This window comes from Mus musculus, chromosome 6, assembly GCF_000001635.26.
Source record: "Mus musculus strain C57BL/6J chromosome 6, GRCm38.p6 C57BL/6J".
Lineage (NCBI taxonomy): Eukaryota > Metazoa > Chordata > Mammalia > Rodentia > Muridae > Mus > Mus musculus.
The window spans coordinates 78,879,982-78,952,070 of NC_000072.6; the positions used below are offsets into that span (position 1 = coordinate 78,879,982).

General features: G+C 38.5%; 1 non-coding gene across 1 annotated transcript; it reads left to right on the forward strand.

Annotated features, from left to right (window-relative positions):
• Positions 1 to 31,185: 31,185 nt before the first annotated feature.
• Gm23727 lies at positions 31,186 to 31,349 on the forward strand. Its single transcript, XR_003956638.1, has one exon. It is a non-coding gene; the product is annotated as a U1 spliceosomal RNA (small nuclear RNA).
• Positions 31,350 to 72,089: the final 40,740 nt, after the last annotated feature.

A 72,089-nucleotide genomic window follows, 5' to 3' on the forward strand; every position in this document is an offset into this window, starting at 1 on the left:
TTTTTTCTTGAAGGCACTCATAGCTATGAGTTTCCCTCTTAGAAATGCTTTCATTGTGTCCCAAAGGTTTGGGTACGTTGTGGCTTCATTTTCATTAAACTCTAAAAAGTCTTTAATTTCTTTCTTTATTCCTTCCTTGACCAAGGTATCATTGAGAAGAGTGTTGTTCAGTTTCCATGTGAATGTTGGCTTTCTGTTATTTATTTTGTTATTGAAGATCAGCCTTAGTGCATGGTGATCTGATAGGATACATGGGACAATTTCAATATTTTTGAATCTGTTGAGGCCTGATTTGTGACCTATTATGTGGTCAATTTTGGAGAAGGTACCATGAGGTGCTGAGAAGAAGGTATATCCTTTTGTTTTAGGGAAAAATGTTCTGTAGATATCTGTCAGATCCATTTGTTTCATCACTTCTGTTAGTTTCAGTGTGTCCCTGTTTAGTTTCTGTTTCCATGATCTGTCCATTGGTGAAAGTGGTGTGTTGAAGTCTCCCACTATTATTGTGTGAGGCGCAATGTGTGCTTTGAGCTTTACTAAAGTTTCTTTAGTGAATGTGGCTGCTCTTGTATTTGGAGCATAGATATTCAGAATTGAGAGTTCCTCTTGGAGGATTTTACCTTTGATGAGAATGAAGTGTCCCTCCTTGTCTTTTTTGATGACTTTGGGTTGGAAGTCAATCTTATCAGATATTAGGATGGCTACTCCTGCTTGTTTCTTCATACCATTTGCTTGGAAAATTGTTTTCCAGCCTTTCATTCTGAGGTAGTGTCTATCTTTTTCTCTGAGATGAGTTTCCTGTAAGCAGCAAAATGTTGGGTCTTGTTTGTGTAGCCAGTTTGTTAGTCTATGTCTTTTTATTGGCGAGTTGAGACCATTGATGTTAAGAGATATTAAGGAAAAGTAATTGTTGCTTCCTGTTATTTTAGTTGTTAAAGGTGGCATTCTGTTCTTGTGGCTGTCTTCTTTTAGGTTTGTTGAGGGATTACCTTCTTGTTTTTTCTAGGGCGTTGTTCCCGTTCTTGTATTGGTTTTTTTCTGTTATTATCCTTTGAAGGGCTGGATTCGTGGAGAGATAATGCGTGAATTTGGTTTTGTCGTGGAATACTTTGGTTTCTCCCTCTATGATAATTGAGAGTTTGGCTGGGTATAGTAGCCTGGGCTGCAGTTTGTGTTCTCTTAGTGTCTGTATAACATCTGTCCAGGCTCTTCTGGCTTTCATAGTCTCTGGTGAAAAATCTGGTGTAATTCTGATAGGCTTGCCTTTATATGTTACTTGACCTTTTTCCCTTACTGCTTTTAGTATTCTATCTTTATTTAGTGCATTTGATGTTCTGATTATTATGTGTCGGGAGGAATTTCTTTTCTGGTCCAGTCTACTTGGAGTTCTGTAGGCTTCTTGTATGTTCATATGCATCTCATTCTTTAGATTTGGGAAGTTTTCTTCAATAATTTTGTTGAAGATGTTTGCTGGACCTTTGAGTTGAAAATCTTCATTCTCATCCACTCCTATTATCCGTACGTTTGGTCTTCTTATTGTGTCCTGGATTTCCTGGATATTTTGAGTTAGGATCTTTTTGCATTTTCCATTTTCTTTGATTGTTGTGCCGATGTTCTCTATGGAATCTTCTGCACCTGAGATTCTCTCTTCCATCTCTTGTATTCTGTTGCTGATGCTCAAATCTATGGTTCCAGATTTCTTTCCTAGGGTTTCTATCTCTAGAGTTGCCTCGCTTTGAGTTTTCTTTATTGTGTCTACTTCCCTTTTTAGGTCTAGTATGGTTTTGTTCATTTCCATCACCTGTTTGTATGTTTTTTCCTCTTTTTCTGTAAGGACTTCTACCTGTTTGATTGTGTTTTCCTGTTTTTCTTTAAGGACTTGTAACTCTTTAGCAGTGTTCTCCTGTATTTCTTTAAGTGATTTATTAAAGTCCTTCTTGATGTCCTCTACCATCATCATGAGATATGCTTTTAAATCTAGGTCTAGGTTCTCAGGTGTGTTGGGGTTCCCTGGACTGGGCGAAGTGGGTGTGCTGGGTTCTGGTGATGGTGGGTGGTCTTGGTTCCTGTTAGTAAGATTCCTCCGTTTACCTTTCGCCATCTGGTAATCTCTGGAGTTAGTAATTATAGTTGACTCTGTTTAGAGATTGTTCTTCTGGTGATTCTGTTACCGTCTATCAGCAGACCTGGGAGACAGATTCTCTCCTCTGAGTTTCAGTGCTCAGAGCACTCTCTGCTGGCAAGCTCTCTTACAGGGAAGGTGCGCAGATATCTTGTATTTGGACCTCCTCCTGGCCGAAGAAGAAGGCCCAAAACAGGACCTTTCTCAGACACTGTGTTGCTTTGGCAGTTCCCAGGTGGTACAGACTCTCACCTAAGCAGACTAAATTCCTAAGTTCCTTGGAGTCCCGGGACCAAGATGGCGACCGCTGCTGCTGTGGCTTAGGTCGCCTCCCCAGCCGGGCGGGCACCTGTCCTCTGGTCCGGAAGGTGGCCGGCTGTCCCCGGCCCACACAGGGTGCTGCCTCAGCGCCTCTGTGCTTCTGCCTGTTCCAGAAGCTGTCAGGTTCTCTGGCGCACCCTCTCACCTGTTCAGACTAATTTCCTAAGTTCGGCGGGTCCCGGACCAAGATGGCGACCGCTGCTGCTGTGGCTTAGGCCGCCTCCCCAGCCGGGTGGGCACCTGTCCTCTGGTCCGGAAGGTGGCCGGCTGTCCCCGGCCCACGCAGGGTGCTGCCTCAGCGCCTCTGTGCTTCCGCCTGTTCCAGAAGCTGTCAGGTTCTCTACACCAAACTTTCTTAAAAGTGTTGAGTTAATTACGAATTACCACGAGTAATCCTAGGAGTTCTAGATAGAAAAGGCTAAAAAGTTCAGTAGGAACTTAACAATATATTATTTACACTGATAATCTTGGCGTTTATACAATTTATTTCTCTAATATTGAAACCTAATCCATTTTTTGGTCAAAAACCTTTAATTTAAGCTATATTACTGTCTAGCTTGCAGCAATGCCCTACAGTTTCCTGATGAGCCAGGTCTTCTCAATTACTGCTTTAAATGTTCAGTCTCCTTTACTCCTTCTCCTAGTTGTAACATCTACATACTCATAATCTCACCTTTTTTTTTAATTGACATTTATCTTTCCTTTCAGAGTTAACCCCTTTTTGTTGTTTCATGCATTTCAGGGTATAGCTCACACATGTTATGTAACAAAAGATAACCTTGAACTTCTCTCAAACCTCTGCCTTCTTTATGCTGTGATTAGAGATGTGAGCTGAGCCTCAGCTGATACATATGGTGCTGCAGATTGAATCCAGGGCTTCCCTTTTGAAAGGCAAATGCTTTTGTAACTATACTACATCCAGAAGCTTGAGTTCAGATTAAAACAATTAAGATAGTCACTGTTTTTTTTTCTTATGTCACAGTAGTCTTTTCTGAATTGTAGCTATACCAACTAACCTTCAAATCTTGGGAAGATGCATACTGTGTGTCACAGAGTTTGATTCAAGTCGTTTGGTTTCTCTCTGGGTGTGCTTTTCATAGCAGAGATTTTACTCTCTATGATTATATAGAATTTATGTTATTTATATATTATCCATTTATCATCCATTTGTCATGTGTATACCATCTTTCTGTCTGTCTGTCTGTCTGTCTGTCTATCTGTCTATCTGTCTGTCTATCTATCTATCTATCTATCTATCTATCTATCTATCTATCTATCTATCTATTTATCTATCTATCACTGACAGATTTTCAATATGCCACTATGTAGCCCAGGTTGCTCTGGATCTTGTAGTCTTCTGTCTCAGCTTCCCTCATACTCATATGAAAGTAAATGCTTCCACATGTGACTCCTTTACAGGAAGGAGTTAGTTAGGATTTTCATGAGCCTAATGCTTATTTTTTTTTCTCTTTTGTCATCCAATTCCACTTGGATAGGCAAAACTTGGCTATGGAAGCAACACAGATTTTTTTTTCCATTTTGCATAGAAGGAATCTCAGCAAATAAGCTGCCCCTGTAACTACTTGAAAACAAAACCCTAGAAGTGACATATTGATATGAGAACCATTAAGTAGGAACTCAAGTATAAGTTTACAAATCAGAAAATGTAAATATATTAAATAACATTTGATAACTTAAAGATATGTATAAATAAATAAATAAATAAATAAATACATTAAGTGAGGAATAGTAATCTAAATTTTCTGAACACAGTATGACTGTATATTGATGAATTAATTTGTTTCCTTGGCTTTGACAGAGGTTTTTTGTTGTTGTTGTTGTTTTTACTTGTTTATATTTGTGGATACGTATTTATGTAGGTAGATATGTATGTATGTATGTATGTATGTATGTATTGAATATTTTACACCAAGATGACCTTTGTATCTTATTATATCAAGTCAGAAGTTCCTAAAACAGGAGTAATACAGATATATTTTATGAATATTTATTTTGACATGTATTCTCAATAATGTGTTTAGATGCATTTGTGTAAGAAAATATGTAAAGATGATTTCTGCTGTTGTACAACTTTTTAATCTAGTATTATTATCAATTATTTTAGGATTTCATAATACATACATAGATATTTTGATCATATTCACTCTCCTCTCCTCCCTCTAAATCCCCCACCCTTTGTAGGAGTTTTGACAGTTCTTCAGAAGAAGCAGTTTATTACATTTATAAGTAGATTGCGAATGGAAAGAGCCTCAGAGATATGTCATGTACATATCCCAGGTCCCTTTTAAGAAGGACATTGATTGCTCTGGAGAGATCAACCAAAATGATGTCTGTGAGCTGCAATATATCCTACTATATATATATATATATATATATATATATATATATATATATATATATCCTGCAGTATATCCTACTATCTCAGAGCAGGTTAGACAGGGGAATAATAGAGTACCTGTCATCAAATATGTGAAAGGGATAATAAATTTATTCTACTGTGCTCCAAATGGAAGGAATAAAATTAAAGGATGAAATTACTCTGAGGTTACTTTGCAATAAAGGAAGACATTTGCAACAGTTAGAACTCTTTGTTCCTTGAATCACTGAAGCAGAAGACCTGGGAGACCAGGGAGGCCAGGGGAAGACTTTGGAGAGATGGGTCAGAGTTTCCTTCAGGTTTTCAAATGAACCTCTCTTCTCTGAGCTCCTTCAGTGATTCTGCTAAATACCATGTTTAATTTCAGCACCATTTTAAGGTTAGAGAGCATTTGCTCTATTCCATTCAAATAAACCTGTATAATTAAAGGAGTGTTTGAATTGTGAATCTGCAAAGTTGAATTCCATTGCATTTAATTTAGCAAAATTAAAATGCCTAGTGAAATCCGGGCTAGAACATTAGCCATATTTAGCCTAGTAATTAATGTATAATTGGACACTAGTCCTCAATTTAGTGGTAATGAAATAATTGCTAAAAATACCTACCAATATCTTAAAAGATATGTGAAATATATTCTGGTGTAATTTCTTTAAATGCCAATTATAATTTGACATTTAGAGTTAGAAAGGCGTGATTGCTGGTGGAAGTTTACCTGGATCCTATGCAATGTGGCTGTGCATTCTGATTTGGAGAACAGAAATATTTTTCATAATTCATTTTGAGTTTTCAAAAACAAGCACTTTACTTCTGGGAAAACACATTTTTAATTAAATGCACCTTTATAACATAAAAGCTGACAACAGAAATGACTAAGAATTCAGATGACATGTGTTTCCACTCTGTCAGACAACCAGTAAAGGACATAAGAAATTCATTAGAATTTTATAGCTATTTATGCAAAGAATTTGAATTGAAATGAACTGTCCCGTGCCAATTATAAAGCAATTATACATTGTCATTTGGATGCTAACTCATATGCTTTAATTGACATTTGAGAAAAAATTATCTTAAAGTATTACGTGAAACCTAGCCAGAATGTATTTTATGAAGAAATAGATTGTAATACCTCTCAAGATTGAGCCAAGGGGTAGTGTATTAATCAGGATTCTCCAGAGAAAAATATATTTTCATACATAGAAAGATACAGATAGGGATTTATTATAAGAAATTAGCTCATACAATTACAGGAGTTGGCAAGTTCCATGATCTACAGGGTGAAAAGGTAAAACGATCATAGGCAGGAATTATTATCCTCAAGATTATATATATATATATATATATGTATATATATATATATATATATATATATAATTTCACCCATCCTACTTTTCTCTTAGTGACAATGTATCAGTGTGATTTCTATCTTCATTTTCATCATGTTAGATTAAACACCACTTCCGTATATCACCAGGAAAAGAAGAAAAAGTGCATGGATTTCTTAGGAACTTTTAAGCTGATGGGCTAGAGAAAGACACCAATCTACAAAAGGAATTTTGATTTCTCTACCATTAATGTGTGACAGTTAGCTTTAATTGTTAACTTGAAACAACCTAGACAAACAGAATAATCTCAATTAGGAATGTCTAAATCCCAAAAAAATAGAAAACCCAAGAAGCTCTTAAGCTCTGCTTTGAGAAATGACTGGGTAATTATAGACTGTTGTGAGATGTGTCATATTTCAGACCCAGGATGATCTTTATTTCCCTTATACTTCTTGTTCTAGTTTCATTCATATTATAACAAATAACTTGACAAAAATCAACACACATGAAGAAAGGATTTGTTTGCCTTAGAATTTCAGATCATATTCCATCATTTTTGGAAGTAATATAAGAAACTCAAACAGCTTGTTATATCTCCTATGCAGTCAAGAGAAAGAAAATAGACACATTCTTGCAGGCTTGCTCACAACTCCAATACTCCACTCTTACACTGCTTTGGAACTCCTGCCTAAGAAATTGTGTCACTAACACTTGTGTCCTTCTCATCAATTAATAATCAAGATAATCCCCAGAAAAACACCTATAGACCAACCTGGAACAGATAATTTCTAATTAATACTCTGTTATCAACTGATTGTAGGTTCCATCTAGTTGGTTTTAAAAACTAATCAGTATATTAGTTTAGGGCTTTATAAAGAATTTGATAGTATGGGAATTAAACAGGCATTGGTAAGTCCTTGAACATGTATTCTAATACTGTCATCCTAAAATAAATGAAGTGATTATTCTGCAGGATTACTTAACAGGCCTGCATTTATAGACTATGCAGATATGCTCTGGCCTTCCTAATTAACTGTCATCTCTGGTTCTAGCTTGAGAGTTCTTCAATATCCCTTTGATTGGCCAGCAAAATGCAGATAACAATGCCGATATGATAGTTTGATCCTTATCAGGTTGTCCTGTAATTTGTCCTTTAGATTCAAATCTTCCAGTGCACATCTTGGGTTGAGCAATTGCCAAAGCAATTTGCTTACTTTTAAAAATGTACAATTTTTCGACATTTAAAAAATGATTAAGTAAAAATTCTATTAAGAAAAGGAGTTAGATAGACACTCTACCCCCCCCCCAAAAAAAAATGAAAAAGGGAGATAGTTGTTTTCTGGGAAGGCGAACATATGTTCTTCTCTTCCCCTTCCATTCATAGCTCTCTCCTCTCCTTGCCCTTTATTTCCCTCTGTCTTCTGTGTCTCATGCTTTTGTAATCTAGAGCTCTATACTGCAGGAAAAAAAGTTTAGACAGTAGCTCAGCTGGAAAGTGACATAAACTCCAAAGTTTATTCCTGTAACTCTCTAGGCAGATGAAAAGAGACTGTTATTTTTCTAAGAGAAAAATGTTGAAAGTGATTAGTATGTTTTGCTTTTGATTTTTTTTCTCAATTTTCATTTTACATAAAAGAGAAGAAAAGTCCTTATAAATGCTTCGAAAGGAACATTGTTCAACAGGGTAAAATAACATCAAAATAATTTTTGTATTATAAACTCCATGGTTTATAATGAATTGAAGTTGATTCTTCTAAACTTTAAAATTACAACTCTACCTGCAAAAGTTTCATCTCTAAGTGGTAGTCCAATTTGCCAAGGTTTAGCATTCCTTGGAAATAATAAGAAATGGCATGAACCTACTCTGATAAATAAAACAGTACTTAGGAAGTCTATTTCCACAACTACTATCGTTTTATGTAAATAAAGCATTCATTTGGGGGAAATAAAGAGTGATAATATTTTGAAATTGCTGTTCTCTATGAGTTGATTAGACTTAGATATATCTATCCCCATGTTAGGACTGGTCTTCCAGCAAGTGGCATAATGGAAATATTTTCCTTAGTTGTTATCTTCAAGGTTATTGCTGATGATCAGTTGAGGACTTGTATTTTCTCTGTTATTTTTCTGGGAAATGTAGAGCTGGTGGTTCTGTTCATCATTATATATGTAAGAAGGACCCATAGATGCTTAAGTATTAGTTTTTTATAGAAAGATTTTACAGTCTATAATTCAATAATCTTGTATGAATTTTGTCTTTCAAGTTTGTGAATTTCCCCATTTTTGTTACTTTTACAAAGGTAAAATGTCCCCTCATAATATCCGAAGAAAGTTATTTTACAGCTTGAAAGATTATACTTCCAAATAAGAATTCTTGAATTCTTCCTCACGGGTATTTAAGCCATGGCCTTACATGGACACAATGTCTTATATCAGAAATGAGGTTGCCCTTAGACCACTTTGAGAATATTATAATTTATATGAACAATAACATGAAAATTGGCAAACTTCTATCTAGGGCTATCTAGAGAGGGGAGGTGATAAAAATCCACAGGAAAACAAACCTCCTCCAAGTAGAAGGATGACTAAGAATGACGTAAAGTGGAGAGAAGCAAGGGATAATCACAGTATTGATGGTATCAAAGAGATGGCAGCTTTATTTCTAGTTTTCTGAGACGTGTTCCCACAAATTTGTGTTCTTGAAGCCACTGTACTCTAAAAGACCCAAGGCATAGATCCAGGTTATTTTTCCAAATTTGTTATTTTTGTGATGTCTTTGATGTTGTGGGGTTATCCAGGAAATACCATGGGCAGCACTTTACTCAAATATTGTTGCAGGGAGGTCTATGCAGAGAATAAATAACTTATCAGATTGTTGTTACTAATGAATGTAATGTCATGGAATAACTGTAAACATAAATGCTTGTTTCCTATGAGTAGGTTTTTGAGCCGAGAACTTAAGTCTAACACTGAAAAAATAAGCCAAGTGGTTGGTACAAAGAAGTGTGGTTTCCAGAACCTCAGGAAAGCCAGAGCTAATAAGAGAAGGAGCGGCTGGAAGAGGTAACACTCTCAACTATCATTTTCAGATCATCCTTGAAGACTCTTTATAGCACTGATTCCTGATTAGTCTCCTATAGGAGTGGATGAAATGTCCTTCTTCATGTTTCTTATTCCTCACCTCAGGTAATTTTTGCAGCTGTTGCATTTGAAATACATCCCTCTCATCCTAAAACACAAACCTACTATCTACCAATGTGGGAGGCAGCAGGGTGTTTTGATGGTGATATTCACAGCTCACATCATGCTTCTTTGGAGATGTTGTTGCCATCAGGACATAATGTGAACAGTTTCAAAAGGTTCCTTGGCAAACTTACAGCATGAAACCGAAAACTCCTTTATCTCTTCTCTCACACTGACTTTCAAAAAGTGAGTTGGTGTTGGAAATATTTTTAAAACTTTCATTTTGGACTCTCAGTGACTATAAAAATAATTACTTAAAACTTTTCAAATAGGAACTGACACAGTCAGAAAATGTAGTATTATGAATATAATTTACACATTTAAATGTAATTCAAGAGAATTATATTTTATACATGACTTTTTTTGTCTGTTCCACTTTTACAGTCAGAGAAATGGCTAAGAAATGACGAAATAAAATTTCAATCTTTATCTAAAGACAGTTCGCAGTTTATAAAAATGATAGACAAGGATGTGGGAAGGAGATGCTGTAGTGTTAGAAACACTTGATGCTCCTTCCAATAAGTGTAGTTCAGTTGGCAGCACCCACATAGTCAGTTCACAGCTGCCTTTATCTTGAGGGAATTGGATGCCCTCTTTGCCCTCCACTAGCATGCCCACACCAAGTATAGACATCTGTGCACATAACTAATTAAACAACTAAATCTGTTAAAAATAACAATCAGAAAAGTTCTAGAGTTGACATTCTGATTTCCTTTTAAGCATAAGGTAATTTCTAGAAGATATATTTTATTTTGTTTCTTTTAGGAACCAAATTGGTTAAATAAAAGAAGCCAATATAAAATACTTCCAAGATAAGACAGTGGCCAAAAACATAAAAGTGTTTTTAAAATGGTGAGGTTTTACCAACAGATTGGGAAAGGATCTTTACCTATCCTAAATCAGATAGGGGACTAATATCTAATGTATATATATATAACTCAAGAAGATGAACTCCAGAAAATCAAATAACCCCATTAAAAAACGGGGCTCAGAGATAAACAAAGAATTCTCACCTGAGGAATACCAAATGGCTGAGAAGCAACGAAAAGATGACCAGCATCCTTAATCATCAGGGAAATGCAAATCAAAGCAACCCTGAGATTCCACCTCACACCAGTCAGAATGGCTAAGATCAAAAATTGAGGTGACAGCAGATGCTGGCAAGGATGTGGAGAAAGAGGAACACCCCTCCATTTTTGGTGGGATTGCAAGCTTGTACAACCACTCTGGAAATCATTCTGGTGGGTCCTCAGAAAACTGGACATAGTACTACTGGAGGATCCAGCAATACCTCTTCTGGGCATATATCCAGAAGATGTCCCAACCGTTAAGAAGGACACATGCTCCACTATGTTCATAGCAGCCTTATTTATAATAGCCAGAAGCTGGAAAGAATCCAAGTGTCCCTCAAAGAGGAATGGATACAGAAAATGTGATACATTTACACAATGGAGTACTACTCAGCTATTAAAAAGAATGAATTTGTGAAATTCCTAGGCAAATGGATGGACCTGGAGGGCATCATCCTGAGTGAGGTAACCCAATCACAAAAGAACTCACATGTTGTGTACTCACTAAGTGGATATTAGCCCAGAAACTTAGAATAACCAAGATACAAAATACAATTTGCACAACACATGAAACTCAAGAAGAACAAAGACCAAAGTGTGTATACTTTGCCCCTTCTTAGAATTGGGAACAAAACACCCATGGAAGGAGTTACAGATACAAAGTTTGTAGCTGAGACAAAAGGATGGACCATCTAGAAACTGCCATATCCGGGGGATCTATCCCATTATCAGCCTCCAAACACTGACACCATTGCATACACTAGCAAGATTTTACTGAAAGGACCCAGATATAACTGTCTCTTGGGAGCCTATGCCGGGGCCTCCAAACACAGAATTGGATGCTCACAGTCGGCTTTTGGATGGATTACAGGGCCCCCAATGGAGGAGCTAGAGAAAGTACCCAAGGAGCTAGAGGGGTATGCAACCCTATAGGTGGAACAACAATATGAACTAACCAGTACCCCCTCGACCCAGAGCTCGTGTCTCTAGCTGCATATGTATCAGAAGATGGCATAGTCAGCCATCATTGGAAAGAGAGGCCCTTGTTATTGCAAACTTTATATGCCCCAGTACAGGGGAACGCCAGGGCCAAAAAGTGGGAGTGAGTGGGTAGGGGAGTGGAGGGGGGAGGGTATGGGGGACTTTTGGGATAGCATTGGAAATGTAAATGAAGAAAATACCTAATAAAAAATTTTAAAAATTAATAAAAAATGGTGAGGTTTTTAACTTTTGTTGGTTTGCTATGAATATTTTTCTCCAAAGCCTGCATGTGGGCACTTAACTACAGACTCTAGATGAAGCTGGTCTATCCTCAAACAATTGTGAGTGCCCCAAAGTCAAAGCTGGGAACCAAACTTTGGATCTTCCGAATGAGCAATAAGCACACTTAACTGCTAAGTCTTCTCCCCTACCAGATACAAGAATATTTTTAAATGTACCCCCTTGACTATATCTTAAGCAGTCTCAAAATGTCTCTATCTCACATATACTGCTGAATCTTGCAATTATTTACAATGTGTCTCATCTATAATCCTCACTTGGCATCTACCTCCCCCTGAGCATGGTAAGCTTGGCGATAACAACATCTGTGATGGTCTTTGTCTCATCCTGAAAATACCTCCTAGCAAATGTAACACTCATTGGTAAAGTGTATGTTAACTCTGCACAGTAGGCCAGCAATACGTTTAGAATAAGATTGAGTACATAAAAGGCTTCAAAACGACAGGTAAGTAATTTACTCAGGTCAAGATTTGTATTGATGGAGGTGGAGCGATGGCCTGACTTGATCCCTAGTGACTCATTCTTTAAGCAATGTCCCAATAACTAAAGATCCCACAACTTTCAATTCTGATTCGTTACTTGGAGATGATGTGCTTGCCTGTGGGGCGCTCTAGGGAATATTGCAGGTTCAATATGTAACAACTGAGACAACAGAACAAATCCTCTTCAATATCAATTGGGAATTAACATTAGGAAGACTTTGAGAAATAATATAAATTGAAATTTCAAATAATCATCAAACTTAGATTAGAACACTGAATTGAAAAAAAAAAACAAACTACTTTCCAGTACAAGTAAGAAATAATAGGAAAGCCAGTCCCCCTCAAATATCATGCAAAATACAAGTCCAGAAGTCATGAACTCTCCTTTCCTATTTTTTGCTTAGGATCTGCTAATGAAAATATGACTTGAAATGAGGAAAAACCTATTGATCTTTTGGAAAAGAGAGTCTCTACTTTGTAACTGACAAAACCTTTACTGTTCATGGAAATATAGAAAATAGTTTTAAAGAAATAGACCAGAAGCTGATTTAAAATTATGCTGCACAGCTTCTGGTAGGGAATCGCTGACACTCTGGAGGGTTGACTCTGTTAGGAAGCAATCTGGGAAAGCAAAGAAAGAGCTTACTCTGTATACTTCTGAAGCTATGACTCAGTCATGGTGCACTGCACCGGGAGTCCAAGGTCAAGTGCTAGCACACTTCAAAGAGAAAGCCAAATGACAGCATTATTTCTCCATGGCACAGGGGCTCAGTCTGTCCGTCATGTGAACCTTTACCATGAGGGAGCTGGCTAGAAATGTATCATGTTTCCAGATAAGAGACAGCTAAGATAAGTCAAGTTATAAAGTGTTGACCCAGAGAAAAGTTCATCAAAATGAAGGTGGGTGTCTCTCTTGAAAAAAAAAAAAAAAAAAAACTAAGTAAAAGCATAGTTGGCAAAAATAAGACTTCTGTGACTCTTAGAAGCAAAGATGAACAAAATGCCCATTAGGTGGCATGAAAATAGGAAAGTGTACACTAAAGGTAAATTTAGGACAAAATATGTATTAGAATAAATGCAACTGATAGAGGAACAGGAACACATTTCATTTGGCATTTGAGTGCATTTCTTGGAAATGTGTTTAATATGATGCACAATATGAAAGTAGAATGGAAATATGGAAATGGTTTTCTCTTATTTGAAGAGGTTTATTGAGCCCTATTGAAGACATTTAATTGTAGACATTTAAATATATAGATGCTTCATTGAACAATAGGTAATACTTCTATCTCATACAATTACTTGAATTAAATGATAAACGAGATATGTATGTGCTCTGCCTTCCTGTAATGTATCATTTTGTAAAACGTCAACATAGAAATGTACAGTAATGATTCAGTGTCTATGCACTGACAATAGACATTAAGTTGATAAAAAGATAAAAATGATAGAGTGTGGAAACTTTCAGAAAAGTACTTGTGTTATAAGGTATTTGCTCACACTGTGAACTCCAAGATTGTGTTATTATTTGAAAATCCTGTTTTTACTTATATGGCTCAGACTTAGCACACATCTTTAATCCAAGGACTTTCTGCTTGAATATTATAAACAGAATTGAAGTCAGCCAGAGGCAAGAGGCAGAACAAGCAAGCAGTTGACAGGAAGTGAACATAAGAATAATAGGGGGAAGAGAGAGTAAGAGGGAGTCAGGAACATGGATAGATTGATGCCCAGGAAGTAGAAGCGAGGGACATTCAGTTTGAAGAAAATTTTGGGAGATGGAAAGAGAAAGGGGTCCTCTTGCACCTTTGGCTGAGGAAAGTCAACTATGTGCTTTCTCCACCTCAGTGAATTCACAAGATTTCACCCCAGCATCTGGATCCTGAGTTTTCATTGCTAAAATTGAACAATAAAGATTTTGTTCAATGACAATAATAAGAACAATAAAAACAACAATAACAATAAAACAGTATACACAAAAGCCCCGAAAACAAGAGATGAATCCTGATGTTTGAATATCAAATAAAATTCATGAGTTTCATTGTAGCATCAAAAAGAAACGAAATAAGATCTAAGAGTGGAGAGACACAAAGTGATTAATAATACTTGACTGAGACTATGAGAGTTAAGAACACTGAAATGCTCTGTGAGGACTTTGTCTAGGAAATTCTGTCAACTTGCAGGATGTAGAATGCATAGGGAGCAGACCTCACTGAAGCCCTGGAGAGACTGGTAAGCAGTTTTTGTCATCATCTTTCAGAGAACATATTGTTCTGCACTCCATACTCGAAAAGAATAAAAGACTGCTAGGTTTAGGAATTACTCAGCATATTGGATAGCAGAACTTTGTACTTGGTGGTAAAATAAACCATGATTCAAGAACTCTTTTATTATTTTAGGTTTTCGTTTTGATTTTTAATGGTGTGTATGTGTGTGGTGGAAGCATGTGAGACTTGAGTGCAGATACTCTATGGAGACCAGAAGACAATGTCAGACTATGTGGATTTGGAACCTTAGATGGTTGTGAGTTGTGAGATATGGATGATGGCAAACAAACTCAGGTACTATGAAAGAGGAGCAAGTGTTTTCAATGATGAGCTGTATCTTCAGCATCAAGAATAGTACTGTCTTATTTAGGCTCTGTTGCCTAATGAACATGAAGAGGTAAGAGGAGAGGAGATATTGTGATTTAACTTAGACATACGAATTTCAAGGCTTTAATGCTAGTAGTCAGTGGAAAACGAAAGATGGACAACTGGATGTTTTAAGTAATCTGCAAGAGATAATGAAAAACAGCAATGAATGTGGCATTTCATTTAAAAATTCAAGTCACAAAGGAATAGGGATCAATCATGTTTCCATAAACTAGAGAATGAAGAGTCTTCCAATGAGGCTGGGAGAGTCTATCTAAGCACCAGGAGGAAAAGAAATAAAGACAGAAGACCAAGCTGTGCTCCATGAGTGCCAAAGGGAATGATAACTGTACAACAAACACTGGGTGAGGAAGGAGGCTGAGAAGTTAGCTTACTACAGATTCAGATATAGTGTGCAAATATTTTGTTGTAATTGTGCTTGTCAAGACGAGCATTCTATGCCATTGTGTGATATTGTTTAGTTTTGTTTACCAATTGGGGCATGAAACATTGAAGCAAGCACTGTACTTCACAGTCACTTCGCCAACCCACTTTGCATGCTGCATTTTGTGATACGGTATCATTAATTTGGCCTAGATGGCTTTGAATTCTTTCAGGGACAGAAGGATTCTTTGAGAGCAATCTTCCTGCTTCAGTCTCCTGAATTGTCTTTGACTATAGACCTGATATCCATGGTGCATTTCTAATGTCACTAAGACTAAATCTATGAAAAAATGGATTATTTATATTAGACACAACTGAGGTAAGCTGGGACACAAAACTTTATGTGTTATTTTTGTTGTTTTTCTCTACAACCTCAGCTACAAAATTTGGTTTAAACTCCCAAGGATCAAACAAAGCAAGCAAGCAGTGTTTTAAAGTGTGTGATTTAAAAACTCAGCAAAAGTATGAGATCATGGCCTAGTCAGTGGAGTGCTGCTCTGCTCAGGGCCGACGTCAGATGCTGGATTTGACAGCATGTGCTTCTAAGCTTTCACTGGGGAGGCAGAAACAGGAGAATCTCTGGCATTACTCATGGGGCAGTCTAGCCAAATGAACTTCAGATTCAATGAGATATCACATGTCAAAAATATAAGATGGAGAAATAACTCAGGAGACACCCAGCTTTAAACTCTGGCCTCCAGTCATATACATAGGACCTTGCACATACACTTAATGTGCATGCACAAAAACATACATGCAAATGCACATATCAATATAATTATTAAAAGTCTGTAACAGTTATGAAATTGAGAATACAAAATGCAGTTTGGTTTTTTTTGGTTAAAAAATCTTAAATTTGATTATGATAACTTTGTGATTAGAGCTGTGCTTATATGAATTGGTGGTACCCAAAAATGAAGAAGCAGCAGTTAAATTTTGATGTAAATTTATGCATCATTATGATTCAAGCTTTTAGAGAACTGGGTAATTTAGGTCAGTAACTTTATAGCAAATTGTGTCAAAATGTTGATACTGAGTTGTTTATTCATAGATCTCTAGAGACTTAAATTGCTTAATGAAGCCATTATTGAGTATGACAATAAAATTATGGTATAAGCTTAGAGAAAATTGCTTATTAATAACGACAGAGTAGTAAACATCTTGTTCATCCAAAAAGTAGCTTTAAATAATCGAGGAAAAACTTAACATGGGAGATTTTGGAACTAGATAATGTTTCACAGGTTTTACCAGCATTATTTCATCTGTCATGACATTTCTGCCGGAGGAATGGTACTCAGGTAACATTACATGACAGGCTTTCGTAAGTTTTATTAGTGTTCTGAAAAGCAAACATGGTGCAGAACAGATGACTCAATGGTCAACAACTTCTGATGATCTTCCAGAGGACACAAACTTGGCATCTGAGTCAAGCTTCAATTGATCTGAAACACTTTTTCTGGCATTTGTGGACACTGAACTCATATCCGTATACCCACATAAACGTACACATGGACGAACACACACACACACACACACAGAGGCACACTTAAAATGTAGTAATTTTAAAAGCAGTAAACTGACTTTAAGTACAGCCAGTGCTATTGCATATTTCTAAGACAGAGAAATTTAAATTAAAGTTGAAAACTATCTCATAGCTTTCCAGACAGAACTTATAGGTGAGAAAAGCTACAGGGTTTGATAACAGAGTATTTAAGACTCTCCTAAGCCCATAATAAAACATAATATTTACATTTGCTTTGAATTATACATATGGAAGAGCCATGTCTTTCAAATATCTGGGGCAGAACAAATTAATGACAAGGAATTATTTGTACACTTATGAAACTTTCTTGCCATTTTCCATATGTAGCACATATATGTCCACCTTTCCATCCATTGGTCAGTCCATTCATTCATCAACTTACCTCTCCATCAGTACAGATATTTTAGAGCTATAGAAATTTCTTTGTGCCAGGCATTAGGTTGGAAACAAATGGGGCTAAAACAGATAAAAGCCTTTTCCTATTTGTAGTGGAGTTTTTACACAGGTAATATGCATGAGTTTATAATTCTCTTTTAATTGTCTCTTTCTAGGCCTTATGCTGGCTGTTTGTATGTATTGCTTTACAATTATCATGTTGGATGTTTAAGATCATGTTATATATTTATGTACATTTTCTCATTGTTGAAATTAGCAAGCAGGAGATATGAGTGAAATGTGCCCTATGTTTACATAGCTGGCAGAAATCAATGCTGTGGTTAAACATGAATGCTCAGAATTCAGAATGTCAGGGCTGGGGACATCACTCAGGGTGTAAAGTGTTTGATGTTAGTGTGAGGAAGGACCTGAGTTTGATCCCCACTAAAGCCATATACAAATAGTGTGTGTTTCTGAGATTATGTGACCTTACATAGCGAAGCAAAATGGGGGAGGGGGGCACGAGAATCTCTGGCATCTTGAAGGCTATCCTGATATGTGCAATAACAAACAACAATAAGATCTTGAATCAAATAAGGGAGGAGAGCACTGTCTTGGCACATGTGGGCTTAGGATCACAGGGATGAGTTCACATACACACATACAAACAAAAAAAAAAACAAACCACACACACACACACACACACACACACTCACAGACACACAGACACACACATTCATACACACACATACAAACAAACAAGCAAACTACACACACACCTTCACACACATATACACTTATGTCACACATGCACACAGAGACACATATATACATACATACATGCTAAAAAATAAAACAAGATTTTTTCCCACTGTACTAACTCCTATGCATACTAGTTAGTGACAAACTAAATACGACAGACATTGGTTACTTTTGAAGGCGTCAGAGTTGAAGTCTCCAGTTGTAAGAATAATGACACTTAAACTTTTGAATTCTAATCCTTTTCATACTCACGTATGAAGGCAGAATTTCCAAATAATGTTGTAGGCCTGACATGCATTATAATGTATGATGTTTTACAAATAAATTCCAGTCTAAAACTACTGAAATACCAGGAGAAGAACTAGATCTTAGCTTCTTCTAACAATGTGTCATACTACAAAGTGAATTTCAAATGGTTAGTCATTCAAAAGGGGGTGGTAAAAAGTGAAATATCAAATAAGAAGTCACCTAAAACAAACTTCAAACTTGTTACTTTGCTTGTGGATTGTCTCCAGATCATGGAGAAGTATTCCACACATTGACAAATCACTTGTCGCTACTGTCTACAAATCTCAAATATTAATTGAAAGTTTCTTCAAATCAACCAGGGTCTGATATTTAGAGTTTCCTCCTGGGCATATTTCTATGCTTTTTGATGTTTGGAGTGGGGTTCTTGTTAAGATGATGTAATATTGGTATTCTGTGAAGTTCAAGGATCTATACCATAACTCAAAGCACATTTTGCCCTGCAGGACCAAATTAAAGATGAAAGGGGATGAAGGGAGAAATACTCATTGAAATATAAATATTTCATCTTTATTAATTCTTAAAGCAGGTAAGATGAATTTTAAAAGGTCTAACTGAATAGCGTTAAGTAAAATCTTGGTATTTCTGATATGAATATTTTCTCTGGAGTTGGTGGATTCTGAAATTTAAAAAAAATAGTCTGAGCTAGTCAAGCTGTCATATATGTTCTGAATCATAATTGAATCGGTTTGGGATATCTTTTTAATTAGCTTAATGCAGACAGGATTATCTTGGTTTGGAAAGCTTTTGGCAGAAGTACTTTTAAACAATTAACTTAACCAAAACATAATGAAAATGTTAACAGAATATAGCAAAATACTAGCATACATTTCCTGTACTCCATTAAAAAATACATACAGTGTTTTTCATTCATATTTTATGACTAAAATTTTAGTGATGGAACTCATACGATGAAATAGTGTTGAAAATCACTTATTGCTCTTGCAGGAAGACTCAGATTTTGTTCCCCGGGTACACAATGTACAACCTCCAAACCACCGAAAATTCTAATAATGAAATATCTGACACATTCTGGCCACCATCAACAACTTTGCAAATGCATACATACACAGCATACCACACACACACACACACACACACACACACACACACACACACTAAGCATATAAATAATAATACAATGTATTGTAATAAAATTCTGTCAAAGAACTAACAACAGCCACGACCAAAACACCAAGAAGGTTGTGAATTCTACAAGATGGTTATCATTTGAGAACTCCAAGAAGTCCTCTATATTAACCATATTTGCAAGCTTCCTTCCCCCGCCCTCTAGAGTAAAGAATAAAGCTGCAGAGAGGACTCTCAGACAATCCATACTTCAAGGGAGATTATGGGACCAGTACAACTGCTAAGAAGAATCAGGAAAACAGCAGAGCTGCCTGGAAAAACATTTGCACCACAGTCACTTGTAAGGGACACTCTCCATCCTGTTGATCTTCCTCAGACTGTAAAGTGTGCTCCAGGTTCCCAACTTCTGTGAGCTGTCACCCATCCTGGTGTGGGATTTGGGTTTTAGCTCTCTTTGGGTTGTATCTGTTTCTATGAATAATCTATATTCCTGCAAGTAAGCCCAATAAAACCCATGGTTCACTATGCTGGAGTATGGTGGTATCTGTACTTTGGTCTGCAGTGGGCTTCTTATCTGAGATGAGTAGACTTGTGTGTTGGGTATCCCCAGGAGGAGTTTTGCCACATGATTGCTTCCAAGCTTCACGTGTGCTATTTTACTTTCCCAAGAAGTAGAAATGTGTGTAGAATACTCTTTCCAAGTTGTTTAAATAGACTATTTTAATGTGCTTAAGGCATGTGCACGTGAATGCAGTTCTCACATCTGCCAGAAGATGGCAGTAGATACTCTGGAGCTTGAACTATTTGTTTTAAGAAGCCCAATTTGAATGCTGGGAATTGAACTCAAACTCTCTGTTCTGCAAGAGCCCAGTCAACTTTTAAACTTTGAATCATATTGCTGACTTTGTTTTTCAAAAAATTTATGTCATTCCAACTGAACACATGAATTTCTACTTTCACCTGTTCACAAATCATATCAGCATATTCTATTTTATAGTTTATATTAGTAAGCATATTTATAATTCATATTCAAGAGATTTAGAAATCTCTACTGTGAGACTAAAACTTCAGCAATTGTGGTGAAAAAATATTGGAAAATATGTTTTAACTAAAACATATTTCTTGTATACTTTTTGATACAAAGGCTGAAAGGCTTGGAGTTCACTTTGTCTTTCTGTTTTTATTATATATGAAAATGGCAGCACATAAGTAGACTTAGAACTACATGATAAAAGTACTCTAGTATGTCTGCTTAATGTTCCTGGGTATTATCTCTGTCCATCAATTTGTAAGGCCTCAGGTGAAAATAAATATGCTGTAAATTCTTCTGTAATGGGATTCACAAGCTTTGCTTACAGGTAGCAAGAGAAACATGCCCAAATATTTTGTACTTTTGGAACATAGGTATGACAAGAAGAAAACTTAGTTCAGAATCAGTACTGAATAGCTATGAATAGGGTGGAGTCTTTTTTAAATGTACAGATCTGACTTTTAAATTTATGTGTACATATGCATATTTAGGGATGTACATGTCAGTACAGACTTCCACAGAATCTAGAAAGTGTGGTCAAATCTCTTGGGTCTGGAGTTCAAGGAATGTGGTGGCATGATATGCTGGGCCATGGGAAGTGCTATTATTTGAAGGTGTAGACTTGTTGGAGGAAGTGTGTCACTGTGTAGGCAGGCTTTGAGGACTTCTAGTGCTCAATCTCTGCCCAGTGCTGAAGAGTCAGTCTCTTCCTAGCTGCCTGCCGATCAGGATATAAGGATGTACAACACTCAGTTCCTCTTCCAGCACTCTGTCTGCTTGGATGCTGCTATTCTTCCTGCCATGATGATAATGAGCTGAACTTCTGAAACTGTAAGCCAGTCCCAATTAAATGATGCCCTTTATAGGTGGAAAAACAATATGAACTAACCAGTACCCGGGAGCTCTTGTCTTTAGCTGCATATGTATCAAAAGATGGCCTAGTCGGTCATCACTGCAAAGAGAGGCCCATTGGACTTGCAAACTTTATATGCCCCAGTACAGGGGAACACCAGGGCCAAAAAGGGGCATTGGGTGGTTAGGGGATTGGGGGGGGGGTGGGTATGGGGGACCTTTGAGATAGCATTGAAAATGTAAACGAGGAAAATACCTAATTAAAAAAAAATTGGAGTCAGCAATAAGAGCATCACATTCTATTAAATCACTCATCTAAGGAAAAAAAAAAAAAAAAAAAAGAGTTCCCATGGTCATGGTGTCTCCTCACAGCATCCCTAAGTTAGCCAAGGTGGTTATGTGGGCTCTGGTGTGGCCACTGAGAACAGATCTCAGATCCCCTTTTTAAAAGGTTTGTATACACTTTTGTTTGCTGCAGCATCTCTTTAGGCTCCAGCTATTACCTTAAGAGCTGAAACTGCTGCATCCAAAATCATTTAAAGTAGAGAGATTATCAAGAATTTGCAAACTTTCAAAAGAACTGCTTTCTTTAAGAATAATAGCATTCTCCTTTGGTAAATTTTCACTTTTCACTTGAAGATAGATTAAACAGTTATGCTTAATTGCAATCTTCTAGGAATTCGAATAATGAGAGAGATATGAGCATATTGAGTAGATACAGGACCCAAACATAATGGCTTGGCTGCCAAAAGGATAGAAGCTTTTGGGTTTTAGCCCAAAAATAAATAAATATCTATGAGTCTTTTCTGATGTAAATAAATGAGTGAATAATGTATAAGACTGTAAATTAGAGAGGAAAGACAGCTCTTTCTTATGGAGGCTTTCCAATTGATAACAAAAAAAATGGTAGGACTCTGAAATCATCATTGGGGCATGTGATACAGTGATAATTCTTGTGAAGAAGAAAAACTTATGGATTCTCAAATGGCTAAGTCGCATGGAAGGAGAAGAAAAGCAGAAATCCTCATAGCATTGAAGTAAATAAATAAAATTACAGATCTGTCATTCCATCTTAACAGGAAAGAGGACCCCATCCTAAGCAGATGGTAGCCATCAGTGGAAAGAGAGGCCCATTGGTCATGCAAACTTTATATGCCTCAGTACAGGGGAATGCCAGGGCCAAGAAATGGGAGTGGGTGGGTAGAGGAGTGGATGGGGGAGCGTGTGGGAGACTTTTGGGATAGCATTGGAAATGTAAATGAAATAAATACCCAATTTTAAAAAAAAAGAAGTAAATACTAGTCTCAACAAGAAGAGAAAGATAAGCTATAGAATGAAATGCATTATGATGTCATCAGGAGAAGATGTTGGACCACCTCAAGTTAAAGGATGTTCTTCCAAGAGAACAAAGGGATGAAAGCCATGGGTAATAAGGCATGCAAAAATTGAATGTAATATGAGATTTTTGGATTGGCCTCTGGAGTAAGCCCGGGATTATAAAAATGGTTAGTTTGGCAAAAGGTGTGCAGTATAATGAATGCATTCTTGTAATATTTGAAGTTGGGCAATTTAGGAAAAATTTTTATTGTGTAATGTCACAGAAATACAAACTGGATGGAGTAACACAATACAACTGAATCTCTGTGACATACAAACGTGCATGCTATCATGCACATGGTGTAACTGCTGTTCCTTAGATAACACGTAACTAAGCATGTGATTTAATGAATTACACATTAGATTAAATATATAATAATAATAATAATAATAAATAGATGTGTAACTGATTAATGGTAAACATTATACATACAGTTTGTGCTACTGATACAACATAAAAAATTGTTTAGAGAAGTCTTTAATTTTTCAATTGAAAAATCCTTCTCTAAAATACTGATAAAAATGTATCATAGATACATCACATTGTGTGATGTACTAAGTACATCCCTCAATAAAATTGTTGTTTATTTTCACTATCATGTTTCCTAGTCAGTTTTAACTGTCTACTTGACCTAACATAGACTCTCCCAAGAAAAGCATCTCAAGTGAAGAATTATCTAACTCAGATTGGCCTGTGATCATGTTTGTTGATGGGAGTAATAAGTGGAGTAATTAACTCATGAGAGTTAATTAAAGCAGCAGGGTGAAGTCCACTGTGGGTAGCATCGTTCCCTCCACTTGTGTTCCTGAGTTATATAAGAACAAGAATCCTAGTTGAATATAAGCCAGAACATGAGCCTGCTTCTTGCATGGTTTTTCTTCAAGTTATTATTTGAATTGCTGCCCTACATTCCATCAGTGATGGTTTGTCACCTCTAAGCTGGAACAAACCTCCTCCTGCCAAGTTGCTTTTGGTCACAGTGTTTTTGTTACAGAATCAGAAAGGAAACTAGAATATCATGTATTTCAGTCTAAAAGAAATGGATGGGTAACAACTAATTTGCAAGAGAATAGGCTTGCTTACAATGCAATTCTTATAGGCTGTGAATTATAGTATTGGGTTTTATATCACAATGATTGAATCAAAGCTCAGCAGAGGATTTTCTTCAGATTCAAAGTAATATTGTGGGACAGCAACCACATATATAGATCAAATGCAAATAAGAGGTGTGTGACTCACCTATTGAGCCAACATTGCTTTCATTCTTATTTACCAGGCTACGGTTGTGGAGATTGTCAGGTTAGGGGAAAGCTAAGTGTAAAATGACCACAGACTCTCAAGGCTACATTTTCTTACTTTCTTCCTAAAAGGAAAATCTGAAATAATATATCTACCTGGGAGAATATGAATTTCTGCCTCATAAACATAGAAAAGGCCATCACATTTTGAGCACTAGTATTTGATAAAGAAAGGAAAAAAATCAAACTCATCTTACATTCAACAAACTTTATGATGTTCATGAGGTGACATCAGCAAACCACATAATATGTAAAGGATTCGTGATTATCGTGGCCTCATTTCACAGAGCTCTAGACATGTTATTATTCTGAAGGTTCTGGTTTACTATCAAGATTGTTAAATACTTCTGTCCCCTTTTACTTTATCTTTGTAACAACATTACTTTATCTCTATTTCTGTATGGATCTTGCTTTTTAATAAAATTCATATGCAAAGTAACTTTTGCATAATTAGTCCATAACACAAAAAACTTAAAATATTTAATGGACTCTATTCGTAGTTATATATACTTAGTGTGTGTGTGTGCGTGTGCGTGTGTGTAGTTTATTATATATCATATATAACTATACACATATACATATATTATATATATGAAGAGGACTTGTTTATAGAAATCATTTTTTAAAAAATGAGGATTCTACTTTAAAATGGTGAGGATAAAAGGGTCGTAGTGTAAATTCAAACATCAGTAACATATTTGGTTATATATTTACATATATAAGTACATAAAAGTTCATATATATGTACGTACATGTACATGTACACACACACACACACACACACACACACACACACACACACATGCACACACACACACACAATATACATAAGCCTAGGCTGTCTTTGAACACATTATCATCCTCTCAGCTGAGTTCTAAGCTGTAAACACATGCATACTATCACACATAGTTACATAGTTTTTCATTAATAGGATCATATATTGTTAATAATATCTTTCTGTAAGTGCTTTTAATGTGTAATTAATAACCCGCATCTATAAGTTTATCTGAGCATTATCCAGTCCTCCCAGGATTCACTGTTTGTACTGGTACTTTTCCATTCTAGACTTTTGTGTTTTCTGAGTCTTTGTGAGCTATTGGCCTTGCCAGTGTGTGTGTGTGTGTGTGTGTGTGTGTGTGTGTGTGTATGTGTGTGTGTGTGTGTGTTTGTGTGTGTGTGTGTGTGTGTGTGTGTGTGTGTGTGTGAAGAATTTTATGAGTGACACATCTTTCTTTCAATTTAAATGCTATATAATATAGAAACTAGTGAATGACTCAAACTTCAGAGACTGGCCATCGTGTCCTGTACAATTGGATGCCAGCTCCTGGCTGCTGCTGACTGTTTCACACAACCATCTTCACTTGTCTCCAGCTTAACAGCAGTATCAGTCTAACAGTCTCCTGAGTAGGCTCAGGCGCAGCGTAATCAGCCTTTCAGACTTATGTTGTCATTGCTTTCTAAGTATCAGAAAGAGGTGGAACTAAGTTGTCATCCCTTCTCTCCTTTCTCTTCCTCCTCCTCGTTCTCACTTTTAATGTCTTTTCATTTGTGGGCATGGGTGTCTGTGGTGCTGTATGTGCATCTGAGTGTAGGTGCCCCCAGACGCTGGATGGATGCTGGATTCCTTGGAACGGGAGCTACTGGGGATTGTTTCCCAACATGCTTGCTTCCTTTCTAAGAGCAGCAAGCTTTCTTAACTGAGTAATCTCCCTAACCTGAACCTATTCCCTTCACCTCTTGCGATTTTATTGTAAATAGTCTTTTCAGTGAGTTATTTATGCAAGAAGAAAGAGGTTTTGAGCAAGCCTCACTTACTCTGGGAGGTTTGGTAGTTTTGAAAAACAGAGATTATAAAACCTTTAAATCAATGTTTTCAGCTCACGCTCTTCCTTGGTGGGTAACTGGTAGATTTAGTTCCTCCTTTGCAATGCTCCCTAGAGCATCTCTGTAGATGCTGTGTATGTGTACACATGCCTGTGTGTGTGTGGAGTCCAGCAATGTCCTGATCCATAAAATTTATTTCCCTTAAGACAGGGTTTCTCACTGAATATGAAGCAAGGCTGGCAGTCAACAAGCCACCAGCAAACCTTTTGCCTTTGACCTCCACATAGGGTCACAGGTAATAGGGTTACAGGTAACCTTGGAATGCCTAACCCTTGATATGAATGATGAAGACTGGCATTCAGGACCACATGCTTGGGAAGCAAGCACTCCTACCTTTTCCAGCATAGCCATCTCTCAAGGGACTTACACAATGCTTTTAAGCGTATGATTAACAAGATGCTATAGCTTAGAGCAATGTTGAGAAAAATTGAGTTTAAAAAATGACAAAGGAAAAAGCTAAATTATATCCTTAATTACAATTACCAGTAGTTAAATGTAACAGAGAATAAAGAAAGTGAGAATTGTAATTATTTGGCAGTTGATATTTTTTTAAATTTTTGTTAGTTCTAGATTTTTCAGCATTGTTTATCTGGTATATTATCACAAAAGAAAGCAAGCTTGGAAATGTGACAGGGCAGGCATTAGTATGGTACACCCAAGTTGCTGTGTGACCTCAGAATGGCTGGTGACATAAAGCCAATCTGATAATTAATTAATCCATAGTGGTTTGTCAGGTTCTAGCAGTATGGTAATACCTTAATCCCTCCGTGCTTCAACTGCCAATATTTTCCACTGACCTTTGAGAAATTTTTTCCATCTACAAATTCATATCTAATGACAAGAATTTTCTGACATTAGACAAGGACAAATGGAATTTGTCTTATGTACTACACAAAAGGACAAATTAGGGCAGGGATATAAAATAAATAATATCGATAACATAGAGCTATTAGGGAAGAAAATTTGTTTTTCATGCACATGTATATGCTTACATTCATATATGTATGCATGTTCACATGCAGTGTGAGAACAGATAAGTGAATGTATGTGCATGAATATGGAAGGCTGAAACTTAAATCTGGGTGTCTTCCTAATATGTACTTAGGCAGGCTTGTTTGCTGAACATGAAGTTTATCAGTTTCAGCTGGTCTGGCTACAGTTTATCCCTTCAGAACTGAAGCTGTCATACTTTCCTGACTCTCTGTAGGTTCTGCTGGTCTGAACTCAGGTTCTCAAGTTGAATAGCAAGTGTTTAGATTCAGTTATCTGTCTTCCCAGCCCGACATCTGCTTTTGATACAGTGAGTCACATGAGGCACTGCATCGTGGAGGGAGCCCCTTCTCAGCAAGGACTGAAACCCATTGTGGTGATATACTTACATGATATTTAGCGCAAAGGAAACATACTGTCCTGTACATCTCGATACCCATGTCGATGTGAGAACACAGACCTGAAGTTACCTCATTCTACATTTAGCTGCCAAGAAAGTATGGAGCCTATGACATAATGGGAAAAGTTCCAGCTTCTAAATTTTGACACCCAATTTAAAGGTCTGGATCTGTAATTGTAACAGAACAAAAGGAAGCATCTTTCTAGAACATGGTCACAGCCACTGTTGTTTCAAATCCCTGGCCAGTATTTAGTCACACATCTATTTTCGAATTAAACAATGATTTCAAGATAACACGAACTTAAAAGACAGAACACACCTGAAACACCCTTTGTGGTGTGCTATGCAGAAAACCAAATCACTATGTTAGAGAATGGTCTTTATAAGATCATTCATATGTTCTTCACTGGGAAGGAGATATTGTGATTTTAACATAAATTGCCAATGTCCATAGTGTCTGTGTGAAGTAAGGAATAACATGTTTTCTCTTTAGAAATGTTCTTTAAAATGACAAAGTAGCCTACTATGCTAATTTATGCCTTTCTGATGCCTCACTCTTGTTCATATTTTAAGTTTCCATGTACACAATGAAGCTTCCTCTCAACACCTTTTGCCTGTTGTGTGGGGAGATTATGTGCATCTGTGATCATTTGAATTTTATTTAAAAACATATATGGCTGTGATTTAGTCTGGCTAGTTCATCCTCTCCTTAATAATACAGCCAATTTGCCAGCATCTTAATCATTTTCACTGCTTCCCCCTGGATTGTCTCCAGACTATCTGTATCCTTGAATCTGTACAGGTTGTGAGGAAATATAATCTATGGAGGTAATTAAAACGAAAATTAAGTATTGCTAAGTTGTCTTCTGACAGTGATTATGAAAGTCTGTATTTCATAAAAATGATATAAAATGCAGTAATTTTTCACTGCCCTATACTTGCCCTCCACCTTTGGAGTTGCAATATATTAGAAATAATTTGAAAATTTGGACTAGCTCATGGTTACCATATAGTGTCTGAGATGGTACTGGCAAGGAAGAAGAAAGGGTTGATGGATGATGGTAAATGAACTTTTTGTCTATAATAGTCCCTGAAACTTACACAGAAAGAAAGCATTCAATATGCATGTTGAGGCTTTTATCTTTACAAATATATTTTTAAATTATTGATTTATTATTTGAAATGTGTATACAAGTTTCAATGCATAGTGATCATATCCATCTCCCCATAGATTTATCCATCCTTTCCTATTATATGCCCTTTGCAATTTCTTGTCTTCCTTTTTTTAATACATCATGGATTTAAAATGAGTGCTACCCAAATGCACATAGATATAAATTTATCCAACAAGGAATGGTATATGCTATAATGTGAAGATTTCCATGCTCTAAATTTTGACTTCCAATTCAAATGTAAAAAACCATGTTTATATCTACAATGAGAAGTGACAAAAGGGAACCACTGCTATAAATAGCACACTGAAAAAGGTGACCCTCTCCACCTATGAAACTTATCAGGTACCAGTAGTTCCATACTTGGGATGGGGCCTTTTCAGTCACTCTCCTATCTATGCTGGAGAGTTGACAGATTTGATTTTGTTCATATCTTGTACAGTTAACCATAGATGTTATGTGTCCATGACTCCAGCAGTCTTTTGTGCCCAGTAGACGCTATTTCAAAGCAGTCCAGATTTCTGATTCTTAAAGCTTTTCTAAAGACCAACTGACCATGCTCTCCTTTTGTAATGTCCCTCAGACATGAATGCCAGTCCTTCTATGATGAATAGTCATTGCGTTTCAAGGAATCTACTTCTTTTTTAAATAAATAATATAAAGAATCAGTGTTCAAACTTTTCACTGAAATTGTTTTTATTGCAAGGAACACTCTGTGGTTAAGGAAGGATCAAAGTTGGAATTAAAATTGCATTTTTCTCATGAAATACAGTATCTTTTATCCTGATTGGTGAATTAAAATGAAAGCAGCACAGTACCTTAGATATCTTGTCTTAATCCCAAAAGAGAACACCAGGAATGAAATTCTGTCAAATGGTTGCAGGCAGAGTTTTTACAAATTTGACCATTTTGGAATCCTAGGGAATTTCAGAATTTTCTGCCAAGTTTAAAACCATTATAGTATCCAGCTCCCCTGTCAGAAAACAGTATGTGAGGCAAGAGGCCAATAATCACCAGAGATTGATTGGCATATTGGAAATAGCTAAATTTAGTTATTAGCTAACATTTGTTAATAGGTGTAGCTCTTTATTTAACCATTCTAGTGTTATAGAAGTAATTTGATTTCTTGATGAAAGCAAATTAAACAGAACAGCATCGATCTTTAAGTGAATACATTATTTATAAATTTTGTGGCTCCCTGCTAAAATCACTGGGTAAATCATTAGACTTAAGATGACACTTGAGAAGACATTGGAGAAGTATATAAAATCAGGAAATTGAACAGGGGGGTGTAGGAGTGGGGATGAGGAACTAGGGATAGCTACTAGAAAATCCCAGATGCCAGGAAAGCAAGAGGCTCCCAGGACCCAACTGTGATTACATTGGCAAAATACCCAACAAAGTGGAGAAAGAACCTGAACAGACCATATCCAATGGATAGATAGGCATTGCCTACAGTTCAGGGATGGGGCCATCTACCCATCTCAAAAATATCAACCCAGAATTTCTCCTGTCTAAAGGAAATGCAGCAACAGAGTGGAGTAGAGGCTGAAGGAAAAGCCATCCAGAGACTGTCTCACCTGGCGATCCATCCCACCTGCAGACACCAAACCCAAACACTGTTGCTGATGCCAAGAAGTGCTTGCAGACAGGATCCTGGTATAGCTGTCCCCCGAGAGGCTCTGCTAGAGCCTGACCAATACAGATGTTGATGTTTGCAGCCAACCATCAGTCTGAGCATGGGGACCCCAATAAAGGAGTTAGGACAAGGGCTGAAGAAACTGAAGTTTGCTTAGTCCCTGGGACTAAGCCACCAACCAAAGAGTGCACATAGAAGCACTCATGGCTTCAGCTGCATATGTTGCATACGATTGCCTTATCTAGCATCAATGGGAGGGAAGAAAGACCCTTGGTCCCCTGGAAGGTTCAATGCCCCAGAATAGGGGAATGCTAGGGATAGGGCAGTGAGGTGGGAGTGTTTGAGTGGGTGGGGGTCACCCTCATAGAAGAAGGGGGAATGGAGGAGGGGATGCGGGTATTGTGGAGGGGAAACTGGGAAGGGGGATAACATTTGAAATGTAAATAAATAAAATAACCAATAAAATGAATGAATGAATGAATGAATGAATAAATAAATAAATAGATAAATAGAATTGTATATCTTAAACATGAGGTTCATTTAGCTAAACTTGGTGTTCCATGAATAAAGGTATAATAAAATATGCTTTACATATATAAATATTTTGCAGAGTACAAATATTTTCCTTGTTTACTAAAAGTGTTTCAGTTTGTGTATAATAAATATTCCTAATTTGCAGTAAAATTGTTTAATTAAACTGCAACTTAACATAAAGTAACAATTTCAATACTAAATTAAATATTCTGTATATAAAATCTTTTATAAAAATAAAATTATATTACTTTGTAAAACATTAATTTTGATTCAATTACTTCCAATTTTTTAAAAAAAAAGGTTTAATTAAGTTTTATTTGCATGTTAATAAATGTGTGAATGCCAATTGTATGTATGTAAATGTTGGTGCAATTGCCAATGGAGATCTGAAGTGTATACCAATACTTCAGGTAGGATGGTATATGTTTTAAAAATATTTAGACTACATATATTCCTGAAACTCATGTGGTTCTTTTCTTTAAACTACCTGACTAATTTTGCTAATACATAATATATGTTTCCTACTAACATAAAGGAAACAGGCACACAGCACATATTCTGTATTTCTTCAAACCCTAAAATTTATGTAAAATACTGGCATAGAATTGGGATCTATATACTTACCTAGCAGGGGAGATGCCATGATCATGAAGGTGGTTTTCTCAGAGCAAGGCTTATCTTTTGCACTCCTGATGTACTGATTCCTATGATTTCCACAAATGTAGGAAACAAGACTTTGTAATCTATGGTAATAGGGGACTGTGCTTGTGCTCGCCACTGAAGAAAGAGAGAAAGAACGAAAGGAAGGAAGAGAGAGAGAGAGAGAGAGAGAGAGAGAGAGAGAGAGAGAGAGAGAGAGAGAGAGAGGAAGAAAGAAAGAAAGAAAGAAAGAAAGAAAGAAAGAAAGAAAGAAAGAAAGAAAGAAAGAAAGAAAGAAAGAAAGAAAGACTTTATAGGATCATAATGTTGACCTAGGGAAATAGCTAAGTAGGTTTACCACCCAGGAGATAAACTTGAGCAAAAGCCAGTAGCTAGCAAGTGTGTCACAAGGCCAGCTATCCTATGTGTAAAAGGTAGAGAGAGAATAATACTGGGAGTTCTCTGACTAGTTAATCTGGTGCATATCAGCAACAGACAGAGATCCTGGCACGAACAATTCAGAAAGAACCTACACTCAAGATTGTCCTCTCACCTCAACAGGCAATATTGTATATGTGTTCCTCAGTTCAGTCATGAGTAAACAAACACACACACACACACACACACACCCTAAATAGATCAAAATGTCAAAGCATGGAGAGTGTGGCTTTATTTATTTATTTATTTATTTATCCATTCAGTCATTTAGTAAAGATTAGTGTCACAATGAATCACAGTTATGAAGGCACCATGAAGTTCTAAGCTTTTGTTAACAAAATATTGATCATCTTTCAGCGGCTGAGAAACTCAGAGAACTAAGCCTTGCAGAGCAGCTGGGGCAGTTGAAACTGAGGTTGGGGGAAGAAAGAAAAGCTTGAGAAGGGGCCCTTTGGAATTGTTCTGTAAGTATGGCTAAAAGAGGAAGGAGAAAGATTAAATAATAGTAAAATAAAATGAGAACATCAGGACAGGAAAGCTTATTTAGGTTTATATAGGACAGAGAATTTATCTTTTCCTGATGGACAATGGTGAGCTTACAATAACACAAATAATGATACATGATGTAGAATTGAAGAGACCATGATAGATGCAATTACATCTGCTATTTCCACCTCCCTGGGCTATCCACACATTCATTGCAACCTAAGACGAACCAGTAAGGCAGTTCCTGTTGGAGTGCAAAGAAAAATAAGCCACCAAAAATGCCTTTCAAATTGATTGTGGCAATTGATCACATTTATGAAGGCCCCATAAAGTTCTGAGCTTTTATAATACAAAATGGTGGTTATCACCATGCAAAGTGTCTATTGTCAACTCTTGGTGACAACTTTATTGCTGATGCAGACGAATATTGTGCAGTGGACTCTAGTAGCCATATGTTATTTGGAAGCAAAGCATCAGAGTAAGCTAGAGAATTACTGTATAAAATTTATTTTCCTGTGAGTCCCAATAATTATATCAAACAGATACAGAAATATGTGGGAACCACAAGACTTGTTAAGATGCCACAAAAGACATAGCTCTTTTTTTTGTTAGGGAACTACAGTAAATATCATTACCCAGGTGCAGGAACAAGGTCTCAGGATTTATTTCTAGAGTGTGCCAGTGACAGTCACAGATGACTGGCAAAGATGAAGCTCCTAGTCTCACAGAAGTCAGCAGAGCATGCTAGAGGGCTTTCCTCTAGTACATTATGGCCTTGCCCACTATCTAGTTATGTTGCTAAAGTTTTACTGCAGGAATCAAAGGATAAATATCTGTACCATCATCTTCAGACTACAGTCTTTTCATTCTCTAACATTTATAATCTACCATAGAGGACAAGCAAAAATGCATTTAATTTTTAAAGGAGCTTTTCAACACATGTGACACATTGGTCTTTATATAATTATGAACAAAATGTTACAATGGAGTCATCTGAATGTAGATCGTTAGTACAGGTGTAAATCCACACACAGAAGAAAATATACCTGTGTTTACTTGAATCTTTTGAATGATTTTTAAAAAGACATAAAGAGAAAAAACTACTATTCTTTTTTGTTTTGTTAGGGTTTTTTTTTGTTTGTTTGTTTGTTTGTTTGTTTGTTTGTTTGTTTTTGAGGCAGGGTTTCTCTGTATAGCCCTGGCTGTCCTGTAACTCACTTTGTAGACCAGGCTGGCCTCAAACTCAGAAATCTGCCTGCCTCTGCCTCCCAAGTGCTGGGATGAAAAGCATGCACAACCACAGCCCTGCAAAAACTACTATTCTTAAACAATCAAAAAAAGAATTCAACTTTGTAGACCTGGGCTTCTTTATGCTCTATTGATCTGTAAACTTATTCTCACTATTGGATCAACTGTTCAAGAACTGTCTGCTTCATTAGGAAGAGCTCTGATGCTTTCTGATTGCCCTGATGACAATTTTCCAGATCCATACCCTGGCTGAGTCCCTACTTGTTTCATTGTGACCTTATATGACAGCCTGTCATCTTGGTTCTCACTGTAACTAGACTTTGACTTCTTAAAACACGTCTGGTATTTCAGCATTCTGCTGCCGTTCTCATCATGTCAAAAGTGAGAACTCAATTTTAAAGATAGTAACACTATCTAGTAACTCAAAGAATAACATGAATTATTGAATTTTGATGAATTACCGTTTTTAGCTTTAAATGCAATGATAAGTATGAGTACAGCCTCATGGTAAATTTTTCAAGTGAAGCAAAAATTTGTTAATTAGCAGATCAGTGTCTCTGCTTACCTGTGAAAATTCTACATCTTTTACAGTTCCCTTTTTACACATTACTTAGAAGATTCTTGGTCATTTTATATTTTGACAGTTTTATGTATGGCAGGTTGAGCTTCTATTCACTATCTATCAACTTCTGCTATTTCCCTTCTTTTCCATCTGCTCTCCTTCGTCCTAACTATTCCTTTAGGGAAGCTCTGATGATTTGTATATGCTTGGCTCAGGGAGTGGCACTATTAGAAGGTGTGGCCCTGTTAGAGTAGGTATAGTCTTGTTACAGTAGGTGTGTTACTGTGGACTTTAAGACCCTCATCCTAGCTGCCTGGAAGCCAGTTTCTGCTAACAGCCTTCAGATGAAGATATAGAGCTCTTAGCTTCTCCTGCACCATGCCTGTCTAGATGCTGCCATGCTCCTGCCTTGATGATAATGGACTGGACCTCTGAAGCTGTAAGCCAGCCTCAATTGATTGTTGTTTTTGTAAGAGTTGGCTTGGTCATGATGTCTCTTCACAGCAGTAAAACCCAAACTAAGGCAGAAGTCAAAGGCATTCCCTTTTATCAGTAACCATTAACAGCTAATACATCTTCAGAAAATAGTGAGACATGTGGATATATCCTCTCTTCATAATGGAATGTCAAAGGCACAATCTTGTGCAGATATTCACAGCTGCTGTGTGCTGATGATTTCAATACACCTGTCATGTTAATAGTCATGCATTCTTAACATTTTGACCATATATGAATCTCTGCATTAACTATTATTTTCTGTGTAGCTCAATGACCTTTTTTGGCTTATAGCCACAATAGGCTAAGTAACAAATAAAGGCAGACCCATCAGAATTAAATCAGAAGTTTTCTATGGAGACCAAAAGCCGGAGGGCCTGGACCGATGTTCTGCAAACTCTAAGAGACCAAAGATACCAACACAGACTGCTATACCCAGTAAGACTTTTAGTAACTATAGATGGGGGGGGGGGGGTATTTAATGGTAAAGTCAAATTTATACAATATCTATCCACAAACTCAACCTTAGAGAAGGTATTAAAAAGGAAAACTCCTTCTCAATGAGATTAGCTACATCCAAGAAAACATGGACTATAAATAATATCACACACAACAAAATCCAAAGAAGGGACACAGGGTGGGGGGGGGAAACAGAGAGAGAGACAGACAGAGAGAGAGAGACAGAGAGAGACAGAGAGAGACAGAGAGACAGAGAGAGAGACAGAGAGAGAGAGACAGAGAGAGACAGACAGAGAGAGAGACAGAGAGAGAGACAGAGAGACACACAGAGAGAGACAGCGAGACACACAGAGAGAGAGAGAGAGAGAGAGAGAGAGAGAGAGAGAGAGAGAAAGGATAAATCTTTAAAATGCCTTTTAGAATGTTTATATTTTATGTTCTGTTTATGATCACAGTTTGCTGATGTTCCTAGGGCTTTTGTCCTCTGTCAGTCAGATCTGATGTTTGACTCTCCACCCTGGGTAAATTATTTCCTCTTCCTTTTTGTAATTTCACACCATGAACAGTTTCATGAGTGCTATGAGCCAGGTATGCTGTCTGGATTGACGTCAAGGTGTCTCTCCCAGTGGGATGTGCATTTGCTTCTTAAAAAGCATCCTGATGTGACTTTGTCACATCGTATTTACCTCTTTTTTATAAAAAGAGTTTTCTAATTACATGAATACCATGGGCTTGTTTTTATGCTCAATATCTATATAACTGTCTGAAATTCTATGAGTTAGGGTACAACACTAGTATCTTTACCAGGACAAGAAAAGGACAAGAAAGTGTATTTGGGCATATGTGGAATTGATACTTGATATTAGAGGGTGGGGACTTATTACCTAGGAACAACTTAGCATTGCTGAGGCATGTGAGTTGTAACTACCCTATATTTGCTAGTGGATTGAGGCCTTAGTAATTAAGTCATGTTTTTTTTTGCCTTTATTTGTCTCCAGAGGTTAATTATCTCTTCCTGTGTGCAGTTGTCATTCATACATTCTTTGTATTTGTCTGTTCCATATTTACTTTACTAATGATTACAGATAGACATTGAAACATTATGTATAACCACTTATCCAACATCCACTTATCCAATCTCTTATGGCCTTAGCCATTGTGCTCATTTTCATTCTGAAAATGTGTAATGCAAAGTATCAATGGAGATGCCTAAGGAAGATCTTTAAACTCAGTCTTTCTCATTGAATCCAATAATTTTAATAAAGCTATTAAATAAATTGGCTAGTGTTTTAATATGGAAAAATAAACTAGTTAAGCTGGAAGAGGCTGAGGAGAATGGCAACCCTGTAGGAGGACTAGCAGTCTCAATTAACCTGGACCACTGAGATCTATCAGATAATGGAACACCAACCAGGCAGCATACACCAGCTGATATGAGACCCCCAACACATATACAGCAAAGAACTGCCGGGTCACCGTTTAGTCAGAGAAAATGCACCTAACTCTCAAAAGACTGGAGGCCCCTGGGAGCTTAGAGGTCTGGTGGGGTAGGGGTGGACAGCAGGGATGGGAGCATCCTGGTGGAGACAGCGGGGCAGAGAGGTGTATGTGGATCAGTTGGAGGGTGGACGGGGAGGGGAATAAAATCAGGAGTTTAAAATAAGTAAGTAAGTAAATAAATAAATAAATAAATAAACTTAAAAACAAAGATTTTGACTTGTTCTAGAGAGTCAGTACAACTCGCGGTTACCAAATCACTGAGAAGCTTTTAACCTCTGTTAAAAGGCAGAGATGAAACCTGGCCTGGCATGAATTATGGTAAAATGCCACATCTTTCTTTGCAGAAAAGATGCTGGTTACAGCTTGGCTAGCTACAGATGGCATTATTTTAACACAGAGAATTGCTGAGTGAGACACTGGCTCTCTCTGAAGAGAGCAACAGCCTGTGCATCTTGGCTCATATGAGACCCTGGTGATTGGAATTCATAAACCCATAGAGGAAAGAATATGGGCTATAGCTTGAAACATCTGTAATGCCGGGCATGCTGTTAAAGGTTACCAAAGGCCCATGGAGAGAAAAAAATGACAAGAAAAGAAGATATTTTATTTTAAAAATCTATTACAGTTGCAATCTTTATATCTCACTAGTGTGAAAATGCTGGAATAAAATGATAAATAATGCATTGGAGTTGAGAAAATAATTTTCACGTTTAATTCCTTCTGTAGGGAATACCGACTCTACCTTTACAATGTGCCCAGAATCTCTCTCTCTTAATAATTACCATCTTCACTGATATTTTCTAAAAAATACTCTTTTTCTATGAGAATTAAAGCCTTCCAATGCTCTCCTTGTAAACAGGAGTGTCCATATTCTGTTTTATTATTAACTTTTCCTTTACTAGATTTTTTTTGGTTTAATTTTGATTCTATATTAATAAAAATATAGAATATTATAAAGAACTGCCATGTATATTTCAATAGTATATAAGAATTATTAACACAATGTGTTACATATTCTAAGATTTTTTCCCTTTTTCCAAGTCTGCAACTAATTCTTAAAAGCATGAAGACAGACTGGGAGCTTAGCTCATTTGGTAGAGTGTGAGGCAAGCATGCCCAAAGCTTTAAGTTTCAACTCTAGTATTTCAGAATCCCAGTGCATGACTATAATCAGCATTTGGAAGTAGAGACAGAAGGATATGAAGTTTTGAAACCATCCTCATTAATATAGCAAAATCCTATCAAATCTCAAAGATATGGCTGTCACTTGAGAGACTCAGCCAGAGTCTTACTAATACAGATGTGGATGCTTACAGCAAACCATTAGACTGAGCACAGGGAACCCAGTGCATGATTTAGAGGAAGGACTAAAATGAGCCTAAGGGATTTGCAAACCCATAAGAAGAACAACAATATCAACCATCCATACTCCACCCCACGCCAAGCTCCAAGGGAATAAACTAACAACCAAAGAGTACACATGGACCCACAGCTCCAGCTGCTCATGTAGCAGAGGATTGCCTTATCAGTGTGTGTGTGTGTGGGGGGGGGGTAGGCCCTTAGTCCTGTGGAAGGCTCAATGCCCCAGTATAGGGGAATGCTAGAGCCATGAGGCAGAATTGGTTGGGGCAGCAGCAAGGCAGCAGTGGGTGGGTGGGTGCGTGGGTAAGGGAGAATCCTGAAACAAGCAGTGGGTAGGGGGAATTGGGATAGGTTTGCAGAGGGGAAACCAGGAAGAGGGATAACATTTGAAATGTAAATACATGAAATAACCAATAAAAATTACAAGACACCTATATCAATTAATTAAAATGTATATTAGCCCTCTATCAGATGTAGGGTGGGTAAAGATCTTTTCCCAATGAGGGAAACCAGGATGAGGGATAACATTTGAAATGTAAATAAATAAAATAAGCAACAAAATAAAAGTTTCAGAGAAACCTGAAAATTTGGGTCCAAATTTTAGATGCAATTTCTAAGGATTTTAATAAAATAGACAGCATTATATTTTTCCTTAATAAAGTTCTAATGGTTTTGTGTAAGATTTTATTTTGGGGAATATATGAAGAAATGTCTACTCCACAGATCAGAAACTCATGACAGATCAAAATAACTTAACAAAGTCTTACTTGATAAATCAGTGTGCTTCATCAATATTATTACAGGAGGATATATAAGGTTTATGACAGATGTAGAAAGTATTCAATGACAGCCATATCAGCAAAAGGTGACCTAACCGTAGGTGGCACCTCATGCAAGCTGGAATTCTGGAGCCTACTGCATGTCTTTCATGCAACTGGACAAGTCAGAAAGTGTTTCTAGGCAGCTTAGTTGATCTGCCTCATCCCCAGCAGTTGCTGCTTACACCGTCTTGATGAAGGAAAGGTCATGGTCTTCTAGTCAGTTTCAGAGACTTTCTGAGACTCGTAAGTAGTTCATGAGACCTGCTTCCAAATTTCCTAAGTCTTAACAAACTATAAAGGTAGGAGAAAATTGCTACACAACAAATAGTCTACAAAGCATTCATTTAGAGCTCAGCTTAAACCTCCCATTTTATAATTCTCATTTCCATTTGGTAGTTCATCTAATATTAAAGAAAAGAAATAAAAAATCTTCCTGAAGGAAGTAATAATGGGTCTATTTAATAACTGAGAAACAAATACTGAAAAATTATTATTTATCTTATAAAAGTTAAAAAAATGAACAGCAGAATTTGGTTGCATAATTTAAGTGTGATTGACCTAAATTGTGCTGTCTACAAATATTTCAGCTATCACAATTGACTTTTAGGTTATAAAGCATCAAAAATAATTTGTATGTTAAAGTATTTACTGTAAAAAGATAGGATCCAGTGAGGAATTAGTAAGTTTAGATTTTTTGTTGCTATTTAATCTTGTGCATATGATTTTCAGGACAAGTCATTTGTAACCAGAGACATTTAGTTCCAGTAATTACAGCAAAAATAAACAGACATTTATTGATTACTTCAGTCTCTGAACACCAATGCCAATAGAAGTTGATTACAATTGCCTAATGCAAAATTCCTCCAAACAAGGTCTCTTTGCCCTCACTCCTCAAACTGCATAGTGAATTTCATGACAGCAAAAGTGAGAAAGGATTAACCTTAACTTTGATCTTATTTAATACCTATGAGATTTTGAAAGCTACTAAACATATTACATAATCTTCATTAATTTTCCTTCCTTATACAAATGCACTAATCTTAATATTCTAATGTATTAACTTAAAACTACAAAGCAGAGGCTGATGACTTGCATGATGTGGTACTAAAACTTTTGCATTGTAAGCTTTTGTACTGTACATATCTGGAATATTAAATCTCACTGTTTGATGCTGTTTCTCTGCCAATGGTCTCTTCCAACTTTCAAAAAAATTAAAATTTATAACAGAAAGAAGGAAGATTTAACTAAAGCAACGTATGCCTTTAAAAGCAAAGTACTAAATTAAAATTGATATATTTACTTATTAAATATATTTATATTATATTACCTCAACTGATAAAATAGTTGAAATTAAATGTTTAATCAACACAATATATTAAGAATAGAGAAGCCCTTCCGCTCGACTCGAGACTCGAGCCCCGGGCTACCTCGCCAGCAGAGTCTTGCCCAACACCCGCAAGGGTCCACACGGGACTCCCCACGGGACCCTAAGAGCTCTGGTGAGTGGACCACAGTGCCTGCCCCAATCCAATCGCGCGGAACTCGAGACTGCGGTACATAGGGAAGCAGGCTACCCGGGCCTGATCTGGGGCACAAGTCCCTTCCGCTCGACTCAAGACTCGAGCCCCGGGCTACCTTGCCAGCAGAGTCTTGCCCAACACCCGCAAGGGTCCACACGGGACTCCCCACGGGACCCTAAGACCTCTGGTGAGTGGATCACAGTGCCTGCCCCAATCCAATCGCGCGGAACTTGAGACTGCGGTACATAGGGAAGCAGGCTACCCGGGCCTGATCTGGGGCACAAGTCCCTTCCGCTCGACTCGAGACTCGAGCCCCGGGCTACCTTGCCAGCAGAGTCTTGCCCAACACCCGCAAGGGCCCACACGGGACTCCCCACGGGACCCTAAGACCTCTGGTGAGTGGAACACAGCGCCTACCCCAATCCAATCGCGTGGAACTTGAGACTGCGGTACATAGGGAAGCAGGCTACCCGGGCTTGATCTGGGGCACAAACCCCTTCCACTCCACTTGAGCCCCGGCTACCTTGCCAGCTGAGTCGCCTGACACCCGCAAGGGCCCACACAGGATTCCACACGTGATCCTAAGACCTCTAGTGAGTGGAACACAACTTCTGCCAGGAGTCTGGTTCGAACACCAGATATCTGGGTACCTGCCTTGCAAGAAGAGAGCTTGCCTGCAGAGAATACTCTGCCCACTGAAACTAAGGAGAGTGCTACCCTCCAGGTCTGCTCATAGAGGCTAACAGAGTCACCTGAAGAACAAGCTCTTAACAGTGACAACTAAAACAGCTAGCTTCAGAGATTACCAGATGGTGAAAGGCAAACTTAAGAATCCTACTAACAGAAATCAAGACCACTCACCATCATCAGAACGCAGCACTCCCACCCCACCTAGTCCTGGGCACCCCAACACAACCGAAAATCTAGACCCAGATTTAAAAACATTTCTCATGATGATGATAGAGGACATCAAGAAGGACTTTCATAAGTCACTTAAAGATTTACAGGAGAGCACTGCTAAAGAGTTACAGGCTCTTAAAGAAAAGCAGGAAAACACAGCCAAACAGGTGATGGAAATGAACAAAACCATACTAGAACTAAAAGGGGAAGTAGACACAATAAAGAAAACCCAAAGCGAGGCAACGCTGGAGATAGAAACCCTAGGAAAGAGATCTGGAACCATAGATGCGAGCATCAGCAACAGAATACAAGAAATGGAAGAGAGAATCTCAAGTGCAGAAGATTCCATAGAGAACATCGACACAACAGTCAAAGAAAATACAAAATGCAAAAGGATCCTAACTCAAAACATCCAGGTAATCCAGGACACAATGAGAAGACCAAACCTACGGATAATAGGAATTGATGAGAATGAAGATTTTCAACTTAAAGGGCCAGCTAATATCTTCAACAAAATAATAGAAGAAAACTTCCCAAACATAAAAAAAGAGATGCCCATGATCATACAAGAAGCATACAGAACTCCAAATAGACTGGACCAGAAAAGAAATTCCTCCCGACACATAATAATCAGAACAACAAATGCACTAAATAAAGATAGAATATTAAAAGGAGTAAGGGAGAAAGGTCAAGTAACATATAAAGGAAGGCCTATCAGAATTACACCAGACTTTTCACCAGAGACTATGAAAGCCAGAAGAGCCTGGACAGATGTTATACAGACACTAAGAGAACACAAATGCCAGCCCAGGCTACTATACCCGGCCAAACTCTCAATTACCATAGATGGAGAAACCAAAGTATTCCACAACAAAACCAAATTCACACATTATCTCTCCACGAATCCAGCCCTTCAAAGGATAATAACAGAAAAGAAGCAATACAAGGACGGAAATCACGCCCTAGAACAACCAAGAAAGTAATCATTCAACAAACCAAAAAGAAGACAGCCACAAGAACAGAATGCCAACTCTAACAACAAAAATAAAAGGGAGCAACAATTACTTTTCCTTAATATCTCTTAATATCAATGGACTCAATTCCCCAATAAAAAGACATAGACTAACAGACTGGCTACACAAACAGGACCCAACATTCTGCTGCTTACAGGAAACCCATCTCAGGGAAAAAGACAGACACTACCTCAGAGTGAAAGGCTGGAAAACAATTTTCCAAGCAAATGGACTGAAGAAACAAGCTGGAGTAGCCATTTTAATATCGGATAAAATCGACTTCCAACCCAAAGTTATCAAAAAAGACAAGGAGGGACACTTCATACTCATCAAAGGCAAAATCCTCCAAGAGGAACTCTCAATTCTGAATATCTACGCACCAAATGCAAGGGCAGCCACATTCATTAGAGACACTTTAGTAAAGCTCAAAGCATACATTGCACCTCACACAATAATAGTGGGAGACTTCAACACACCACTTTCTTCAAAGGACAGATCGTGGAAACAGAAACTAAACAGGGACACAGTGAAACTAACAGAAGTTATGAAACAAATGGACCTGACAGATATCTACAGAACATTTTATCCTAAAACAAAAGGATATACCTTCTTCTCAGCACCTCACGGGACCTTCTCCAAAATTGACCATATAATTGGTCACAAAACAGGCCTCAATAGATACAAAAATATTGAAATTGTCCCATGTATCCTATCAGACCACCATGGCCTAAGACTGATCTTCAATAACAACATAAATAATGGAAAGCCAACATTCATGTGGAAACTGAATAACACTCTTCTCAATGATACCTTGGTCAAGGAAGGAATAAAGAAAGAAATTAAAGACTTTTTAGAGTTTAATGAAAATGAAGCCACAACGTACCCAAACCTATGGGACACAATGAAAGCATTTCTAAGAGGGAAACTCATAGCGCTGAGTGCCTCCAAGAAGAAACGGGAGACAGCACATACTAGCAGCTTGACAACACATCTAAAAGCCATGGAAAAAAAGGAAGCAAATTCACCCAAGAGGAGTAGACGGCAGGAAATAATCAAACTCAGGGGTGAAATCAACCAAGTGGAAACAAGAAGAACTATTCAAAGAATTAACCAAACGAGGAGTTGGTTCTTTGAGAAAATCAACAAGATAGATAAACCCTTAGCTAGACTCACTAAAGGGCACAGGGACAAAATCCTAATTAACAAAATCAGAAATGAAAAGGGAGACATAACAACAGATCCTGAAGAAATCCAAAACACCATCAGATCCTTCTACAAAAGGCTATACTCAACAAAACTGGAAAACCTGGACGAAATGGACAAATTTCTGGACAGATACCAGGTACCAAAGTTGAATCAGGATCAAGTTGACCTTCTAAACAGTCCCATATCACCTAAAGAAATAGAAGCAGTTATTAATAGTCTCCCAACCAAAAAAAGCCCAGGACCAGATGGGTTTAGTGCAGAGTTCTATCAGACCTTCAAAGAAGATCTAATTCCAATTCTGCACAAACTATTTCACAAAATAGAAGTAGAAGGTACTCTACCCAACTCATTTTATGAAGCCACTATTACTCTGATACCTAAACCACAGAAAGATCCAACAAAGATAGAGAACTTCAGACCAATTTCTCTTATGAATATCGATGCAAAAATCCTCAATAAAATTCTCGCTAACCGAATCCAAGAACACATTAAAGCAATCATCCATCCTGACCAAGTAGGTTTTATTCCAGGGATGCAGGGATGGTTTAATATACGAAAATCCATCAATGTAATCCATTATATAAACAAACTCAAAGACAAAAACCACATGATCATCTCGTTAGATGCAGAAAAAGCATTTGACAAGATCCAACACCCATTCATGATAAAAGTGTTGGAAAGATCAGGAATTCAAGGCCCATACCTAAACATGATAAAAGCAATCTACAGCAAACCAGTAGCCAACATCAAAGTAAATGGAGAGAAGCTGGAAGCAATCCCACTAAAATCAGGGACTAGACAAGGCTGCCCACTTTCTCCCTACCTTTTCAACATAGTACTTGAAGTATTAGCCAGAGCAATTCGACAACAAAAGGAGATAAAGGGGATACAAATTGGAAAAGAGGAAGTCAAAATATCACTTTTTGCAGATGATATGATAGTATATATAAGTGACCCTAAAAATTCTACCAGAGAACTCCTAAACCTGATAAACAGCTTCGGTGAAGTAGCTGGATATAAAATAAACTCAAACAAGTCAATGGCCTTTCTTATACAAAGAATAAACAGGCTGAGAAAGAAATTAGGGAAACAACACCCTTCTCAATAGTCACAAATAATATAAAATATCTTGGCGTGACTCTAACTAAGGAGGTGAAAGATCTGTATGATAAAAACTTCAAATCTCTGAAGAAAGAAATTAAAGAAGATCTCAGAAGATGGAAAGATCTCCCATGCTCATGGATTGGCAGGATCAACATTGTAAAAATGGCTATCTTGCCAAAAGCAATCTACAGATTCAATGCAATCCCCTTCAAAATTCCAACTCAATTCTTCAACGAATTGGAAGGAGCAATTTGCAAATTTGTCTGGAATAACAAAAAACCTAGGATAGCAAAAAGTCTTCTCAAGGATAAAAGAACTTCTGGCGGAATCACCATGCCAGACCTAAAGCTTTACTACAGAGCAATTGTGATAAAAACTGCATGGTACTGGTATAGAGACAGACAAGTAGACCAATGGAATAGAATTGAAGATCCAGAAATGAACCCACACACCTATGGTCACTTGATCTTCGACAAGGGAGCTAAAATCATCTAGTGGAAGAAAGACAGCATTTTCAACAATTGGTGCTGGCACAACTGGTTGTTATCGTGTAGAAGAATGCGAATCGATCCATACTTATCTCCTTGTACTAAGGTCAAATCTAAGTGGATCAAGGAACTTCACATAAAACCAGAGACACTGAAACTTATAGAGGAGAAAGTGGGGAAAAGCCTTGAAGATATGGGCACAGGGGAAAAATTCCTGAACAGAACACCAATGGCTTGTGCTGTAAGATCGAGAATTGACAAATGGGACCTAATGAAACTCCAAAGTTTCTGCAAGGCAAAAGACACCGTCAATAAGACAAAAAGACCACCAACAGATTGGGAAAAGATCTTTACCTATCCTAAATCAGATAGGGGACTAATATCCAACATATATAAAGAACTCAAGAAGGTGGACTTCAGAAAATCAAATAACCCCATTAAAAAATGGGGCTCAGAACTGAACAAAGAATTCTCACCTGAGGAATACCGAATGGCAGAGAAGCACTTGAAAAAATGTTCAACATCCTTAATCATCAGGGAAATGCAAATCAAAACAACCCTGAGATTCCACCTCACACCAGTCAGAATGGCTAAGATCAAAAATTCAGGTGACAGCAGATGCTGGCGAGGATGTGGAGAAAGAGGAACACTCCTCCATTGTTGGTGGGAGTGCAGGCTTGTACAACCACTCTGGAAATCAGTCTGGCGGTTCCTCAGAAAACTGGACATAGTACTACCGGAGGATCCAGCAATACCTCTCCTGGGCATATATCCAGAAGATGCCCCAACAGGTAAGAAGGACACATGCTCCACTATGTTCATAGCAGCCTTATTTATAATAGCCAGAAGCTGGAAAGAACCTAGATGCCCCTCAACAGAGGAATGGATACAGAAAATGTGGTACATCTACACAATGGAGTACTACTCAGCTATTAAAAAGAATGAATTTATGAAATTCCTAGCCAAATGGATGGACCTGGAGGGCATCATCCTGAGTGAGGTAACACATTCACAAAGAAACTCACACAATATGTATTCACTGATAAGTGGATATTAGCCCCAAACCTAGGATACCCAAGATATAAGATATAATTTGCTAAACACATGAAACTCAAGGAGAATGAAGACTGAAGTGTGGACACTATGCCCCTCCTTAGATTTGGGAACAAAACACCCATGGAAGGAGTTACAGAGACGGAGTTTGGAGCTGAGATGAAAGGATGGACCATGTAGAGACTGCCATAGCCAGGGATCCACCCCATAATCAGCATCCAAACGCTGACACCATTGCATACACTAGCAAGATTTTATTGAAAGGACGCAGATGTAGCTGTCTCTTGTGAGACTATGCCGGGGCCCAGCAAACACAGAAGTGGATGCTCACAGTCAGCTAATGGATGGATCATAGGGCTCCCAATGGAGGAGCTAGAGAAAGTAGCCAAGGAGCTAAAGGGATCTGCAACCCTATAGGTGGAACAACATTATGAGCTAACCAGTACCCCGGAGCTCTTGACTCTAGCTGCATATATATCAAAAGATGGCCTAGTTGGCCATCACTGGAAAGAGAGGCCCATTGGACTTGCAAACTTTATATGCCCCAGTACAGGGGAATACCAGGGCCAAAAAGGGGGAGTGGGTGGGCAGGGGAGTGGGGGTGGGTGGATATGGGGGACTTTTGGTATAGCATTGGAAATGTAAATGAGTTAAATACCTAATAAAAAATGGAAAAAAATAAAAATTAAAAAAAAAAAAAAGAATAGAGAATAGTCTATTCATAGTTTGGCAGGATTAATATAGTAAAAATGGCCAGCTTGCTGAAAGCAATCTACATATTCAATGCAATCCCCATCAAAATTCCAACTGAATTCTTCATAGAATTGGAAGATTTGGGATAACAAAAAAAAAACATCATAGCGAAAAATATTCACAACAATAAAAGAACTTCTGGTAGAAACGCCATCCCTGACCTCAAGCTGTATTATAGAGCAATAGTGATAAAAACAGCATGATATTAGTACAGCAACAGACAGGAAAATCAATGGAATAGAATTGAAGACACAGAGTTGAACCCATATACATATAGTGACTTGATTTTGACAAAGAAGCCAAAACCATCCAGTGGAGAAAAGACAACAATTTTAACAAATGTTGCTGGTTCAACTGGCAGTCAGCATGTTGAAGAATGCAATTCGACCCATTCTTATCTCCTTGTACAAAGCTCAAGTCCAAGTGGATCAAGGAACTCCACATAAAACCAGATACACTGAAACTAATAGAAAAGAAAGTGAGGAAGAGCCTCGAATACATGGTCACAGGGGAAATTTTCCTGACCAGGACACCAATGGTTTATGCTCTAAGATCAACAATTGACAAATAGGACGTCATAAAATTGTAGTTTCTGTAAGGCAAAGGACACTATCAATAAGACAAAAAGGCAACCAACAGATTGGGAAAATATCTTTACCAATTACATCCAATAGTGGGCTAATATCTAATATATACAAAGAACTCAAGAAGTTAACACTCCAGAGAAGCGAATAATTCTATTAAGTAATGGGGTAAAGAGCTAAACAAAGAATTTTCAACTGAGGAATATCAAATGGCCAAGAAGCACCTAAAGAAATGTTCAACATCCTTAGCCATCAGGGAAATGCAAATCAAAACCACCCTGAGATTCCACCTTATACCAGTCAGAATGGCTAAAATAAAAAACTTAGGTGACAGCAGATGCTGGCAAGGATGTGGAGAAAGCAATGGAACTCTCCTCCATTGCTGGTGGGAATGCAAGTTGGCACAACCCCTCTGGAAATCAGTTTAGCAGTTCCTCAGAAAATTGGGCATAGTATTATCTGAGGATGCAACAATACCACTCTTGGGCATATACTAAGAAGATGCTCCAACATGTAATAAGGACATATGCTCCACTATGTTCATAGCAGCCTTATTTATAAAAGCCAGGAGCTGAAAAGAACCCAGATGTCCTTCAACAGAGGAATGGGTACAGAAAATGTGGTACATTTACACAATGGAGTATTACTTAGCTATTAAAAATGATGAATTCATGAAATTCTTAAGCACATGGATAGAACTAGAAAATTTCATCCTAACTGAGGTAACACAATCACAAAAGAAAGTGCATCGTATGCGCTCACTGATAAGTGGCTAGTAGCCCAAAAGCCACAAATAACCAGGATACAATTCATAGACCACATGAAGCCTAAAAAGTAGGAAGACCAAAGTGTGGCTGCTTTGGTCCTTCTTAGAAGGAGAACACAATACTCACAGGAGCAAATATGAAAATAAAGTGTAGATCAGAGACTAAAGGAAACACCACCCAGAGACTGTCCCACCTGGGGATTCATCCCATATACAGTTACCAAACCCAGACACTATTGTGGATGCCAAGAAGTGCATGTTGAAAGGAGCCTGATATGGCTGTCTCCTGAGAGGCCCTGCCAGAACCTTACAAATACAGAGAAGGATGTTAGCAGCCAACAATTGGACTGAGCATGGGGTCCCTACTAGAGATGTTAGAGAAGAGACTGAAGGAGTTGAAGGGGTTTGCAGCCCCATAGGAAGAACAACAATATTAACCAATGAGAACCCGCAGAACTCCCAGTGACAAAGCCATTAACAAAGGAGTACACATTGCTACAGATGCATATGTAGCAGAGGATGGCCTTGTCATGCATCAATGGGAGGAGAGGTCCTTGTTCCTATGAAGGCTCAATCGATGCCCAAGTGTAGGGGAATAGAGGATGGGGAGGTGAAAGTGTGTGGGTGGGTGGGGGAATGCCCTCATAGAAGCAAAGGGAAGGAGGATGAGATAGGGTGTTTCGGGGAGGGAGGGAAACCGGGAAACGGATAACATTTAAAATATAATTAAAGAAAATATCCAATAAAGAATCAAAAAAAAAAATAGAGCATGTTCTAAGGGACAAGAGTGCAATCACAAATATCATAAAGAAGATTTAATAAAACAAAAATATTTAACCAAAAATGCTCAATGAAATTATGCAAATATATTTATATTATTTTAAGAACTCAATGTTCAATATAGCCAATTACATTAACTCAGGTTATAGTATGTCCAACAAATGTACAAAAATATGAACAAATTAATAACACATTCGAGATCTCATTCAACACACCAAAGGCTGATTTAGATTTAGCACGAGCTTCTTGGAAGGAATTTGATACTAAGGATGAAAATACTGAGAATTCTCAAGTCTTTCACTCAATAAGTTTATGTTTAAGAATATAGATGAAGAGCTGGGCATGGTGGCGCACGCCTTTAATCCCAGCACTCGGGAGGCAGAGGCAGGCGGATTTCTGAGTTCGAGGCCAGCATAGTCTACAAAGTGAGTTCCAGGACAGCTTGGGCTATACAGAGAAACCCTGTCTTGAAAAACCAATAGATAGATAGATAGATAGATAGATAGATAGATAGATAGATAGATAGAGGTAGAGGTAGAGGTAGAGGTAGAGGTAGAGGTAGAGGTAGAGGTAGAGGTAGAGGTAGAGGTAGAGGTAGAGGTAGAGGTAGAGGTAGAGGTAGAGGTAGAGGTAGAGGTAGAGGTAGAGGTAGAGGTAGAGGTACAGGTACAGGTACAGGTACAGGTACAGGTACAGGTACAGGTACAGGTACAGGTACAGGTACAGGTACAGGTACAGGTACAGGTACAGATAGATACAGATACAGCCAGGCGTGGTGCACACCTTTAATCCCAGCACTTGGGAGGCAGAGGCAGGCAGATTTCTGAGTTCGAGGTCAGCCTGGTCTACAAAGTGAGTTCCAGGACAGCCAGGACTATAGAGAGAAACCTTATGTTTCCTATAATATTTATAAATCTTCAAAAAAATCTTTAAAAATGCAAACAAAATGCTACAAATACCCTAAACAAAAAAGACATAAGAAAATAAATAAATATTTGGGGATTAAAAATAAAAGTACTGTAACAATATCTTTGAGCACTGTGTCAAAAGCACACCAGTAAAGAAATGATCTACAAAAAAGTTGCAATCAGCTCTTAGTTCTACTTCTGCTGATAACAATAAATAAATTCAAATATTTCATGTTCCCTAGAAGATTTGTAAAATTAAAGTATATGAAATAAATGGCATTGTGTACTCTCCCATAGACACCATTTATTTTTGAGAAACTTCAGTCTTTAAGATGAAGAAGAAGGGAATGTGTGAGCCTACATTGTCTGGTTAAGCCAACATTACCATTGTTGTTACAGTGGAGGAGGTTTGGAGAACCTGACAATTGCTTAGTCCACAAAGTTGGGTGCTTCAACAATCCAGATCTGGAACCAAAGACCTTTAAGTTTCCTTGAGAGTCAATGGTCTTTGATATTAGAAGTCAATGAAGCTAAGTTCTGATGTCACCGGAAGATATCAGTATCCATTGCTGAAGTAGATAAATCTCAGCAACAGGGTATAAGAATTCACAACTAAGTGAAGGGAAGCAGGTAAATTAAAAAAAATGTTTCTCTTGGATTTTTTATGTTTCATGGGTGGCCACTGGGAGGAGCTGCCCACATCTATAGGCACCTTTTACTTGGTTCAAAGCAGATCTGGTGATCTAGGGATGTGATCCTTGCTATTCCACTTTTAAAGCTTTAGTTGAAGTCATCAAATTGGTAACTCAGTTCTTGGGTGGGGCTGGGGGATTCTCTAGGAGTCCACTGTTCCTCTCCTACATAGAACTTAAAATGTATATCAGATTAGATAAGTCCTTAGCTCCAAATCTTCTAATAGATTTGATAATGGAAAGAAAAAAAACTATTTTAACTTATTACCTGCAGAGTTCCAACATTCCGTTCATACTTATCTTTCCATATCTACTTATCATTCATCAGTCAGAGCATCTATGGTTTCTTTTCTGACATTTGAATTTAACTTATTGGTTCCCATCTCAGGACTTCTGTACAGTTGTTCTTCCTGACTGAACATTTCTTTCTAGTTCCACATTTTTACATGTTTCCTGCTCATCAGTCAGACCAGTACAAATGCCCCCTCCTTATCTGCTGCTGGCCTAAATAATTGCTCAAGCTCTTAGTGTATGTCCAAAATTATTCAATAACTGTCACTGCCCAGGCATCAAACTTATCTCTGAAAGATCTGGTTATGAAATATGTATATGTTTGTGTGAGAGTGTCAGTGTGTTTGTGTGTGTGTGTCTCACATGCACACACCACACACATACACACACACTAGAGCACACTCATACGACTTTGCATGTGAAAACAGTTGGACATAACTCCATCTATAATCATACAAATAGGATTTTACATGTACACGCAAACAGAAATGTAAAATCAAGGAGCAAGGTTAGAGGAAAGGGCATGAGACGAAACTATAATTACAGGGAGCATAGCGATACAGGGTTTCTGGTTTTTCAAGTTGGTCAGGGGTGTTGCAGAAGGGGTTCTTGGTGTATGGAATGAAACACCCTTGGAAGGAGTTACAGAGACAAAGTTTGGAGCTGAGATGAAAGGATGGACCATGTAGAGACTGCCATAGCCAGGGATCCACCCCATAATCAGCATCCAAACGCTGACACCATTGCATACACTAGCAAGATTTTATCGAAAGGACCCAGATAGATGTAGCTGTCTCTTGTGAGACTATGCCGGGGCCTAGCAAACACAGAAGTGGATGCTCACAGTCAGCTAATGGATGGATCACAGGGCTCCCAATGGAGGAGCTAGAGAAAGTACCCAAGGAGCTAAAGGGATCTGCAACCCTATAGGTGGAACAACATTATGAACTAACCAGTACCCCGGAGCTCTTGACTCTAGCTGCATATGTATCAAAAGATGGCCTAGTCGGCCATCACTGAAAAGAGAGGCCCATTGGACACGCAAACTTTATATGCCCCAGTACAGGGGAACGCCAGGGCCAAAAAGGGGGAGTGGGTGGGTAGGGGGGACTTTTGGTATAGCATTGGAAATGTAAATGAGCTAAATACCTAATAAAAAATTAAAAAATAAATAAATAAATAAATAAATACATACATACATACACACTAAAAAAAAAAAAAAAAAAAAAGAAAACGATGGCAAGTTTAGGAACTAACCTGACTTAGAAGAATTATCTTGAAAGCAAGATTTGCAAAGCTATGACAGCCATTGTTTGGCCTTAGTGAAGTACAAGCTGCTGAGGAGACTTACTAATATGAATTCTTCATTCCCCATGAAGTTAAAACCTGGCGCTTTACTCACAGGTATTTAAAGGTAAATTTATAATGAATAGTATATTGCATCAGTGATGACACTATGTCATGTACCTCAACATTGAAACGTTATTCTTCGACAAATATTTGTTTTTTTTTTCCATTTTTATTAGGTATTTAGCTCCTTTACATTTCCAATGCTATATCAAAAGTCCCCCATACCCACCCACCCCCACTCCCCTACCCACCCACTCCCCCTTTTTGGCCATGGCGTTCCCCTGTACTGGGACATATAAAGTTTGCAAGTCCAATGGGCCTCTCTTTTCAGTGATGGCCGACTAGGCCATCTTTTGATATATATGCAGCTAGAGTCAAGAGCTCCGGGGTACTGGTTAGTTCATAATGTTGTTCCACCTATAGGGTTGCAGATCCCTTTAGCTCCTTGGGTACTTTCTCTAGCTCCTCCATTGGGAGCCCTGTGATCCATCCATTAGCTGACTGTGAGCATCCACTTCTGTGTTTGCTAGGCCCTGGCATAGTCTCACAAGAGACAGCTACATCTGGGTCCTTTTGATAAAATCTTGCTAGTATATGCAATGGTGTCAGCGTTTGGATGCTGATTATGGGGTGGATCCCTGGATATGGCAGTCTCTACATGATCCATCCTTTCATCTCAGCTCCAAACTTTGTCTTTGTAACTCCTTCCATGGGTGTTTTGTTCCCAATTCTAAGGAGGGGCATAGTGTCCACACTTCAGTCTTCATTCTTCTTGAGTTTCATGTGTTTATCAAATTGTATCTTATATCTTGTGTATCCTAGGTTTGGGGCTAATATCCACTTATCAGTGAGTACATATTGTGTGAGTTCCTTTGTGAATGTGTTACCTCACTCAGGATGATGCCCTCCAGGTCCATCCATTTGGCTAGGAATTTCATAAATTCATTCTTTTTAATAGCTGAGTAGTACTCCATTGTGTAGATGTCGACAAATATTTGTGAGGGACCCATTCAATAGCAGACATTTGGTATGTATGTACACAGAGGCTACACTTAGATAATAATAAACGAATATTTAAACATTAATGCATATTTAAAAACAAAGCAGATGTGAGTTGAGTGGAGTTGAAACTATTCTGTAGAATGTGGAAGTTCAACCTAATGTTACTCGATCTGTTTGAGGTTAAGCTTTATATTTTGCTTGTTTGAGGGTTTTTTTTTTTGTTATTTTATTAATTTACATTTCAAATGTTATCCTCAACTCTAGTTTCCCTTCCACAAAAGCCCCTATCCTATCCCCCTTGCCTTACTTCTGTGTGAGTACTCACCCATGCACGTACCTTCTCCTGCCTCACCACCCTAGCATTCACCTGTGCTGGGGCATCAAGCCTCCACAGGACCAAGGGCCTCCCCCATGATTGATTCTAGATAAAGCCATCCTCTGCTACATATACATCTGGAGCCATGGGTCCCTTTATGTGTAATCTTCGGTTGGTGATTTAGTCCCTGGTTGGTTGTTGTTCTTCCTCTGGGGTTGCAAATGCTTTCTGCTCCTTCAGTCCATCTCCTAACTCTTCCATTGGGGTCCCAGTGCTCAGTCTGATGGTTGGCTGCGAGCATGTGCATCTGTATTGGTCAGGCTCTAGCAGAGCCTCTCAGGACTCCTGTCAGCAAGCACTTCTTGGCATCAGCAATAGTGTCTGGGTTTGGTGTCTGTTGATGGGATGGATTGCTAGGTGATGCAATCTTTGGAAGATCTTTCCTTCAGTATCTGCTCCCCTCTTTGTCTCTGTATTTCCTTTAGACAGGAGCAATTCTGGGTTAATATTTTTGAGATGGATAGGTGGCCCCATCTCTCAACAGGGGACCGTGACTAACCACTGGATAGCATCTCTACAGGTTCTATCTCCTTCCCTTTGTTGGGTATTTTAGCTAAAGTCATCATCATTGGGTCTTGGGAACCTCTTGTTTCTCTGACATCTGGGACTTTCTAGTGACTACCCCCAGTTCCCCATCCGCCCTGCTACAAACTTCAGTTCATTTTCCTGACACTCTGTACATTTGATTTTGCCCCTTTTTTCCCTCCCCCTCCTCTCTCTCTCTCTCTCCCAGGTCCTTCCCTAACTCTAATTCCCCTCATTATTTTGTTTCCCCTTCAAAGTAGGACTGAAGCTTTCTCATTTTGGTCTTCCTTCTTCTTGAGCTTCATATGGTCTGTGAGTTGTTTCTTGGTTATTCTGAGCTTTTTGTTTAATATCCACTTATCAGGGAGTACTACCAAGAAAACAATGTTTCTAAAGGCCCATGTTATGGGATGGGTCAAAGATGGGTCAAAACATAAAATCATAGGCTGTACAGGTAAAAGAGCAATGGCATGAATTTTATTCCTGGATCCATGGTGGAAGAAAAGAAATAGTTCTTGAATGTTTCTCTTTGATGACAGGTAGGTAACAACATTACAACATATCTTTGCCTGCCTGTACTCACAGCAACACATCATACAAACATTCTCAATTATAAAAGGTTAGGCAAAATGCATGTTAGCCCTATCTAGTTGTTTCTCCCAGACAGTCCCCATCCCATGCAATACAAATTATAAACCACTTATCTGTACCAACAAGTCCCATCTTTGCTTTTTCATCTCTCCACCCTAACTATTAAACACTTCAGAGTTGCGTTTTTCTTGCCCATTCAAACAGAATTATGTTCAACTCTGATTGTGTCTGCCAATTCCCAATCTTCCTTGTCATTCCTTTCTTGCTTTAAACATTCCTCATTCAGGAGTGGATGGTGATTTGGCAGTACAGAGCTCCTACTGTTCCTGCAGAGGTTCTGAGCTTGTTGCCCAGCACCCATGCTGGAAGATTCTCCCCTGTCTGTAGCTCCAGCATTCCTCAGACACCAGACTTATGTTCACATCCCAATGCATGTCCACATCTGCATGCACATAATAGAAAGTAAAATATTTTTTTAAATTAGCTTTTAGACTCAACTTGGTAAATTTAACAGCAAAGAATTTTAAGACATCTCCAAGTGAAACGGGAATTGATTACATTTTTTTCCTTCCTCCTGTGATGAAATAGTAACAAAATTAACTACTCATTATTTTTTATCTATTGCATAACCCCATTTTTAATATAAACAAGGATCTTCAAGATAAATATTTTTCTCAACTAATTTTTTCTTCATAACATTGAAATGTTTCATTCTTCATTATTTGGCGACCTTTGTCTCTAGGACTATACACTCAAGGCTGAGAACTCTGCCCATAAGATCTTTTAATATATATCAGGTTAAAAGAACATTTGATAAATGAAAGCACCGAATTAGTGTATGCTGAGTGAGTAAAAATATTAATGAGTGAATTAATAAACAAATGGAAAAATAACTTCACTTAATGACTTTCTGGAAATTAAATGGCTTTTGAAGTAATACAAGTTACATGAGTAACACACACAACTTGGTTTTTGGTGTTGCTTCACCATGAAATTTGATTTAGTGTCAAGTGAAGAAATAAGCTACAGAGTTTATTTCATTGACTAAGCAGTTTGTGAGCCAAGAGAAATCAGATGTGACCATTTAGGAGGGTATTTATTTTGAAAAGGGCATGAGGGTAGTGGAGAGAAGCTATGAAATCAGTCTTTTCAAAGAATACAGAAAGGGTTTAGTAAGTGGCAATTACATAGCTGGCTGTGTTCCTCCAGTTTGTCATTGTCATCAGAGAAGTTGCCAAACCACAGCTCTATCCCAGGAAGAAATTAAGCATAATTTGGTTAACTAAAAACACTCAATATCCACATTGCTTAGAGACCTGTCTATATCTCAAGTTAAAATCCCAAGTCGATGACAGTTAAACAGCACGTTAACAAATGTTATCATTAGTTGTCTCAGTGAAATTAAATATAAAGGATGCAGTATATTCAGCAGTAAAGATAAGGATGCTTATACCACTATATTTATGCAGCCACTATCAATAATAAAAATGTAGAAAAAGGAGATTACTTTAAGTAAACTTTAAAAATATAGTTTGTATAAAAATTTGAAAATACATTATATGAAAATACATTATACTATTAGTACAGAAAGAGATTGACTTTGATGAAAATGTAGAAGGCTTTTAAATCTTGTATTTCTCCTGTGTAGCCTTTTAAATTTTTCCTTGTTTTCTTATTTTTTTTTTAAATTTGGGGTTAATGATCTTGCATTCATCCATTATCCCCTTTCTACTTTCTCTCCACACTTTATGCAATTACTTTTTTTTTTTCAATGTCAGAACATAGTCCTTCGTGTATGTGCATGAGTATAGGACCAGTGGCAGTGGCAGGACATGGATAATCTCTTAGAGGCCTCATTACAGTGCAAATCTGAATCACTTTCTCACACCAGCCATCAATTGTCAATAACTCTCAAGTGCATGGTTTCATTATAGTGGAACTTCCCCATTCATGTTCAGACTCTGTCTGACTTGATCATATAAAGTCTTGTGTATACAATCACAGGGATATGAGTTCACTTTTGTAATAAGCCTTTCATATTCTAAAGACACTATTTCACTTCAGTCATCCACTAATTCTGGCTACTACAGTTTTTCTGCTTTCTTGTTTGGGATAATTTTTAAACTTTTGAAAGATAGGATGTGATATAGATATCCCACTGAACATTCCTCAGACTCTCATATTTTGCATGTTGATTTCTTTAGAGGCTTTTGATGAATAAGCATCACTACAAAAAGTAGCCTCCCCAATGAGAGTTGAGAAACACATTAATATATGGGTATAAAGAACACATTTAGGGGGAGGTGTGATGCTATTTATTTAGCAAACAACAGTAGTTTCTTTCCTAAGGTCTGTCTTTGATCAGCCCAGTTAGGCTCATGTCCCAGTAAAATAGTAGTAGAATTTTATCTTAAGGAACTATAATAGCCACTTTTAAGAGCTATACTCCTCTTCCTCTCCCTCCTCCTCCTCCTCCTCCTTCTCCTCCCCATTATCATCATCATCATTATCATCACCAGCACCATCATCATTTGTTGTTGTTGTTTTGCTTTGTATTGTTTTGAGATGGGGTCTCTTTATATACCTCTACCTGTCATGGAACCATGCTGTGTAGATCAGGCTTGCCTGGAACTCACAGAGATCGACTTGACTCTCCCTTCCAAGTTGTGGGGTTAAAGGCATGTGGCACTTAAAGTGGTTTAAAGTATTCTACTTAACTAGCATAAGTGAGAACTACAATTTGATAAATACTGTATTTCTTTGCTTATACTATGGTTTGTTTTTTATCTTAATTAAAATCTTTATAGCTTTTGTAATGAAGGAGTCCCAGAAAGCACTGTATTCTCTTTCTTGTGGAACTTACAAAAGGATGGTGTGTTGTGGATCTCTGCATCTGCCTCCTTCTGCTGCTGGATGAAGCTGCTAAGGATACACTTATGTTTGGTTCCTGTCTGCAAGCATAGCTCGGTATCATTGATAGTATTAGAGGTTGGGTCTCTCACATGGAATGGGTCTCAAGTTGGGCAGTCATTGGATGGCCACTCCTTTAGTTTCTGCTCCATCTTTATCTTTATAGATTTTGTAGGCAAAATAATTTTGAGTTGAAGGTTTTGTGGGTAATTTGATATCCCCTTTCTCCTCTGGGAGTCTTGCCTGGCTATAAGATATGACCACTTCAATCGCTATATCCCCCTCTTGTAGTAATCTAAGATGGTCACCCTACAGACTTCTAGTAGTCTCTCCCATTCCAGAGCTCCAGATAGTCATCAGAGATTCTCTCTTGCCCCAATTTCCATTCTCACCCATAGCCCTCTCTCACTCCTCTCTCTACACCTGATCCCATCTCCACTCCCTTCCTTACCTCCTTTTCTACCCAGTTCCCTCTCTCCACCCATCTCCAATACTATTTAGTTTCTACTTCTGAGTGAGATTTGTGCATTCTCCCTGGGGACCTCTTTATAATAATTTTGCTTTCGGTCTGTGGATTTTAGCATGGTAGTCCTGCACTTTATGGCTAATGTCCCATTATAAATGAACACATGTCACATGTGCCTTTATGGCTATGAGTTACCTCATTCAGGATAGTATTCTCATATTCCATCCATTTGACTGCCAAATTCATTATGTTTCTGTTTTTAATATGTGGGGAGCCGCCCTCACATTCGCTGTTGCAAGATGGCACTGACATCCTGTGTTCTAAGTGGTAAACAAATAATCTGCGCATGTGCCAAGGGTAGTTTTCCACTACATGTGCTCTGCCTTCCCCGTGACGACAACTCGGCCGATGGGCTGCAGCCAATCAGGGAGTAATACGTCCTAGGCGGAGAATAATTCTCCTTAAAAGGGACGGGGTTTCGCCATTCTCTCTCTTGCCTTTGCACTCTTGCTTTTGCTCTCTTCCTCTGGCTCTCTCTTGCTCTGGCTCTTGCTTCTTGCTCCTAAAGATGTAAGCAATAGAGCTCTTGCTCTTGCTCTCTGGCTCCTGAAGATGTAAGCAATAAAGTTTTGCCGCAGAAGATTCCGGTTTGTTGCGTCTTTCCTGGCCGGTCGCGAGAACGCGTGTAAGATTAATAGATGAATAGCATTCCATTTTATAAATGTACCTCATTTTCGTTCTCAATTCTTCTGTTGTGAGTCATCTAGGTTGCTTTTAATTTCTGGTTTTCATGAATAAAGCTGCTATGAAAATAGTTGACTCGAGCCCCGGGCTACCTGCCAGCAGAGTCTTGCCCAACACCCGCAAGGGCCCACACTGGACTCCCCATGGGATTCTAAGACCTCTGGTGAGTGGAACACAGCGCCTGCCCCAATCCAATCGCGTGGAACCTGAGACTGCGGTACATAGGGAAGCAGGCTACCCGGGCCTGATCTGGGGCACAAACCCCTTCCACTCCACTCAAGCCCCGGGCTACCTGCCAGCAGAGTCTTGCCCAACACCCGCAAGGGCCCACACAGGATTCCACACGAGATCCTAAGACCTCTAGTGAGTGGAACACAACTTCTGCCAGGAGTCTGGTTCGAACGCCAGGTATCTGGGTACCTGCCCTGCAAGAAGAGAGCTTGCCTGCAGAGAATACTCTGCCCTCTGAAACCAAGGAGAGTGCTACCCTCCAGGTCTGCTTATAGAGGCTAACAGAGTCACCTGAAGAACAAGCTCTTAACAGTGACAAATAAAACAGCTAGCTTCAGAGATTACCAGATGGTGAAAGGCAAACTTAAGAATCCTACTAACAGAAATCAAGACCACTCACCATCATCAGAACGCAGCACTCCCACCCCACCTAGTCCTGGGCACCCCAACACAACCGAAAATCTAGACACAGATTTAAAAACATTTCTCATGATGATGATAGAGGACATCAAGAAGGACTTTCATAAGTCACTTAAAGAATTACAGGAGAGCACTGCTAAAGAGTTACAGGCCCTTAAAGAAAAGCAGGAAAACACAGCCAAACAGGTAGAAATCATTAAAGAAAAACAGGAAAACACATCCAAACAGGTGATGGAAATGAACAAAACCATACTAGAACTAAAAGGGGAAGTAGACACAATAAAGAAAACCCAAAGCGAGGCAACGCTGGAGATAGAAACCCTAGGAAAGAGATCTGGAACCATAGATGCGAGCATCAGCAACAGAATACAAGAAATGGAAGAGAGAATCTCAGGTGCAGAAGATTCCATAGAGAACATCGACACAACAGTCAAAGAAAATACAAAATGCAAAAGGATCCTAACTCAAAACATCCAGGTAATGCAGGACACAATGAGAAGACCAAACCTACGGATAACAGGAATTGATGAGAATGAAGATTTTCAACTTAAAGGGCCAGCTAATATCTTCAACAAAATAATAGAAGAAAACTTCCCAAACATAAAAAAGGAGATGCCCATGATCATACAAGAAGCCTACAGAACTCCAAATAGACTGGACCAGAAAAGAAATTCCTCCCGACACATAATAATCAGAACAACAAATGCACTAAATAAAGATAGAATATTAAAAGCAGTAAGGGAGAAAGGTCAAGTAACATATAAAGAAAGGCCTATCAGAATTACACCAGACTTTTCACCAGAGACTATGAAAGCCAGAAGAGCCTGGAAAGATGTTATACAGACACTAAGAGAACACAAATGCCAGCCCAGGCTACTATACCTGGCCAAACTCTCAATTACCATAGATGGAGAAACCAAAGTATTCCACGACAAAAACAAATTCACACAATATCTTTCCACGAATCCAGCCCTTCAAAGGATAATAACAGAAAAGAAGCAATACAAGGACAGAAATCACGCCCTAGAACAACCAAGAAAGTAATCATTCAACAAACCAAAAAGAAGACAGCCACAAGAACAGAATGCCAACTCTAACAACAAAAATAAAAGGAAGCAACAATTACTTTTCCTTAATATCTCTTAATATCAATGGACTCAATTCCCCAATAAAAAGACATAGACTAACAGACTGGCTACACAAACAGGACCCAACATTCTGCTGCTTGCAGGAAACCCATCTCAGGGAAAAAGACAGACACTACCTCAGAGTGAAAGGCTGGAAAACAATTTTCCAAGCAAATGGACTGAAGAAACAAGCTGGAGTAGCCATTTTAATATCGGATAAAATCGACTTCCAACCCAAAGTTATCAAAAAAGACAAGGAGGGACACTTCACACTCATCAAAGGTAAAATCCTCCAAGAGGAACTCTCAATTCTGAATATCTATGCACCAAATACAAGGGCAGCCACATTCATTAGAGACACTTTAGTAAAGCTCAAAGCATACATTGCACCTCACACAATAATAGTGGGAGACTTCAACACACCACTTTCTTCAAAGGACAGATCGTGGAAACAGAAACTAAACAGGGACACAGTGAAACTAAGAGAAGTTATGAAACAAATGGACCTGACAGATATCTACAGAACATTTTATCCTGAAACAAAAGGATATACCTTCTTCTCAGCACCTCACGGGACCTTCTCCAAAATTGACCATATAATTGGTCACAAAACAGGCCTCAATAGATACAAAAATATTGAAATTGTCCCATGTGTCCTATCAGACCACCATGGCCTAAGACTGATCTTCAATAACAACATAAATAATGGAAAGCCAACATTCACGTGGAAACTGAATAACACTCTTCTCAATGATACCTTGGTCAAGGGAAGAATAAAGAAAGAAATTAAAGACTTTTTAGAGTTTAATGAAAATGAAGCCACAACGTACCCAAACCTATGGGACACAATGAAAGCATTTCTAAAAGGGAAACTCATAGCTCTGAGTGCCTCCAAGAAGAAACGGGAGACAGCACATACTAGCAGCTTGACAACACATCTAAAAGCCATGGAAAAAAAGGAAGCAAATTCACCCAAGAGGAGTAGACGGCAGGAAATAATCAAACTCAGGGGTGAAATCAACCAAGTGGAAACAAGAAGAACTATTCAAAGAATTAACCAAACGAGGAGTTGGTTCTTTGAGAAAATCAACAAGATAGATAAACCCTTAGCTAGACTCACTAAAGGGCACAGGGACAAAATCCTAATTAACAAAATCAGAAATGAAGGGGGAGATATAACAACAGATCCTGAAGAAATCCAAAACACCATCAGATCCTTCTACAAAAGGCTATACTCAACAAAACTGGAAAACCTGGACGAAATGGACAAATTTCTGGACAGATACCAGGTACCAAAGTTGAATCAGGATCCAGTTGATCATCTAAACAGTCCCATATCACCTAAAGAAATAGAAGCAGTTATTAATAGTCTCCCAACCAAAAAAAGCCCAGGACCAGATGGGTTTAGTGCAGAGTTCTATCAGACCTTCAAAGAAGATCTAATTCCAGTTCTGCACAAACTATTTCACAAAATAGAAGTAGAAGGTACTCTACCCAACTCATTTTATGAAGCCACTATTACTCTGATACCTAAACCACAGAAAGACCCAACAAAGATAGAGAACTTCAGACCAATTTCTCTTATGAATATCGATGCAAAAATCCTCAATAAAATTCTTGCTAACCGAATCCAAGAACACATTAAAGCAATCATCCATCCTGACCAAGTAGGTTTTATTCCAGGGATGCAGGGATGGTTTAATATACGAAAATCCATCAATGTAATCCATTATATAAACAAACTCAAAGACAAAAACCACATGATCATCTCCTTAGATGCAGAAAAAGCATTTGACAAGATCCAACACCCATTCATGATAAAAGTGTTGGAAAGATCAGGAATTCAAGGCCCATACCTAAACATGATAAAAGCAATCTACAGCAAACCAGTAGCCAACATCAAAGTAAATGGAGAGAAGCTGGAAGCAATCCCACTAAAATCAGGGACTAGACAAGGCTGCCCACTTTCTCCCTACCTTTTCAACATAGTACTTGAAGTATTAGCCAGAGCAATTCGACAACAAAAGGAGATCAAGGGGATACAAATAGGAAAAGAGGAAGTCAAAATATCACTTTTTGCAGATGATATGATAGTATATATAAGTGACCCTAAAAATTCTACCAGAGAACTCCTAAACCTGATAAACAGCTTCGGTGAAGTAGCTGGATATAAAATAAACTCAAACAAGTCAATGGCCTTTCTCTATACAAAGAATAAACAGGCTGAGAAAGAAATTAGGGAAACAACACCCTTCTCAATACTCACAAATAATATAAAATATCTTGGCGTGACTCTAACTAAGGAAGTGAAAGATCTGTATGATAAAAACTTCAAATCTCTGAAGAAAGAAATTAAGGAAGATCTCAGAAGATAGAAAGATCTCCCATGCTCATGGATTGGCAGGATCAACATTGTAAAAATGGCTATCTTGCCAAAAGCAATCTACAGATTCAATGCAATCCCCTTCAAAATTCCAACTCAATTCTTCAACGAATTGGAAGGAGCAATTTGCAAATTTGTCTGGAATAACAAAAAACCTAGGATAGCAAAAATTCTTCTCAAGGATAAAAGAACTTCTGGCGGAATCACCATGCCAGACCTAAAGCTTTACTACAGAGCAATTGTGATAAAAACTGCATGGTACTGGTATAGAGACAGACAAGTAGAGCAATGGAATAGAATTGAAGACCCAGAAATAAACCCACACACCTATGGTCACTTGATCTTCGACAAGGGAGCTAAAACCATCCAGTGGAAGAAAGATAGCATTTTCAACAATTGGTGCTGGCACAACTGGTTGTTATCATGTAGAAGAATGCGAATCGATCCATACTTATCTCCTTGTACTAAGGTCAAATCTAAGTGGATCAAGGAACTTCACATAAAACCAGAGACACTGAAACTTATAGAGGAGAAAGTGTGGAAAAGCCTTGAAGATATGGGCACAGGGGAAAAATTCCTGAACAGAACAGCAATGGCTTGTGCTTAAGATCGAGAATTGACAAATGGGACCTAATGAAACTCCAAAGTTTCTGCAAGGCAAAAGACACCGTCAATAAGACAAAAAGACCACCAACAGATTGGGAAAGGATCTTTACCTCTCCTAAATCAGATAGGGGACTAATATCCAACATATATAAAGAACTCAAGAAGGTGGACTTCAGAAAATCAAATAACCCCATTAAAAAAATGGGGCTCAGAACTGAACAAAGAATTCTCACCTGAGGAATGCCAAATGGCAGAGAAGCACCTGAAAAAATGTTCAACATCCTTAATCATCAGGGAAATGCAAATCAAAACAACCCTGAGATTCCACCTCACACCAGTCAGAATGGCTAAGATCAAAAATTCAGGTGACACCAGATGCTGGCGTGGATGTGGAGAAAGAGGAACACTCCTCCATTGTTGGTGGGAGTGCAGGCTTGTACAACCACTCTGGAAATCAGTCTGGCGGTTCCTCAGAAAACTGGACATAGTACTACCGGAGGATCCAGCAATACCTCTCCTGGGCATATATCCAGAAGATGCCTGTTCTGGTTAGTTTTGTGTCAACTTGACACAGCTGGGGTTATCACAGAGAAAGGAGCTTCAGTTGAGGAAATGCCTCCATGAGATCCAACTCTAAGGCATTTTCTCAATTAGTGATCAAGGGGGAAAGGCCCCTTGTGGGTGGGACCATCTCTGGGCTGGTAGTCTTGGGTTTTAAAAGAGAGCAGGCTGAGCAAGCCAGGAGAGGCAAGCCAATAAAGAACATCCCTCCATGGCCTCTGCATCGGCTTCTGCTTTCTGACCTGCTTGAGTTCCAGTCCTGACTTCCTTGGTGATAAACAGCAGAATGGAATTGTAAGCTGAATAAACCCTTTCCTCCCCAACTTGCTTCTTGGTCATGATGTTTGTGCAGGAATAGAAACCCTGACTAAGACAAATTGGTACCAGCAGAGTGGGGTATTCCTGTGACAACCTGACCATGTTTTGGAGAGGACTGTGGAAGGACTTTGGAACTTTGGGCTTGAAGATCCATCCATTGTTAAGAGCTCTGTCGGATGTTGTGTAGGAGCTTGGAAGATAATGTTGAGAACACTGCAGAAGATGGAGGTCTGGTTTGTGAAATTTCAGAGGGAAAATTAAAGACTCTTTTCAGGGCCATTCCTGTTTTGATTGTGAAGATTCTGTAGTTCTGGTTAGCTGGGGCTGAAGAATCAGCTGTGATTAACAAGATACCAGAACTACTAAAGCAAAAACTTTGCATTACTGGGACTATTGATGCTGGTTAGCTGGAGCTAAGAAATTAGCGGTGATTAAGAAGAGACCAGCATCATTGAGGTGACATCTTCTGGGAAGTGTTTTCTGAGAGCACAGTGGCTGTGTTCCAGATATAGCCAAAGTTGTACATTGTGCTGTGGCTGGACTTGGTAATGTGTAAGGGTCACCCAGGTGGTACTGGTTTTGAAGGCATGAAGGAGTTGAGCAGAGCAGCTGAGGCTTGGCACTGTGAGAGGCCATGGAAGGCCATTGGTGAAAGTGCAGCCTCAGTTGCAATTGATGGCCCAGGACTGAAGGGGTCATGTAGTGTTTTGGAGATGCCAGTACCATGAGATGACCACCAAGAGCAGCAGCAGTAGTGGAGTACAGGCATCTGGAGCCTAGAGGATGATGCGTGTGCTACAAAGGGCATGGCTGGAGAAGTGACCCAAGCCCTTGGAGGAACCCAGAAGATCGTGAGTTGGATCCCAGACATTGGATGGTTGGAGATTGACTTTTGCTTTTGATTGTGACTGTGCCCTGATATTTTCCCTCTTGAAGGAAGAAACTGTTTTAGTGGAGCCCACAGTTAAGAGACTTTTAATTGTAAAAAAGACTTTAGATTTTAAAAGAGATGGATATTTTAAAGAGATTGAAAATTTAAGAATATGTAAAGACTGTGGGACTTTTAAAGTTATTTAGAATGGGAATGAATAAGATTGTAAGGGTTGAGGCTTACTAGTGATGTTTTTGTGTGTCAAGTTGACAAGGGGTCAATTGTTCTGGTTAGTTTTGTGTCAACTTGACACAGCTGGGGTTATCACAGAGAAAGGAGCTTCAGTTGAGGAAATGCCTCCATGAGATCCAACTCTAAGGCATTTTCTCAATTAGTGATCAAGGGGGAAAGGCCCCTTGTGGGTGGGACCATCTCTGGGCTGGTAGTCTTGGGTTTTAAAAGAGAGCAGGCTGAGCAAGCCAGGAGAGGCAAGCCAATAAAGAACATCCCTCCATGGCCTCTGCATCGGCTTCTGCTTTCTGACCTGCTTGAGTTCCAGTCCTGACTTCCTTGGTGATAAACAGCAGAATGGAATTGTAAGCTGAATAAACCCTTTCCTCCCCAACTTGCTTCTTGGTCATGATGTTTGTGCAGGAATAGAAACCCTGACTAAGACAATGCCCCAACTGGTAAGAAGGACACATGCTCCACTATGTTCATAGCAGCCTTATTTATAATAGCCAGAAGCTGGAAAGAACCTAGATGCCCCTCAACCGAGGAATGGATACAGAAAATGTGGTACATCTACACAATGGAGTACTACTCAGCTATTAAAAAGAATGAATTCATGAAATTCCTAGCCAAATGGATGGACCTGGAGGGCATCATCCTGAGTGAGGTAACACATTCACAAAGAAACTCACACAATATGTACTCACTGATAAGTGGATATTAGCCCCAAACCTAGGATACCCAAGATATAAGATATAATTTGGTAAACACATGAAACTCAAGAAGAATGAAGACTGAAGTGTGGGCACTATGCCCCTCCTTAGATTTGGGAACAAAACACCCATGGAAGGAGTTACAGAGACAAAGTTTGGAGCTGAGATGAAAGGATGGACCACGTAGAGACTGCCATATCCAGGGATCCACCCCATAATCAGCATCCAAACGCTGACACCATTGCATACACTAGCAAGATTTTATTGAAAGGACCCAGATGTAGCTGTCTCTTGTGAGACTATGCCGGGGCCTAGCAAACACAGAAGTGGATGCTCACAGTCAGCTAATGGATGGATCATAGGGCTCCCAATGGAGGAGCTAGAGAAAGTAGCCAAGGAGCTAAAGGGATCTGCAACCCTATAGGTGGAACAACATTATGAACTAACCAGTACCCCGGAGCTCTTGACTCTAGCTGCATATATATCAAAAGATGGCCTAGTCGGCCATCACTGGAAAGAGAGGCCCATTGGACTTGCAAACTTTATATGCCCCAGTACAGGGGAACACCAGGGCCAAAAAGGGGGAGTGGGTGGGAAGGGGAGTGGGGGTGGGTGGATATGGGGGACTTTTTGTATAGCATTGGAAATGTAAATGAGCTAAATACCTAATAAAAAATGGAAAAAAAAAAAGAAGGCAAAAAAAAAAAAAAAAAAAAAGAAAAGAAAATAGTTGAGCAAGTATCCATGTCTATAAAGGGTCATATTTTGGGCATATGCCCAGGAGTGGTATAGCTTGGTCTTGATGTAGAACTATTTATAGTTTTCTGAGAAACTGCCATATTGATTTCCAAAGTGGTCTTACAAGTTTGCACACCTATCAACAAAGGAGGAGTGCTCTCCCTTGCTCTGCATCCTCACCAGCATGTGTTTTCACTTGAGTTTTTTGATCTCCACAATTTTTACCTGTGTAGGATGAAACCTCGGAGTGTTTTTGATTTGCATTTCCCTGATGACTAAAAAATTTGAACTTTTCTTTAGTGCCTCTTAGCCCTTTGAAATTCTTCTGCTGAGAAGTCTCTGTTTAGCTCAGAACCTCATGTTTTAATTAGGTTGTTTTGTCATATTGACATTGTCCTTTGCCTTACAGAAGTTTTTCAGTTCCATGAGGTCCCATCTATCAATTTTTGATCTTAGAGCCTAAGCCATTGGTATTCTGTTCAGGAAGATGTCTCCTGTACCAATGAGTGGCTATTACCCAATTTCTGTTCTATTAGATTTAGCATACCCAGTTTTAGGTTTAAGGTCTTTGATCCTAGATCCCGTACATATTTGTAGAAAATGTGCAACTTGGTCTTCATGAATGTCTTCTAAAAAATGGTGGAGGGATGGCCTGCATCTCTGTTCTCTGCCATTGGATCCCCTTTTCCCCCACATGGACTGCCTGGTTGGGCCTCAATGATAGAGGATTTGCCAGATATGCTGGGACTAGATGCCCCAAAGTGGGGTTGTATCCAAGGTAGGCTCCCTTCTTTACAGAGAATGGTAGGGGCAGTCTGGGGAAGGATTTTTAAGAGTGGGACTAGGAAGACAGGAGGAAGTGGGGCTATGGTTGAAATGTAGTGTTAATTGAAAACATAAATTCTATTATTATTAGTCTTGTTATTTGTTCATTTAGATAGTTTAATTGGTTTCTGACAAAATGAAGTGATCTAAGAAAACATAAAATACGCCATGCATGGTCATTTATGTTCTTAATTCCAACTGTTAGGAAGGTAAAACAAGGAATTGATGGAATTTTGAGGCCAGCTAATATATATCTTGAGTTCTAGTTCTACCTGAGCTACATAATCAGATAAAAATAAAAAGAAAGAAAGAAAGAAAGAAAGAAAGAAAGAAAGAAAGAAAGAAAGAGAGGAATTGATGGATCTTCTACAGGAGACATCTTGGTTCCCAGACTCCACTGAGACTAATCTGCACAGGTGAGAGTGTGGACTACAGAAGCTAACAGCTTCTGGGACAGGCAGGAGCCACAGAGCTTCTGAGGCAGCCCCCTTTTAGGGCTCCAGACATCTGGGCACCTTACCTGCCAGAGGAGAGGTGTCCACCCGGCCCAGGAGGGAATTGCCAGAGCATCTGCAGGAGACATCTTGGTTCCCAGACCCCAACGAGATTAGTCTGCACAGGTGAGCATGTGGACTACAGAAGCTAACAGCTTCTGGAACAGGTCCTGTTTCAGGCCTTCATCTTCTGCCAGGAGGCAAGACTGAATGCCAGATATCTCTGCACCTACCCTGAAAGAGGATATCCTGCCTGCAGAGAGTGCTCTGACCACTGAAACTCAGGAGAGAGCTAGTCTGCTGACAACAGAACCACGAGAGGAACGAGCTCTAACCAGAGACAACTATAACAACTGACTCCAGAGTTTACCATATGGCTAAAGACAGACATATGACTCTTACTAAAAGAAACCAAGAACACTCACCATCATCAGAACACATCACTCCCAACTCAGCCAGTCCAGGGCACCCCAACACACCCTAAAACCTAGACCTGGATTTAAAGGCATATCTCATGATGATGGTAGAAGACATCAAGAAGGTCTTTAATAACTCCCTTAAAGAAATACAAGAGAACACTGCTAAAGAGTTGAAAGTCCTTATAGAAAAACAGGAAAACACATGCAAATAGGTGATAGAAATGAGCAAAACCACACTAGACATAAAAAGGGAAGTACACAAAATAAAGAAAACCCAAAGTGAGGACACCCTGGAGATAGAAACCCTAGGAAAGAAATCTGGAATCACAGATGCGAGCATCAGCAACAGAATACAAGAGATGGAAGAGAAAATCTCAGGTGCAGAAGATTCCATAGAGAACATCAGCACAACAATCAAAGAAAATGCAAAATGCTAAAATATCCTAACTCAAAACATCCAGGAAATCCAGGACACAATGAGAAGACCAAACCTACGGATAATAGGAGTAGATGAGAATGAAAATTTTCAACTCAAAGGGCCAGCAAATCTCTTCAACAAAATTATAGAAGAAAACTTCCCAAACCTAAAGAAAGAGATGCCCATGAACATACAAGAAGTCTACAGAAATCCAAATAGACTGGACCAGAAAAGAAATTCCTCCTGACACAAAATAATCACAACAACAAATGCACTAAATAAAGATAGAATATTAAAAGATGTAAGGGAAAAAGGTCAAGTAATATATGAAGGGAAGCCTATAAGAATTACACCAGACTTTTCACCAGAGACTATGAAAGCCAAAAGATCCTGGACCGATGTGATACAGACCCTAAAAGAACACAAATGCCAGCCCAGGCTAATATACCCAGCCAAACTTTGAATAACCTTAGATGGAGAAACCAAAGTATTCCACGACAAAACCAAATTCACACATTATGTTTCCACGAATCCAGCCCTTCAGAGGATAGTGACAGAAAAAAACAAAAAACAAAAAACAAAAAACAAAACAAACAAACAAACAGAAAAACAATACAAGTACAGAAACCACGTCCTAGAAAAAGCAAGAGAGTAATCCTTCAACAAACCTAAAAGAAGACAGCCACAAGAACAGAATGCCAACTTTAACAACAAAAATAAGAGGAACAAACAATTACTTTTCCTTAATATCTCTTAATATCAATGGTCTCAACTCCCCAATAAAAAGACATAGACTAACAGACTGGCTACACAAACAGAACCCAACATTTTGCTACTTACAAGAAACCTATCTCAGGGGAAAAGACAGATACTACCTCAGAATGAAAGACTGGAAAACAATTTTCCAAGCAAATGGTCTGAAGAAACAAAGTGGAGTAGCCATTCTAATATCTAATAAAATTGACTTCCAACCCAGGTCACCAAAAAAGATAAGAGGGGCACTTCATACTCATCAAAGGTAAAATCTTCCAAGATGAACTCTAAATTCTGGATATCTATGCTCCAAATAAAAGGGCAGCCACATTCATTAAAGATAATTTAGTAAAGCTCAAAGCACACATTGCACCTCACACAACAATAGACTTCAACATACCACATTCACAAATGGGCAGATCATGGAAACAGAAACTAAACAGGGACACAGTGAAACTAACAGAAGTTATGAAACAAATGGATCTAACAGATATCTACAAAACATTTTATCCTAAAACAAAAGGATATACCTTCTTCTCATAGTACCTTTTCCAAAACAAACCATATAATTGGTCACAAAACAGACCTCAACAGATACAAAAATATTGGAATTGTCCCATGCATCCTATCAGATCACCATTAACTAAGGCTGATCTTCAATAACAAAATAAATAATAGAAAGCCAACATTCACATTGAAACTGAACAACACTCTTCTCAATGATACCTTGGTCAAGGAAGGAATAAAGAAAGAAATTAAGGACTTTTTAGAATTTAATGAAAATGAAGCCACAACACACCCAAACTTATAGGACACAATGAAAGCATTTCTAAGAGGAAAACTCATAGCTCTGAGTACCTTCAAAAAGAAACTAGAGAGAGCAAACACTAGCAGCTTGACAACATACCTAAAAGCTCTAGAACAAAAGGAAGCAAATTCACCCAAGAGGAGTAGACTGCAGGAAATAATCAAACTCAGGGGAGAAATCAACCAAATGGAAACAAGAAGAACTATTCAAAGAATTAACCAAACGAGGAGCTGGTTCTTTGAGAAAATCAACAAAATAGATAAACACTTAGCCAGACTCACTAGAGGGCACAGGGAAAGCATCCTAATTAACAAAATCAGAAATGAAAAGGGAGACATAGCAACAGATCCTGAAGAAATCAAAAACACCATCAGATCCTTCTACAAAATGCTATACTCAACAATACTGGAAAACCTGGATGAAATGGACAAGATTCTAGACAGATACTAGGTACCAAAGTTAAATAAAGATCAGGTTAATGAGCTAAACAGTCCTATATCCCCCTAAAGAAGCAGAAGCAGTCATTAATAGTCTCCCAACCAAAAAAAAAAAAAAAAAAAAAAAAAAAAAAAAAAAGCCCAGGACCAGATGGGTTTAGTGCAGAGTTCAATCAGACCTTCAAAGAAGATCTAATCCCAGTTCTTCACAAACTATACCACAAAATAGAAGCAGAGAGTACTCTACCCAACTCATTCTATGAAGCCACAATTACTCTGATACATAAACCACAAAATGACCCAACAAAGATAGAGAACTTCAGACCAATTTCCCTTATGAATATCGATGCAAATATCCTCAATATGGTTCTTGCTAACCGAATCCAATATGTACTCACTGATAAGTGGATATTAGTCCAGAAACCTAGAATACCCAAGATATAAGATACCATTTGCAAAACACAGGAAACTCAAGAAGAATGAAGACCAAAGTGTGGACACTTTGCCCCTTCATAGAATTGGGAACAAAACACCCATGGAAGGAGTTACAGAGACAATGTTTGGAGTTGAGACAAAAGGATGGACCATCTAGAAACTGCCATAGCTGGGGATGCATCCCATAATCAGTTTCCAAACACTGACAACATTGCATACACTAGCAAGATTTTGCTGAAAGGACCCTGATAAAGCTGTCTCTTGTGAGACTATGTTAGGACCTAGCAAACACAGAAGTGGATGCTCACAGTCAGCTACTGGATGGATCACAAGGCCCCCAATGGAGGAGCTAGAGAAAGTAACCAAGGAGCTAAAGGGATCTGCAACCCTATAGGTGGAACAATAATATGAATTAACCAGTACCCCATGGAGCTCGTGTCTCTAGCTGCGTATGTATCAGAAGATGGCCTAGTCAGCCATCAGTGGAAAGAGAGACCACTGGTCACGTGAACTTTATATGCCTTGGTACAGGGGAATGCCAGGTCCAAAAACTGGGAGTGTGTGGGTGGGGGAGTGGTTGGAGGAGCGAGTGCGGGACTTTTGGGATAGCTTTGTAAATGTAAATGAAATAAATACAGAAGAAGAAAAAGAAGAAGAAGAAGAAGAAGAAGAAGAAGAAGAAGAAGAAGAAGAAGAAGAA